At 38.8% G+C, this 72089-nt stretch overlaps 2 protein-coding genes across 4 annotated transcripts; one reads left to right on the top strand and one right to left on the bottom strand.

Annotated features, from left to right (window-relative positions):
- Positions 1–13775: 13775 nt before the first annotated feature.
- Positions 13776–48520, bottom strand: LOC117411724 (putative tRNA (cytidine(32)/guanosine(34)-2'-O)-methyltransferase). Of its 2 annotated transcripts, none has more exons than XM_059008543.1 (11): positions 48395–48520; positions 40487–40625; positions 39574–39643; positions 38523–38625; positions 38347–38425; positions 38199–38251; positions 35550–35603; positions 35184–35286; positions 33586–33669; positions 20506–20609; positions 13776–14120 (listed from the first exon to the last, which is right to left on the bottom strand). In XM_059008543.1, the coding sequence occupies exons 2-11, from the start codon at positions 40605–40607 to the stop codon at positions 13908–13910; spliced, it is 984 nt and encodes a 327-aa protein (XP_058864526.1). In that variant the 5' UTR covers positions 40608–40625; positions 48395–48520; the 3' UTR covers positions 13776–13907. The 2 variants fall into 2 exon arrangements, with proteins under 2 accessions (XP_058864526.1, XP_058864527.1); XM_059008544.1 differs by lacking the exon at positions 48395–48520 and adding an exon at positions 45617–45734.
- A 46-nt stretch (positions 48521–48566) lies between these two features.
- LOC131706789 (toll-like receptor 2) lies at positions 48567–68015 on the top strand. Of its 2 annotated transcripts, none has more exons than XM_059008542.1 (2): positions 48567–48616; positions 63248–68015. In XM_059008542.1, exon 2 carries the CDS (start codon positions 63406–63408, stop codon positions 64795–64797), a length of 1392 nt encoding a protein of 463 aa, XP_058864525.1. In that variant the 5' UTR covers positions 48567–48616; positions 63248–63405; the 3' UTR covers positions 64798–68015. The 2 variants fall into 2 exon arrangements, with proteins under 2 accessions (XP_058864525.1, XP_058864524.1); XM_059008541.1 differs by lacking the exon at positions 48567–48616 and adding an exon at positions 57204–57338.
- The last annotated feature ends 4074 nt before the right edge of the window (positions 68016–72089 follow it).

Here is a 72089-nt window from a genome sequence, read left to right as displayed (position 1 = left end):
GCCAATACTGAGGGTGTCAAGGAGAATCCAGAGTTGTTAAAACTTCTTAATGCTTGGTCTGCAGTTTGCGGTTCCTCCTCTGGAAGAACCAATGTCACTAAACACTGTATACTCACCTCCTGATGAAATTCCAATTCGCAGTCAAAATGATCTAGACAGCATTCAGAACTGGGCAGACACATGGCAAATTACATTTAATACAGAAGGGTAAGGTACTGCACGCAGGCAATAAAAATGTGCATTATAAAACATCATATGGGAGTGTGGCGGAATGTCCCGCCCCTATATATATATATATATATATATATATATATATATATATATATATATTTGTGCACTGTTTATTATTATTTGTATTATTGTTTGCGGCACGGATAAAAGCGCTGCGTATTTGTTTTTGTTTTTATATTTTAAAAACCTTGTGAGGATGCGTGGCTGATCAGCTAGTGATTTATTTAGCTAGCTGACAGTCACGCATCCTTATTAAACCCGTGCAGACGGTGACCATCTCCCGACTTAATTCATTGATTAATTGTTGCTAATTGGTAGATGGTCACTGTACATAAACCTGCAGCTCTACTCTCGGGGAGAGTGTATTAGGAGTGAGAGTGGAGAGAGCGAGGAGAGAGAAAACAAAATTTAAAAACAACTGCTAAGTATCGTGCTGGTGGTAAAACCAGCACGCTAATTTGTTTATTTCTATTTGTTTGGCCAACGTGCCCTTTTGTTTGTTTGGTGTTTGTGTTTGTTTAAACCTTTTGTTTTGGTTTATTTATTCAATAAAATAGCTGAGCGCCGTAGCACTCAGTTCCACCGCCGCCATTCCATCCGCTGTTTGCCTTTGTTTACTACTCCTTCCTGGTCTGTGACGTCATCACACATATGCCACTCAACGACAGCTCGGTCACAGGGAGATACTGAAATTGAAGAAGGAATCTATGAAAAAGACCTAGGAGTTTATGTTCACTCAGAAATGTCTTCATCTAGACAATGTGGGGAAGCTATAAAAAAGGCCAACAAGACGCTTGGATATATTGTGAGAAGTGTTGAATTTAAATCAAGGGAAGTAATGTTAAAACTTTACAATGCATTAGTAAGACCTCACCTAGAATATTGTGTTCCGTTCTGGTCACCTCGCTACAAAAAGGACATTGCCAGAATTATTCCAGGTTTAAAAGACATGTCGTATGCAGACAGGCTAAAAGAATTGAATCTATTCAGTCTTGAACAAAGAAGACTACGCAGCGATCTGATTCAAACATTCAAAATCCTAAAAGGTATAGACAATGTCAACCCGGGGGACTTCTTTGACTTGAAAAAAGAAAAAAGGACCAGGGGTCACAAATGGAGATTAGATAAAGGGGCATTCAGAACAGAAAATAGGAGGCACTTTTTTACACAGAGAATTGTGAGGGTCTGGAACCAACTCCCCAGTAATGTTGTTGAAGCTGACACCCTGGGATCCTTCAAGAAGCTGCTTGATGAGATTCTGGGATCAATAAACTACTAACAACCAAACGAGCAAGATGGGCTGAATGGCCTCCTCTCGTTTGTAAACTTTCTTATGTTCTTAAGTAAAATTGATGAGGTCTGTTTAGAATCTGCCCTTGAAAAATGTATCATATCAAAACTTTATGTTCATTACTATTTTAAAATCCATAAAGATTACTTAATCTGTAATTGTGTAACAAATGGGCAATACTGCAGTTGTCTGTCACATTGAGTAGTCACCCTTGTGCCAGGTTGAGACACAGTATTTAAATTATTTAAATAATCTTTGTGGCTTTTAAACAGTAATGAACATAGTTTTGAGTTTTATTTTAACATTGGGCAGAATTATTATGCGTCAGATAGGCTAAACTTTGCTGCTTGAATAAATAAAAGCACAGATCCTGAGCAGACCTCAATTTTACTTCTCATTACCTACAGTATATTTGGTGAAACTAAGCTTTAAATTTCTGGTACTTTTCGGACCCATTCATCCCAGACATGGCTCGGGAGCATATGTTTGTAAAATTAAGGACTTTCTCAATCCACATTTTTTAACAGAACTATCATATGCAGTATGTGTATAATACCAGGTGGCTTTTGTACAGTGTACTTCATTCTCTAATTACTGTCAACACTGGCAGTGCTAAAGCATTACAACATTGTATATCAAAAAACAATAATTTGATTATTAGGTTGTTAAAGAACTGCTTCAATAAATACTTGCCTGAATTATGCGTAGGAAGCAGAATCTCATTAATTTTTTGTCGATCTCATCTCCAGTAAATGACCAGTTGCTTGCAATCGGTGAAATTCAGTAATCCAGTATTCTGCCTTCTGTTTGCGAAACCTACTCCACCAACTCTCAATCCGCTGATTGCCGTGGCTTGATCCTTGTAGTACACAGTTTCCCTGTACCATATTCATGTCGTCTTCTCGCAGAAATTCCTGCAGTCTGTTTACATGTACATTTTCAGTCCCACGATCTGATCTGATAATTTTTGGACAACCACTTTTGTTGATAACAGAACGCAAATAGTAACCTGCAATAACTTGAGAATTACTATTTGTCACATACGCCTCCATCCAAATGATGTACCTTGAAAACCCATCAATGCATCCATTGATACCTATTCCATTTATCGTAAGAGTCTAGATGCCATAAGAAATTTGGCCCCTTGCCGTTATAGCGGCGCCTTACAAAAATAGGAGGAGTGGCAAACACTGTTGAAGCAGCAAAGGTCATTCAAAATGATCTAGACAGCATTCAGAATTGGGCAGACACATGGCAAATGAAATTTAATAGAGAAAAGTGTAAAGTATTGCATGCGGGCAATAAAAATGTGCATTATAAATATCATATGGGAGATACTGAAATTGAAGAAGGGAACTATGAAAAAGACCTAGGAGTTTATGTTGACTCGGATATATTGTGAGAAGTGTTGAGTTTAAATCAAGGGAAGTAATGTTAAAACTCTACAATGCATTAGTAAGACCAAACCTAGAATATTGTGTTCAGTTCTGGTCACCTCGTTACAAAAAGGATATTGCTGCTCTAGAAAGAGTGCAAAGAAGAGCAACCAGAATTATCCCAGGTTTAAACGGCATGTCGTATGCAGACAGGCTAAAAGAATTGAATCTATTCAGTCTTGAACAAAGAAGACTACGCGGCGATCTAATTCAAACATTCAAAATCCTAAAAGGTATTGACAATGTCGACCTAGGGGACTTTTTTGACTTGAAAAAAGAAAAAAAGGACCAGGGGTCATAAATGGAGATTAGATAAAGGGGCATTCAGAACAGAAAATAGGGGGCACTTTTTTACACAGAGAATTGTGAGGGTCTGGAACCAACTCCCCAGTAATGTTGTTGAAGCTGACACCCTGGGATCCTTCAAGAAGCTGCTTGATGAGATTCTGGGATCAATAAGCTACTAACAACCAAACGAGCAAGATGGGCTGAATGGCCTCCTCTCGTTTGTAAACTTTCTTATGTTCTTATGTTCTTATTAACCTCCTTCGCAACACCCCCTCTGGATCTAGACAAAATTTGATTTATAAGGCTTCTGCTTACATGTAATCCGGCCAGCCGACACCTTTCGTGCATGAAGCCGTGCCGTATCCGTGCAATTGTCCTGAACCTTGAGGTTGTGTTGTAATGAAGCTCGCCACAGTTTCAGGATCACTTCGATGTTTGCGTCTGTAAAGTCCAAGCCTGGCAAGTTGACGTCTAAGGTGGTGAACACTGATGTGTAGCCCATCAATTATTGAAATACATAAAGCAATTTCTAGCTGCGTGAAGCCTTGATCAAAATAAAACCAAATGCGTTGATCCAGCACTGCCTCTGCCATGTTAGTCACGGCATTGTCTCGGGAAAATGACAACACTTCCGTTTTCTCAAAATCCTGAGATAATTTATCTCGTGATCACGAGATAACGAGAGACGCTTTTTTTTTCATGTCCTCAATGAGCCACAGTACAAAATTAAGTTTACAAGTATACTAGAAACTTAGAAAGTTGTTTCAGTACATATATCGTCAATGTGATACAAGCGTGATCCAATTAAAGAGGATTTGTGCTCTATGCTGGCTAAGTTTATATTTTGTAAAGAAATGTCAATGCATGACAAAGACTAAATATATATGGAAAGGGTATTTATTTAAAGGTGTTTAGTGTGTACGGTTAAACGATAGGAAATCAACTAGTTCAAACTGATTTTTTTATTAAACAATATTTACATTCCTAGTGTGCACAATAAACTTAAAAGGTACAAGACCTTCATATGGCAGTTCAGTTAGGTCCAAGATCAATGTCAAGGTCAGACACTCATTTAGTATGTAGGTTTGATATAAATATATGAATTGATTTCCTCAAATGATTTCTGACATATGATGCTTTGCCACAGCAGTTGTGGCAGTTTTGTAAAATTACTGACACAAAAGGTTTAATATTTCTTGTACACTTGATCAAACCTGACTTAGAAAATCATAGCACTAAGAAACCTCCGGTGACGTTCTAGGCACGCAGATTCTGCGGTGAAGTCCGTTCTCGACGACTGTGTGCGTGGCCTTGGCAGTTTTTTACGTTTTTGTGAAGAGGGTCAATTTGTATATTTATAAAATGAGATCCTGGTTAGTTTATTACCATTATTACTTACAATCTTTTGTACAAGTAATTTCTAAACTTCATAGTTGAACTGAAATTACATTAAAAAATATCTTCTATGGTTTCTCTGAAAGCCTTGTTTGGGATTTAGCTTGTAAAATCTCATTAGGAGAAAACATTCTTTAGCACAGTGGTCTCCCATATAAGAAATGGCTAAGGCTAATGCTGCTTTGCTTTGGAGATTTGAGGCAATACAATCTTGTTTTACAGACCTCAGATAGCCCTAATCTTCCACTAACTTCCCTAAAGTTAACATTGGGTAGTCAAAGGTAGTTCTAATTGAGACATGTGATCTGTAATTAATCTGGATGCATGATCTGTCAGTGTATTAAGAGATGAAATACATTTATTTTGGGCCAAAAACAGAGCCCACAGGAAGACTTTCTTTACAATAAGAAAGTACTGAACAGATTAACGTATTGGGGAGATTTTATCTCATACCTTATAAGGGAGGTGGAGCTGACTATGTGACTTAGTAAACACCTTTGTAATTCCCTAACCTTTTTACAGGCATCCAATTCAGTCTCCAGTACCATCAGTATCTTGCCTTTCCTTGGCACTGATAGATAGAACAGCCAGACAGTCGTGCAGAAAATGCAGGTAAGTTTAAATCAGATATGTTCCCACCAGTTTCCTGTATGCAAATACAACCCTTATTGACCTCAAATTAACACATTTAGGACATTAGGAACTTTATTTGAATGCCCCCTGCCACAAATGCATTACCTCAGCTCCCGTATACAGCTGTCAAGGCACGCCAAAGCAACCACTCCTCTGAGTGAACGACTCTTTAGTTAAATCATGTAGACAACTTCCCGACAAGCACATAATTTGTCACAACACATGAACACACCATACTTGAAGAGGTTTGATGCCGAGTTGCCTAATGGTTTCTCAACAGACAGGTGAAGATTTTATATTTTTACAAACTTTCAACATTTTTTCTGTTCATAACCAACAGGCTGCCATCTCATAATCTCGACTTTATTTTCATATAAATTACCCGGAACCAGGTCTTTCTTGAAGTGTGGTTGTTAGAGTGTGTTGTTGCATTTACAGACTTCTCTTGTTGAAGTAACCATTAGAAATTATTTCAGATTTAATAATCTACTGGTTCAAAGACATTTTCTGTGCTACAGATTTCTAACCTGCTGTAGCTTTACTTTCAGACTGAAAAACTTCAAACGCATGACTGTGATTAATCCAGCACCAGGAATTCTATAGATGTTTGGAAGCTTTTAAAGCAGTCTCTGTACGAAACTGCTGTTCAAGGATCAATTTATGTCCTGGATTATTTTCAATTTTTGCACCTCACAGTTTTTCAAATCGCCCAATTCCACTGGTCAGGATAGAAACCATTTTGAGGACAATAAGGAACGATTTTTTTAATATATCAACTATTGCTGGGAATCTATTTGATTTATTTTTGGTCCTAACCCAAGGATTTAACACATCCAATATAATGTTCTGTTCCTCTGAGTAACTGGATAAAAACCACTGCAGAGGATATTCCACTTTTTGACAGACCAAGAAGAGTTGAGGTTTCTATTTTTTTTTTATTCATCAATTTTTCATCTGTGCAATTGAGTGTATGTATCAAATCAGTTTTAGAATTAGTTGAATTGCATTAAACTGCTACACTGTTTAAGCTAGTCAGGAAAGTCAGAATTTCTTTGAAGTACAGTGGTTAGTGTGTGTTGTATTTACAGACCCTCAAATATAGTTTACAGTACATTAGATACATAAATGTTGCACATAACATACACATAGGAAAGACCTATGAGCAACTCGCACAAACAAAAGATTCAGCAAATGCATTCATCAGTGTTCTTACAGTCAAGCTAGTTTTTAGAGCAAGATATTTGAACGAGTCTCTCATAATGAGACATTATGACTTTGTACCTAGTAGGCTATACATACCACAACTAACCTGTAAAACAACTGCTGTGGGAAGTTTTATGCAAGGCTTTTCCCTGGTCACCTTTAACATTTGCTAATGCTTGGTAGGAGTCAGATTAGAATAAAGTTATTTATTTATCTATTTTGTATTCCAAAGTGCTCAAGTAGTCAATCTGATTCTTATCTCAGTAAGGATGTCATATTTAACATGTAGGGTAACAGTGAGAATTTGAATTCTCCTTTTAAGTCATACCCACAAATCTATTGTACGTTTTTATGTGATATTCTATGTGGTATAGCCGGTACAACACTGCATGTTACCCACTGTTTAAGACAGTCTAATGCCAAGGTATCAAACTATCTAACCAGTATTTATAGGTTTGCACTTCCAGCAGTGAGCAAGGATATCTCGGCTATCTTCTTTATAGCTATTTCAAGACAGACCGAATCGTTTTGCAGTAATCATCTATGCTGATTTAATTAAAAGATCATCTTTCAATATCTTTTCTTCCATATAATTATACTGGATTTAGCAGACTGCTACCTTGAAGTGGTTTGTGAAACTGGCCACAGGTAAACATCTTTAACAATTTATATTTTAACATTGTAGCGATCTAAGAGATTTTATGCATTATTCTTCCTTTAAACTCAGTAACAAGAGTGGAAATCTTAAGTGGGAATCAACAGACAGTTACATGTTTATCATCCTTGTTGTCCTTAACTTAAATTACTAGGTTATTCTCTGTTTTATAAACAAGCACTCTTGTTTTCCAGCTTCACACCTATCCCACAAGAGAGAGTGTCCAAAAGAGAAAAAGAATCATGTTGGAAAACGTCACCAATTTTGCCATTTGGATGGTGGTGGGTTTTGTTGCTATTTTGACCATATTTTGCAATCTCTACATCCTCCTGATGAACCTTGGCTCGTATCACAAGAACCATCACTTCCAGCCTTCTGAGATCATCATCACTGTCCTCTCGGTGACAAACATTGTCTATCAGATCCTTACCTATCTCTGGATGACAATGGACCTGCTCAGTGTTACCTGCCTCATTGATTGCCTCTTCAACACCCTTATTATGCTGTTAATCAACAGTCTGAGATGCACACTGGTGTGGACCACTGCTTTCTTGTCTTTCTTCTACAGCACCAAGCTGGTGATCGAACCCATCCACTGCTATACCAAGATCCAGGAAGGCATCCTGAAGCATGCTCCCACTGTTCTTCTGGTCATCGTGTTCTTTAGCTTTGCCAGCTGCTTCCCTGCCATGTTGGTATTGTCCCGCAACAACCAAACAGGTTCATATGACTGTAGTACTATGATCTCCAACGAGACCCCTGGATTAATCTATGTGGGGTTCTACACCGCCATTTCTGTCATCATCCCTGGCTTGATCATGATGAAGTCCAGCATTTCCATTACGGTTCACTTGGCTATCCACATGTATCATATGAAGGCCAACACAAACGGCTTCCATGGGCCCAAGCTGGGCTCTGAGATGAGGGTTATACGGATGATAATGGCCCTAGTGGTAGTCTACTTATTCTTTCTCATAGCTGATTTGGTTGTGCTCTACAGAAGCACCATCAATAGGGACAACCTATCTTACACTACTGGCCTGGTTTCATCCATCTACACATCCACTAGCTCTTTCATTCTCATCTACGGCAAGAAGGCCCACTGGAAGGAGCTCATCCTCATATACAACCAGTTTGTAGGTGAATACCCTTGTATTCGCTGCATGAGGTGCCCAGAAAAGAAGGTGTCTCCACCACACTAAAATGCACATAATTTTGCCTTAGCACAGTATGACAATTTAAAAGAAACCAACACCAGTGGGACTGAAAAATGTAATCAAACAAGAAAATATTTACGTATTAATTAAAAACATGTTTTTTAAAAAAATATATTAAAAAAAAGCTGGATTGCTTTTATTTCACTTGGGATAAATCGAAGTTTTTACAAATCATATTTGGTTGGTGGTTTCAATTATTATGTTGATGGAATAAAATACCTCTGATGTGACACAGTTATGAAATGTCATTTCTGTTCCAATGCTAGCGCTGGCTACGGCTGTGATACAGCCAGAATGAATTTAAAACAATCTGCGTGTAACTTGTTTCTCTACAATGAGTTTTCTTTTGATTAGGAGCTGTGTTACTGTCTTGCATTTCATAAAATTAGCTTTGAAGTGACATCTGATTATTTTCTGCATTTTGTTTTGTTGATGTCACAGTACAAGTCAATGACATTTAATAGAGAAAAGTGTAAGGCACTGCACGCAAGCAATAAAAATGTCCATCATAAATACCATATGGGAGATACTGAAATTGAAGAAGGAATCTGTGAATCTAGGAGTTTATATTGACTCAGATGTCTTCATCTAGATAATGCGGGGAAGCTATAAAAAGGTCAACAAAATGCTCGGATATATAGTTAAAAGTGTTCAATTTAAATCAAGGGAAGTAATGTTAAAACTTTACAATGCATTAGTAAGACCTCACCTAGAATATTATGTTCAGTTCTGGCCACCTCGCTACAAAAAGGATATTGCTGTTCTAGAAAGAGTGCAAAGAAGGGCGACCAGAATTATTCCTGGTTTAAAAGGCATGTCATATTCAGACAGGCTTAAAGAATTTAATCTATTCAGTCTTGAACAAAGAAGACTATGAGGCGATCTGATTCAAGCATTCAAAATTGTAAAAGGTATTGACAATGTCGACCCAGGGGACTTCTTTGACCTGAAAAAAGAAACCAGGACCAGGGGTCATACATGGGGCATTCAGAACAGAAAATAGGAGGCACTTTTTTACACAGAGAATTGTGAGAATCTAGAACCAACTCCCCCAGTAATGTTGTTGAAGCTGACACCCTGGGATCCTTCAAGAAGTTGCTTGATGAGATTCTGGGATCAATAAGCTACTAACAACCAAACGAGCAAGATGGGCCGAATGACCTCCTCTCGTTTGGTAAACTTTCTTATGTTCTTAAAATTACCTCCTGCTTCTGTGGCTATCATGTCAACACAATTGAAATTTATCACGTGTGAGGTTAAAATAAACATTAGGAACCACGTGGTTTGTTTTATTCCAGTTGTACTTGAAACCTTCTATCTTTGTTGTGTCTGGTTGAGTTGGTATTGGACAAAAAGTTTAGGTAGCAGTTTTGGTGCATTTTCACAGATTGATCTTCATAAAAGTATATTTTCCCGATTTCTCTTTTTGTAATCTCTGAATAACATCATTTTTCTTGCTTTATAATTTGTTTGTATGTGCGTCTGTCTGTCTATCTATCTATCTATCTCATTTTAATTTGTTTACCGTCCCCAATTAAAGGAAAAAAAATATATAAAATAAAATATAATTATATATTTTAATGGATTGTTGCTGTTCTATATTTGAAAGAAATAGGTTTCGATTAGTACTTATTGATATCGCCCCCCCCCCCCCTGAAAAGATTTTATTTTATTTTTTCTCTAATAAAAAAACAATTTGATTGTAATTATTGGTTTAATTTTTTTGTCTCCTCGTCTATTTAAAAATGTTTCTATAATTATTTGGTCTGATTTTTTTTTCCTGTTCTACTTGGTTAAAAAAAACGCACACACTTTCCCCAAAAACTGTAATTATTGGTTAGATTTTTTTCTTTTGATTTATTAAAAATATATATATATTATCTATATAAAAATATTATACTGCTGTCTATTTATTTCTCATATATATACACACAGTATATGTTATGAAAAAAGGTTGATTTTTATTTCTCTTTCCTCTCCCCCAAAAATGACAGCTTTATATTATTATTATTATTTTTTTTTTACTGAATTCTCCTCTCCCCTGACAATACACATTTTATTGTATAGGATCAAATTTTATTATTACATTTTTTAAATAAATGTATTTGTACTGGGCAGTGGGGGTTATATTGGGGAGAAAATGGCAAGAGGCCCTTTAGTGCATGGGCTGTTGCTAACCTCCTAGAAGAGTCTGGCTCAGAGAGTGATTTTGTTGCAGATGACTGGAAGTGAATATGAGCCGTGACACCTCCTCCAGTGAGGAGATCGACAGTGGTCAGGAAGAAGAGCCTATGGAAACTAAGCCTGAACCCCTGCCTGGACCAAGTACAGTAGGTGGGTCTGGACCTAGGGGGTGTAGATTTCAGCCATTCTACCACTGGACCCCCCCTAACATCATCCAGCCTCAATTAACCCCTTTTTCTGGCCCACCTGGTAGCACTGTGATTCCAAATGGGTTTACCCCAATTATTTTTTTCCAGTTGTTTATCACAGATTAATTTTTTAAACATTTAGTAACCCAAACCAAGGAGTGTTTTGAAAGGTACCACACAGTAAATGAGACTGGAAGAACTAAATAAACCCAAGAACAAATTCCAGACATCATTACTTGGGGCTCCAGAAGGATTATGGGTAACAAACCATTGTAGGGAGATGTTATTACCTATTACTAAAATCCCTATTTTGTGCAAATTAAAAAAAAAAAGTAAACAACGTAACTAAATCTATTATATCTGAGATGCAAGTTGCAACAGATGGAAAAATCAGTTTGTGTTGACTCAAAACTTTATTTCGGCAGGCTACAATTTGATTATTTTCTTTTTTTTTTTTTTTTTAAGTTTCCAGGGCATTTTGTCAATGGCACGTGTGCAACACACAAACCTTAACCCTTTGCGGTCCTATGTCAGACCAGGTCCAACATTACAATTTTCCCTTTCCGGTCTGATGTCAGAACCTGTCCGACATCATCAAAAAGACGTAAAACACAGGTCTCTAGTCGTTATTCTCAGGAAAAAGCAGAGAACACCATTCAATGGCCGAGAGAAGCCGAAAAAAAAAGAAAAAGGGGCAGATCTGAGCAATACACATAGCATTGCTGCTTCTGCATCCAGCGCTCAAGGAATATCACAGGCATTTGCATAGCTTTTTGAGATGTTATAGTAATAAAATAATGACTTGGATCGCATTATTGAGGAGTTTGGTGATAAAACAAGTGATCAGGAGATGATTTATCGGTATGCACGACTATTAAGAGGTATTTGAAAAATACAGCGAACGAGGGGTGGGGCGGTGCTGGAGATGCAGTACTGAGTGTCCTGTTGATATGCAGTGCCTTTTAAAACCTGTTTTACTGTGAAAAAAAATACTTTTAAACAGCGCGTCTAAAATAAACTGCGCATGTGAAAATAAATTAGACCTGACGAACCTGAGACGCGCTGAATAAATTGACCGCAAATCTATTTAAGTGTATTTTTATTTTAGTTTTTCGCTGGTCTTGTTCTACATTTCTTAATGCAAATGTTAATTTTAAGCTACATTTTTTACAAACAGATTGCTATATTACGATGGTGCAATTGAGGGAGTATTGTGGTTGAAGAATCATATTGTGATAAAGAACAGCTGCCGGTGTGTACCAGTTGCAACCCTGTCACGTACCAGTACTGGTACGCATATCACGGGTTGAAAACCACTTGTCTAGGGCATGTAAACATTTGCTAAACTGTATAAAGGTGCACATGTTTGGTATCTTTGAACTCGGGACACTCGGAGCAATTCAAGACTACTGTCTTTTCAACAGTCGAACTAAAGCAGTCAGATTTACAGGTCCAAATATTGTGAAAAACAATTGATTTTTTACTACTTACTGTGACATTACCTCAGATTGCAGAAGGATTGAAGGGAGATGTTATTACCCATATTTACCCATTTCTAAAATCCTTATTTTAAGCAGATTAAAAAAATGTATACTTATGCCTGGGTATCTCATTTTTTGGTGGGGTACTGGGCACATGAAATTAGGGTGGGTGATATACAGCATGGGCTGCATAATTTGAAGTGGAAAAGTCAAAGTGGCCTGGTGTCAGCCTGATCACGTAAAATCCCCAAAACCAATAAAAAGATACACACAAACATGGGCAAATCCAGCACCTTATAAGCTTCTATAGCTTCTAAATATCTTGCATCAAACATTAGTATTTTAGGTAAATACATTTTATGAAAACGTTTTTTTGTTTATAAGAATATCTGTATTTTGTGGTCACATGAATCCACAAAAACTTGGCACCAATGAAAACTTCAGTGTGTGACAAAAAAAAAGTATATATAGGTTTGCCTGGGGTATCTGAAAGGGAACATATGGGAAAACCGCCGACTCCCAAAATCACTAAATTCTTGAAGCACAGTGTCACAAGAGCCTCAGCAGAAGGGGTTAAATCTCTTTCTTTACGTTTTTTTTTTTTCCTGATGTAACTTAAAACGTGAGTATCGATGTTTCTTAAGAAACTGCACAGACGCCATTTCTTAATCAGTGTTAAGTTTATTTCATACATGCAGGGAAACCAGTCCAAGTATAGAACCGATTACCAGTTGTTACATCTTTTACATGACATTAAATACCCTGATGCATAGGTGTCTCTCTCCTCCTCTTTCTCTGACACTTAACCAATAGAAAAGGTACAACACATTATTCTGTTACCATATATTTAATTTTGGGGGTGTGTGTGTGTGTGTGTGTGTAATCTAGTGTGACGACCTCTGAACTCAGTGCATTCTTCAGACCCCTGGTGGTGCCCCAAAAAGGTCCATACATCTGGTTTTTGTCATCTTCCTTGTTCCTATCTCTCCGTTTTGCCTGAGACCCTTTGAGTCCAGTGGCATTATCTCTTATTCTCCCTGTGAACCTTTGGGTCCAACGGCAGTCCCTGGGAGCCTTTTAGCTCCTTTATGCTTTGTATTCCCAAAAGTCTTAGAGCCTGGCCACTTCTGGTCCACAGCATTGTTATCTTGTTAGCTTGCAGTCAATGTTGGACAAGAAGCTTGTAGACGCAAGGTCTCTTATCAATTGTTAGCAGTACATGCAATTTGAACCAAACAGTTTGCTATCTGCAATATTAGTCTCTTTTCAGGAAAGAACACCAGTATAGCTCTGCCAGTCCACATGCGTAGCAAACTGCTAATCAATTCTCGATCCATGTTTTCCAACATTTCCCAAAATGTATGCACAGTAACAAATAAAATGTTTAAAACAATATATCCATCCTCAAGTAAAACTGGCAATGTACCTCTAAGCAAACAGTAGTACAGAATCTCAGAATTACTGTACTGTGTATGTGAATCTTGATTGGATATTTGGTCAGTCACTGAATTATGATTGCCTGGAATGTACTCAAAAAAAAAATCTAAAAACAAAAACAAAGAACACACAATCGTTATGGATTTCTGAGTCTCAAATTACTGTTTCTTTATTTTATGTTTTATAAAATTAGAAGTTTTCTTCATGTCCGCATTAAAATTCTCATTAAAATGAATGCTGTATAACCTAGATGCAAGGGTAACTTGATTTAGGCAGTTTCTGCTTGTTCCTGATTGGTGGACACATCCTGATGAGGAGACAACCCTTGCTCTTGACAAGCTGATGGTTCTGGGGTGGAGCTGGAACTAAGGTTTTCTTTGGCAAGAAGGTTGTGTTTGCGGAGAAGACAGGCCTTCTGGTAGGGGGGTTGGATAGGGGGCTGTGTGGGAGGCAGGTATTGGTATGCCTTATTGGGATCCAGCTACACAGAAGGGACAAAAACAGAAACTCAATTGATATTCAATTAGGAGCACAGGAAAAGCAATCTTTCAAGAATTAGTTTAACTTGAATAACAATGTAGTCAAAACCTATTTATATTTCCTATAGCTTTACAGTGTCAACAGCAGCTACAGCGTTTCCGCTAGGAAAAACTGCTGCCTGTCAGAGACTGGTCACTAAATGTTTTACCGGTCACAATTCAAAACATTGTCATTCGTGTGACACCTGTACAAGTGATACAAATACATGTAGTTATGGAGATAAATAGGTAAATAAGTAAAAAACAACAAAAAAAAACAACAATAATAATAATAATAATAATAATTATTATTATTATTAAGCAGAAAATTAAAAAGAACATAGTTTATAACAATTTGTTTTCAAAAGTTGCCAAAATATTTAAACATATTTGCTTTATAATTTCAAATTCAAATATTTTACACAATAGTTCTTAGCGTAACTGAAAATGTTAGGTTATTATCATAACCCTGGTTTCCCTGAAATAGAAATGTAACCATTACCTCATGGGTATTAATCATTTGATACCGTCTAACCTGAATCGATATTCCAAAGCTGCACGTACTGCCCGTGACACAGTCGTCCCTGCCCCCGAGGGCATAAAAGAGACTGAAGTCACTCAAAACATCATCATTTTTCCCTCAAGACTGCTGCAAAAGATGCAACGACCTTGAAGGTTAATGGTTACATTTCTATTTCAGGGAACATTCCCTTTCAAGTACGAAATGTAACCATTACCTTATGGGTAGACATACCAAAGCTGTCGCAAGGAATATTGCAGACCAAGTGAAAAGCTACAAAGCTCGCCCAAGGCCACCTTGCGCATTACCATGAGGAACCCAGTACAAGTAACAGGGCTAAAAATTGAGGGGAACTCACCTCTAATCTTATGCTGCAAGAGTCGAGCTCGAGGCCGCCATTAACACCCTTGTTCCAAAACTAGGGTTTTGTGGATCCACAACATTCAGCCGATAGAGCTGTGTAGAAGTGTGGGTCGTAGCCCACACCGCTGCACTGCAAATGTCCTTGACAGATGCACCCTGGAATAAAGCCCACAAAGTTGCCATGCTCCTGGTAGAATGGGCAGTGAGCTTCTCTGGAGGGGGCAAGTTGGCTCGATCATATTCAGTCTGAACCATATCTGTGATCCATCTTGATAGCCTCTGATTAGACAGAGCATTCCCATGGGACTTAGCCCCATAACAGATAAAACATTGCTCATACTGCCTCCAACTTTTGGTTTTGTCCACATAATACGCTAGTGTCCGCACCGGGCAAAGCGTATGGAGCTGCCGCTCTCTATCAGACATTAAAGGAGGCGGATGAAGAGCCTCAAGCTCTACCGTCTGATCATGTGGAATGCTAAGATGGTTTTTGGCAAAAAAGCAGGATTAGTGCGAAGCGTTACTTTTGCCCTGGCTTCTGCAAAAATTAAGCGGCTTTTGCAACTGTGAAAAAAGGCCCTGCATATAAACAAAGCACTCACTAGGTATCTCCAGCCCCCCCCACCCTTTCGTTCGCTATAGCTTTCACATATGCTAAGAAATAAATAATAATAATAATAATAATAATAATAATAATAGTTGTACATACCGATTAATCATCTCCTGATCACTCGTTTTATCACCAAACATCTCAATAATGCGATCCAAGTCATTATTTTATTACTATAACATCTGAAAAAAGCTCTACAAATGTCAGTGATATTCTCTGAGCGCTGATGCAGTCACAGCCAGCTTGTTTCCTTATGGCCTCCATTATCAGATGCCAGGGGCAAGTATGACTATTCATGAGATACACCCTTTTTTTTCGGCTTGTCTCGGCTCCTGTCGCTCCCACTCGGCCATTGAATGGTTTTCTTGACTTTTTCCGGAGAAAAAACAACTAGAAACCAGTTTTTTGCGTTTTTTTGATGATGTCGGACAGGGTCCGACATTGGACCGGATAGGAATAATTGCAATGTCGGACCAGGTCCGACATAGAACTGCAAAGGGTTAAGCCTCCAAACGATGGACAATGTCCTTCATAGGCGTCCTAAACTGCCGAGCACCCTTTAAAAATTGCCCCGCCAGGAAATGAGCTCCTGGGGAGATCAATCAATTTTAATATGACAAGCCGAAATGGCTGCCAAATAGACCTTTAAATGTGATGTAGACGAATAGGTCCTGTAAAAATTGCAGTATAACTCCTATGGGACAGGTTGTAGGGTCTAACCCCTTATTATTATTATTTATTTATTAGCAGCCGCCCTTATCCAGGGCGACTTACAATTGTTACAAGATATCACATTATTTTTTACATACAATTACATTATTTTTTTACACATTATATTTACATACAATTACCCATTTATACAGCTGAGTTTTTACTGGAGCAATCTTGGTACAGTACCTTGCTCAAGGGTACAGCAGAAGTGTCCCCCACCTGGGACTGAGTCCAGAGCCCTAACCACTACTCCACACTGCTGCCCATAGGCCACTGTGCCTTAGGCAGGCACCACATTTGAAAAAGGCCCCACTTGTACCCATATTGGGAAAGCGTGGATTACGCTCTGGCATTCTGTAGAGTGTTAATGACTATTCGAGCAAGATGGGCTAAATGGCCTCCTCTCGTTTGTAAACTTTCTTATGTTCTTATTAGAAAGCCCCAAACGGCTGAAATGGTGCCGTTCAGGGCCAGACCCAGAGCTGCAGGCTCAATGGGTCGGGATGCCACAACATCCCCCGTGCCTGACAGAGCAGGTTGCGGCATTTCGGTAGGCTCCACGGCTGGTCTTTCAGGATCACAACCTGTGGTCACAACCTCTCTCCTGGTGCCGCTGAATCATCACTACTGTGAGTTTCTTGCTTAGCTGAAAAAGTTTCAGACAAGCGGCTATTCTCTGCACTCTGTCTCCTGACAGAGTGGACAACATGGTTTTGGAATCCAGACACAGGCTGTCTGTGAAGGTGTGAGCTGGCTTTTTGCATAGTTGACAGACCTAACCGGAACAGGTGATCTGGTGACGGGTTTCATGAGAGGCCCTGTCTGTGCTGGAGATTGAGCACAAATTAGCCAATCGTCCAGGTAACTGTGCACTGATGCCCCGGAGTCTCAATAGGGCCAGAACAGCTTCCGTGCACTCTGAAAATGCACAGGGGGGCCAAAGAGTGGCAGAACGGTAGAACTCAAAACTCGTATGCTGTCCCTTGGAAAGCAAACCTGAGGTACTCCCTGTGCCCTGATTTTATTGGGATATGAAAGTAAGCGTCTTTTAAATCCACCGTAGTGAACCAGACACCTGGACTTACTGACTGCAACAACTGCTGCATGGTTAACATTTTGAACCTCCGTTGACTCAGATAAGGGTTGACCTGTCTGAAATCGAGGATTGGTCTGAGGCCACCATCCCGTTTGGGCACCAGGAATTACCTGGAATAAAAACCTTCTTCCACGTGAAGAGGGTGAACTGGGCAAATAGCCTGCTTCTGCAGCAGGGCTGTCACCTCCTGAGACAATACCAATGCGTCTCGCGGATCCATGACTAACATTGTAGTCACGCCCCGAAATGGAAGAGGACCGTGTTTGAATTGCAGAGAATAACCGGTCTGTACAGTATTGAGCACCCAGGTGTCCGAGGTGCATTGACACCAGTACTCCTGGTAACTCCCTTAAAAGGGGCCCTGAGCAGATTGCTAGGGCTGATGCTTTGCCTGAGGCTTTTGCCTTTGCGCTTAATGGCAGAACTTATCGCAGCCGCGGGTCGGTCGTGGAAACCCCCTCTGGCTTTAGCAGGAGTCGGCTTTGCCGGGTCTCCGAGGCTGCTGGAACCTGGTCTCCAGTTTGGTGCCGGTCTATGTTCTGGAGGCGGCCTCTTTGGAAGCAGGCGCACCAGCTCCTTCATAGACTCCCGGGCCCAATTAGAGCGCTGCAGCATGTCATCAAAAGTGTGTCCTGGAGTAATGGAAGCATCCATCAATGGTGCTTTGTTACCATCCGCTATGCGTGCCTGAGACAGCCAGAGCTGCTGTGGTGTGCGTCTGTGACTCTGTGAGAGAGACTTCAACAAACAGCTCTGGTAAGCCACCAAGATGCTGTTATAATTACCCAGCTGAGTAAGCCTTTTTAAGTATAATTTCAGAAACCCTGCACTTATTCAGGCAGGTAGCATCTTTACTTAAAAGCGCTAGCTTTGGGGCTTGCACCAATGATGCGACAGCGGCATCTACTGGTGGAAAATCAGCCAAGCCAAGTTTTTCTGCCTCATGCAGGCTGTACAGCGTTCCGAAAGAACGTGAAGCAGCAGGTGCTGTAGCCGGGTGACCCCAGGATGAATGCACCTCAAAAACTGAGTGTTTCCGTTTGTCATCTACAGGCCATGAAACATTCAAAACATCATGGCCCTTTTAATCAGTGGCAAAAGCTCAGCTGATAATGACACATGCGCTACTGGTTTTGTGCCATCTGAGTCACCCTCCTCAGAAGCAGCGATAGACAGCAGATCCTCTTGCTGCCACTCTGCATGTACTCCTCAAGTGTGACTGTAATGGTGCAGAGGGAGCAGGTTGCAGTGTGGTCACGCAACAGCTCTGCTAACATGTTTCCCTGTTGGGAGACTGCCTCCCAGAGCTTATCCAGCTGCTCAGAGCTCTCCGATCTACGAGACCGGTGGCTCTTTCTCTTCCTTTTCTTAGGAGGGGAAGGTGAAAGAGAAAGGAAGGGGAAAGTGAAGCCGGTCTCCTACGTGATGGTCTCCTATCTTCCCTAGGCACAGAGCTATGAGAGGATACAGCTCTCTCCTTCTGAGCTAAGGAAGGGGAGCCTCGTCTAGGTCACAAGAATGAAAACCTGGCATAATGTAGCTGCAGAAGTACGTAAATAAATTTACTGATTTTTCATATGCAAACAACACACAAAATATGTCCAAACAGACAATGAGCGCGTTCAGTACCGATCAGAATAAACCTATAAATTCAGCCAGTAAGGCAAAGTCCCAAACAAAGTGAAAACACAGAAGAAACAAAACCTCTGCTTCAAAACAAAGTAGCAAATCAAATAAAATAAAAAAATAAATCCAGCTTAAAAGGAAAAATAAATTGAAACGATCTCACCAATCCTGGGCACCCGCTTGCTTGTAGATCCTTGATTTACGAGTGAGAAAGGCGAGTGAGAAAGTCCAGCGAGTCCAAACGATATCCGGGACTTTTGGCAGCAGTGACCATTTATTCAATCGCACCCAAACATTAGCATTCTTTCGAGTACACTGAGCTTGGTAGTAAAATGCTAAACAACAGCTTGGTGCTGGTTCCTGACTTTAGCAAAACAATAGTAAGTTTTACTAATTTCGAGTTCAGTCTCCCTCTCTGTTACGCTCACAGCATAACAAATGCTAATAAAGACCATAGATTGCCCCGGTGTGTAGCCCATCAAAGAGCCTGCAAAAAGTAATGCGCTCCCCCTTCTGGTGCAACTATTTATAGGAAGCAACAAACAAAAATCTCCAATTTAAGAGACGCGTAATAATTCATTGAATTACTGAACAGACGAATAGGAAAATAGGAAAAGGAAACCTGGCCAGGTTTTAGTGCTGTCCAATTAAGCAACAACATATGGTGTGCTTATTGCACCATATAGAAATATTTAATTGAATATATGTGGCAGGTGCCACAATGGTACCATGTACGGTACGGTACACGGTACAGTATGGTGCATGGTATTAGAACGGTGCACACGGTATGGTACGGCACAGAGCACAGTCCACTACCGTTACAGTAACCTTGTTCACTAAGAACGGTAGTAGATCAGTGACCTACAGTTACCAAAGAAGCAATATGACGAAGTCTAGAGGCGCACTAGAGACACTCATTTGCTCTTGTTAGGAACAGTCAATGTTTCTAGCTGCCTGTCACAGACCTTTTGCTGCCAGTCAAATGGGGCAGCTTCAGTCTCTGCCCGTCAACTGACTTTTGAAACCGTCTCTGGTAGGTAATTACCAGTTAACGGAAACGCTGAGCTAGAATTAAAAGTTCAAGCTTACAAATGGAAGAAACAATTTCTAAATGTACCTTTGGTTTAATTCCATCAGTACATCTTCACACTGGGAAACAGCCCCTTTTGTGTCAACTTGGCTGCGGGAAAGTGTACCCATGTTAATATACCAGGATGGGCAGTTTAAGTTGGTTCATTGTCCATATGCATTGGGTGAGCTGGGTTTAGTAAAGTGTACTCTCTGCTTCACTCCTATGCTTTTCATTGCCAATGCATCTGTCTATAAGATGAACCAATCAATTGTGGACATCAAGCTCCAAGTCATCTGTACGCCGAGGCACAGAATGTAAGAGCACATAGAGTGTTAGTTGTGCAGAATTACCTGAAGGGGGTAGGTCCTGTCAGAATCATAGGCACTCAGGTCTCCACAGGCCAGGAAGGGGACGATCACTCGGTTTGGACCCTCCAGCTGATTGAAGTCGACGTCTGAGAATACAGAAACAAAACTCCATTCAGACACCAGAAGAATTCAGTCTTAACACATTGCCAAACTAGCTGGTTTCCAGCAAAAGTACTGTTACACAATGCACACCCTGTGTCACCATTGAAGTAAATGCTTTAGGGAAACCCATTTTTTATAGAATCAGAAATACAAACAGAATAAAGACTGCATTGTTTTAATTCAGCCAATAATAATAATTATAATAATAATAATAATAATAATAAATAACACAACAACAACAACATTAGCTATGATTGCCAACACTGCATGCGAGAGGAGCCTGGCAGCATTTCCAACAGGCATTAAACTGACATCAAGCACTGGCGAGTCCTGCAATCCTCGATTACACTGAAGCGTTGGCGAGTCCTGCAATCCTCGATTTAACTGAAGCATTGGCGAGTCCTGCAATCCTCGATTACAATGAAGCGTTGGCGAGTCCTGCAATCCTCGATTTAACTGAAGCGTTGGCGAGTCCTGCAATCCTCGATTTAACTGAAGCGTTGGCGAGTCCTGTAATCCTCGATTTAACTGAAGCGTTGGCGAGTCCGGCAATCCTCGATTTAACTGAAGCGTTGGCGAGTCCGGCAATCCTCGATTTAACTGAGGCATTGGCAAGTCCTGAAAACCCCAACGTAACTGAAGCATTGGAGAGTCCTGCAATCCTCGATTACACTGAAGCACTGGCGAGACCTATGATTCTCGTTTTTACTTTATAAACTGGAAATGGGAGTTTTTGTGAACATAGCATCTGGTAGTATAACCCAGGGGGAATGTCATAAAATATCAAATGGTTTAAATCATGAAGTAAAATTGAAAAGGTTAAAAAACTATTTGGCAGTGAATTTGTTAATTTCTACTGGACACCATCTCTGTTGGAACTTTATTGAGAATCTTTTACATGTATGTTTAGCAGTAACATGGTTCTGCTATTTACATATCCAAATGGAGAATACAAAACATGCTTTTAATATTGAAATATCACAATTACAGACCTTTAGTAATAATTTTGGGGCTTTCTAAAAAAAAAACAAGCATATCCTCACCGATATCAATCTTGAATAACAACACAATGTAATATTAAACCGAAAATGATCCTTTTAGCCAAAAAATAAATAAAACATAGTAGTGTGAACGGTAATGACGCACAATAACCCTAATTCAAAGGTTATTGTTTTTTTTTGTTTTTTGAACAGAGTTGTGAAGCTGATACTACTACCATCTAGCTATATACCCTTACCAGAGCTAGAAGTTAACTTTAAGGCCGTAGTGAGGATTTGCTATCAGCATGGAAAGTAGGTAGCAAAATGGTCTTATTCAGTAGCGGTTTAATCGACTAATAATTAAAAAAAATATAAACTATCACATAGTAGACCTATATTTAAACCAGAAAGTATTTATTGAAACCACCTTGTGCTCAACTAAGTAATGGAACTAATGCAAGTCCTTGTCAAAATGTATTGTGTTTTATCCTTAAGTTCTACAAGCATGCAACCATATCTGTCATCTAAGCATCTGACATGCCATCAGTATGTATTTTTCTTATTTGAAATATGAACGACAATTTAACTTAGAAGAAAACATTTTCTTATAAAAAGTTTAGTTTTCGTTCTGTAGAAAATATTTTTTACACATTCAAACAATATTATTTCATGTCTAACATTAGTTGAAATCAGATCTCAGACAATTAGACATTTGCCTCAGCATTTCATTAAAATAAATAAATAAAAATAAATATAAACGATTCAGTCGGTCTAGTGATTAAATAAAGTTATTTGACTGACAAACTATTATTGAGAGCTGGAGTAGATACCCAGAGGATGAACACTGCTGTGTTACTTTCCATTAGCCTTTCATTTGTTACAACAGGGTGCACTAAAGTCTTTCATCACCATCAGCCCGGGTGAATGCCAAAATGACATAAAATTCAAAGCTAATTCAGCATCTGCCCGCTGCAGCTGGGCACTTCGCCAACTGCCCGGGCACTACGGCAACTGTCCGATTTATATATAAGCAACTGTCTCTGTCGATTCACGCCAACCAGCCAGGAATGGCCAAACAAACCTTATTTCCTTATGGTTCAGGACTCTTGCTCGCACACGTTGTGATTTTCCTCAATGATCCACACTACTCAGAAGTCCAAAATTAATTTCATTTTTTATTGAACAAACATTTTAAAGTATATATATATATAAAAACTACTGCAGCCACGTCCACGACGCGTTTCGACTACAAGAGTCTTCTTCAGGTGGTGAATACTATTGTTAATTGGAACACAATCTCTATTTCTACATCTTTTTTTGTTTCATTTTTTTAAGAGGACCCATACCATAATTATTGCATTATTACTTCTAAACATGATTCAAGAGAGATACTCTTACTGTCTTTTTCATTCTTAAACACTCAAGTGTCTCAAACAGTAATTTAGAAGCTTACAAGTGACGAACATTCAGACAGTCTAACTGTGTATAGATGAAATTCAGAAATACATAATAAATCCCCAATGTAGTAATAGATGGTAACTTACAGACAACACAGATACATCTCATACATACCCAGTAGCCAAACATATTTGGAATTCGCTTTTGATCTGATTACAATTAATTACAACTCACGATTTGCCTAATAAATTACATTATTATAAATGATCATTAATTCTCATGCATAAACTTTTTATAATCACTTCGACAAGAATACAATTAAATAACGCTTACATGTAATATGCTTCATATATCTTCACTGATGTATTTACCTCATAGATGTCAATTACAGGATGGACCAAGATCCAGATTTTCATGAAGACCATGCGGTTCCATTGTATTCAATGTGCTTAACAATAGTTTAACTACATTTCCTCCGCCCTCAGGTAATAATAATAATAATAATAATAATAATAATAATAATAATAATAATAATAATAACAATAAACCTTTATATATCGCAATCCGTGTACAATACAATTCAAAGCGCTTTACTTACAGAAAAAAAAAATACAATAATCGAGATTTGAAGATTGCAAATGAAGGTGAATCTCTGATAAAAGGGGGTAAGGAGTTCTAGAGTGTGGGGGCATTTAATCAGAAAGCATCCTCTCCCCTCCTTTTACCATTCACCCTCGGAATACATAAAAGGACAGCATTTGCAGATCTCTGTGTGTTCAGGCTGATAAGGAATTAGCATATTATTTAGATATTGTGGAGATAGTCCATTCAGTGCTTTAAAAACTAGTAATAGAATTTTAAAATCAATTCTGTAATGCACAGGAAGCCAATGCAATGATGCCAACACAGGTGTAATGTGAGCCCTTTTTTTGTTTTAGTTAGCATTTAGCAGCAGCATTTTGCACTAGCTATAGACGTGATATAGCATGACTTGTAAGTCCAGAGAATAAAGCATTACAGTAATCTAACCTAGAAAAAATAAAAGCATGTACTAATTTCTTTGCATCATCCAAAGACAAGAATGATCTAACTTTCACAATGTTTCTTAAATGATAGAAGGACACTAGTAATGTATTTTATATGTGGACCGAAGGAAAGTGCAGAATCAAAAATAACCCCCAGGTTTTTCACTTCAGATTATACATTTGATTTTAGCATACCTAGATCAATATTTGTCGAGTCCATGTGTTGATTAAAAGTAAGACTTCTGTCTTATCAGAATTTAACTGTAAGAAATTCTGAGACATCCAGCTTCTAATATCGGCTAGACATTTGAAAAGAACATTGATAGCTGTTGTGTCACCTGGTTTAACAGATATATAAATCTGTGTGTCATCTGCATCGCTGTGGAAATTCTCCCCATGTTTACGAATAACCTCCCCGAGAGGCAGCATGTATAAAGAAAATAACATGGGACCAAGAATGGAGCCCTGCGGAACACCACATGTAATATTAGCTAGTCCAGGTGTAGATTCTCCTAAGGCAACAAAATACTGATTGAAATTTTTCGAAGATGTTATTATTTCCAAGGAAACTATTAATTTGTTTAAAAACGACTTTTTCAAGTAACGTTGCTAAAAAAGAATGGTTTGAAGTGGGTCTAAAATTACTTAGAACTGAACTATCCAGATTAAATTTCTTAAGTAAATGTTTCACTAAGGCTGTTTTTAAAGAAGAAGGAAACCGTCCTGACGAAAAAGAGCTATTAACTATTTCAAGAACATCATTGGACAGCTTACTAAACACCTCCTTCAAGAGACTGGTTGGTATAGGATCCAAAAGACACGTAGAAGATTTAATGTACATAACTATTTTATTTAAGTCTTTTAAGTTAATCAGAGAAAAATAATGTAATTCTGTTTCGATTGTTTTTGGTGGCACACAGAGCTCAAAATCATTTTGTGTAATTTGATCCTTAATACTAAGTTTTTTTCCATCAAAATAATTACGGAATTCTTCACACTTGATAGGTGAGGCCACAATGCAATATTCAGGTGAAGGAGATGGGTTTACTAATCTATCAATAGTTGAGAAAAGGACTCTAGCATTGTTCTTATTTTTTGCAATAAGACTGGAGAAGTAAGCACTTCTTGCTGACGTTAACGCTGCATTATACTTTGATAGGCAGTGCTTTAAAATATCGTAATGTATTTGTAATTTTGTATCTCTCCATTTACGCTCTGCTTTGCGACAATTTCTTTTTATTTGATGTATATCATTATTCATCCACGGTGTCCTACATTTTAATTTTTACTGGAGCCACAGTATCAAGAGCAGTTTTTAGTTGATGGTTGTATCTGTCAACTAACTCATCAGCTGATAGAGAACTTGTTGAGATGGGTGGATATAGACTAACTACTTCAGAAAACTTTTGAACAACTGCAGGATTTATAATGCACCTTTTAACAGAACTTACTACAGTCTTTTTACATTGAGGCAATATAGCCTCAAATGAAATTAAGAAATTATCTGATAACGCAGGGTCGATAGTTGGGGACATGATCATTTCTAGTCCTTGAGATATAACTAAATCTACAGTATGACCGTGGTTATGTGTAGGCCCTGTTACATGCTGAGTAAACTCAAAATAATCTAATAGACTTAAAAAGTCCATAGCTGTCGAATCAGATAGAATATCGGTATGCAAATTAAAATCTCCAAGTATAAGAATCCTATCATATTTAGTGGAAATTATAGACAGGAACTCTGAAAATTCTGGTAAGAAAGATTGTCTTGGTTTAGGTGGGCGATAGATATTTACCATAAGTACAGGGAGTCGACTATCAAGCATGAAGGATAAAGATTCAAAGGATAAAAATTCCCCAAAACTATTCTGTTTACAATTGTAGATATCAAGGAAAATGCTAGCTAGTCCACCTCCCCGCCCTCCAGCACGTGCTTGCTGGATAAAAGTATAGCTGGAGGGTGAGGCTGCAATTAAAGATGTATCATCCACACCATGCCAGGTCTCAGTCAGAAATAAAAATCCAAGTTTATAGCGAGTGATTAGATAGGGACCGCACATTAAGTAGAGCTACATGTATTTTATTGCACTGCGATAAAGGAGTAGCTGTATTTAAAGAAACTTTAATAAGATTATTGGAAATCAGCCGAGCGCGGATAGATCTACCAGAATAATCCCTACAACTTGCAATAAGGGTTTCAATTTTATTATTACCCTCATCAACAGCTACCTCACTATGATCAGGTTGCTGAAATGAAGGGTTTTGTGTAATACCCTTCAGTGTACTCCCTGTTTGTGTTTTAATATTAATTACATTTTCAGTACATGCACCCGGGTAAAAGATAAAACATTTCTATGAAGGGGGACGGTTATTATTTTTATAGAATACACTGATTGTTTAATCTGCTTAGGTAATTGAGACCCAAACAGTGGTCCACTAAGTCACAGATTGTTACAGTGATGTCCTATGTTTTCTGTTAATCTTAGTAGCCCTTTCCAACCCCGGCCTCTCCCAAAAACTATCCCAGTTATCGATAAAACCCAGTTTCTCAGATGTACACCATTTGGATAACCAACTATTGAGGGAAAATAGTCGACTAAATGCTTCACATCCTCTGTTAATAACAGATAAAGGTCCAGAGAAAATTACATTCTGACATAATGACTTAGCCTTTTGATACAATGAAATGTATTTTTTCTTTAGAATCTCGGAGTCTCTGAATCTTATATCATTTGTTCCAGCATGAATGATTAGTGTGGAAATCTGATTGTGATTTTCAGCTATCTTATTCAGGTTGGCCTCAATATCAGAGACCATTGCTCCTGGTAAGCAACATACTGCCACCTCCTGAGAATTTCTAAGGGTTAGGTTGACATTTCTAATAATAGAATCTCCCACTATGAGCAGGTACTACTACTCTTTCCATGTTTCATTGTTTGGTAGTGTCTGGCAATTGCTTAATCCAAATTATTGTTACGAATGGCTGCCTTATGTTCTGCTATTCTAATTTGGGAGGCTGTGTGGTCCAGTGGTAAAGAAATGGGCTTGTAACCAGGAGGTCCCCAGTTCAAATCCCACGTCAGCCACTGACTCATTGTGTGACCTTGAACAAGTCACTTAACCTCCTTGTGCTCCGTCTTTTGGGTGAGACGTAATTGTAAGTGACTCTGCAGCTGATGCATAGTTCACACACCCTAGTCTCTGTAAGTTGCCTTGGATAAAGGCGTCCGCTAAATAAACAAATAATTTATAAGTTTTGTTTTGTTTTTTCCAATATGCTAAGCCACATGGGCATTTCAACATGTATATAACATTGCAATTGAGTGGTATTGCAATTAATAAAACCTTGAATTGTAAATTTTTTACCTGTATGTGGATGGTTAAATACTTTGTAATTTGAGTATTGGAAGAATGTACGCATTTACCACACAGGTAATTTCAATGTATTGTTGTCGTTAGCCAATTACCACTAGGTGGTGATTTGTACATGGAGGACACTACTGCCAGATGCCCTTGAGGGTAACCGAGTTTTCAGACTGTTTCTAATTGATTTCCACATCTGTATAAGTTGGCAAAGCGTTGCCTTACACTTCCAACCAATTCAGTGGATGCAGAAGGTGCAGTCTCAATGTGGGCAAGTCCACACCAGACAGAGAATGTCGGCAGCAACTGCTGGGGATGTTGCACGTTTGCCTTTAACAAATGACAGCACTGTTTTAGTAAGGAAGCAAGTACCACCACTTTTAGTCTTTTATAGTACTCAAATATTATCTGGTTAGGTTTATTTAATGTTTAAACAGGTCCCCGAAAACGTCCACGAAATCCTAATTTATTCCATAACATACCTGCTAAAAATACGTAAATTTACCATGATTTAAGTAGACCAATTCGAAGACTACCACCAAGACATTACGTATGGATAATGTATACCAGAGCTGTCGCGAGAGAGAAGGAACGGCAGCATATGAGGGACGCACTAGCACTGTCTAACCCAGAGGTTAGCAGTGTGAACTTACACCCTCAAGGACCCCTGTGCCTACAGAAGGCAAGGCAGGGTCTACCACAGTAAGACGGTAAAACCTGGAGAAAGTATGCGGCGTAGCCCAGCTAGCCGCAGTACAAATAACAGACATCGAGGCACCTCTGAAGAGGGCCCAAGATGTAGCCAACCCTCTAGTGGAGTGTGCGGCTACCTTACCAGGTGGGGGCAAGCCAGCACCATTATATGCAGGCGAGACTGTATCCACAATCTAATGTGATAGACACTGCTTAGAGATGGGCTGTCCTAGGGTCCGTGTCCCGTGACAGATGAAGAGCTGATCAGATTGACACAGCAGAGCTGGGTCCCGATGGAGGAATCGCGCTTGTATTATTTTTTATTTCTAAACTGCAAGGCAGTGAAATAAAACCACACATACACGCACACAACAGCAAAGCTGTGAGGGTAACAAAAGACACCACGGCAACGCAGGTGAACTGGAATTTTTAAGCACACTGAGAGGGTGGGCTGAGGCAGTCCAGCAGAGTCAACTCCACAGCGGGGCGCGACAGAGCTGGGGTCCGGTGGTGGATCACGCGTCTCTTTTTTTTTTTTTTTTTTTTTTAACTGCAAAGTAGAGGAAAACGTAAAACAGCGAGCGCTGTAAGGTTTTACAGCGAGGCATGTAGGCTGTTAAACAGAAAAAGAGTAAACACAGCGCAGTAACTGGACAGGGGTGTCTAGCCTGGACTACGTGCAGTCACACAACCGGGGAAGCGCATAACCTACAGCGGAGTGGAGCACCGTCTACAGAGGGAGAGGGCAACGAGGCACCTCGTGCACAGAGCATCCGAGGGCGCTATGCACACCGAGGTACTAGACACCTGCCTACCGAGCACCGTGCGCACACAGTAGTGTAGCACTACGTGCACCTTGCGCTCTTGCAGTAGCTCTGTAGCAGCGGGCACCAACGTGTGCACCGTGTACCGTGTAGCACCGTGAGCTCTTGCGCTACTTTTGTGGCAGTGACCAAGCACCGTGTGCACCATGCACATGCGTCCCGAGCGCCGTGCGCACCGCGCAGCACTGAGCGTTCCCACACTAGCGTTGTACCAAGCACAGAATGAACTGTGCGTCTCGTGCACTGCCGCTGAGGCGCTGGGCGCCGTATGCACTGAAATACCTAAGTATCAAGGGCTATGCGTGCGCCGGGGTAGGGCCGCTACGCAAACATACCTACCCTAACCGCGCGGTCACACACACCTGGTCATAGCGTAGAGTGCCCGATGGGGACACAAGAGCTGAAGCCGCAGTGGGAGAGTTGAGGAGACAGCAAAAACATGTTAGAAAGATAGTACAGGGGAGATCACACTGTTTGTTTACAAGGCCCAACTCACCGAGGTGGGCAGGCCTGTGCAGCCGGCGAGGTCTGCTCGACAGTGGGGATGCAGCAAGGCCTAGACCTGTGGAAGAGAGCACAGCTGGAAGTGTCACTCAACAGTGGGGATACGGCAAGGCCTAGCCCCATGGAGGAACTGAGTACTCTCAGGAAGAAATAGACAACCACTCGCGGGTGACTGCACAGGCAGTCGCTCACACACGACACAGATAACAAAGAGCGGCCTACCACGCAAGTGAGGAGGCCGCTAAAAGACAGAAAGGCAAAAGGCTCAGTCTTTTCAAAGTCTGGGAAAGTGGCGAGCCAGCTTTCAGCACAAATGCAAGGGAAATACAATCGACTTGATTCGACTCGAGAAGCTCTTTTCTATCAAAACGCTCAGCTACACATAAAGGTCTTACCTTACCAGCTTGAGAAGGAAAAAGAGAAATGGCTTCCTTTGGATGATAGTTTTATTCCCTTGGTGGGCGTGACCGAGGTTATAATCCCAAGAAGGGGCCTATCGGCAGCTCTGGTATAGAGAGCTCAGCAATACCTACCCAATGGGCAGGCATATCCCATACGTAATGTCTTGATGGTCGTCTTTGAATCGAAAGGGAACGGTTCTGCATGTCCAAAGTTGTTCTGCATTGTAAAGTTTTATCATTACTTCCCTTGATTTAAATTCAACACTTTTCACAATATATCCGAGCATCTTGTTGGCCTTTTTTATAGCTTCCCCACATTGTCTAGAGGAAGACATTTCTGAGTCAACATAAACTCCTAGGTCTTTTTCATAGTTCCCTTCTTCAGTTTCAGTATCTCCCATATGATATTTATAATGCACATTTTTATTGCCTGCATGCAATACTTTACACTTTTCTCTATTAAATGTCATTTGCCATGTGTCTGCCCAGTTCTGAATGCTGTCTAGATCATTTTGAATGACCTTTGCTGCTGCAACAGTGTTTGCCACTCCTCCTATTTTTGTGTTGTCTGCAAATTTAATGAGTTTGCTTATTATACCAGAATCTAAATCATTAATGTAGATTAGGAATAGCAGAGGACCTACTACTGATCCCTGTGATACACCAGGTTATAGTAATAAAATAACGACTTGGATCGCATTATTGAGGAGTTGGTGATAAAACGAGTGATCAAGAGATGATTTATCGGTATGTACTATTAAGAGTTATTTGAAAAATATAGCGAACGAGGGGTGGGGCGGTGCTGGAGATGCAGTACTGAGTGTCCTGTTGATATGCAATGCCTTTTAAACCTGTTTTACTGTGAAAAAAATACTTTTAAACAGCGTGTCTAAAATAAACTGCGCGTGTGAAAATAAATTGGACCTGACGCGCCTGAGACGCGCTGAATAAATGGACCACTTAGGGTTAAGATAAATACATTTAATAGTTGTCTTACCTGAGTTGTTGCCCTTGTTTTGAAGTGGTCTCTCTTCTGTTTTTTTGTTTTCTCCCCCCTTCCTTTCTAGTTTAAATGCTTCTGAACCTCCTCAAGGATCCTTTCTCCAAGTAGATTGGTTCCCTTTCTGTTCCAGTGCAGTCCGTCCCACCTATATAGATAGTCCTTGTTGTAGAATGTGCTCCAATGTTCAAGAAAGGTGAAGCCTTTGCACCACGATTTCAGCCATGCATTTTGATTTTGTATTTCCAGCTGTCCATATGGTTCTTTGCAGGGTGTCGGCAGTATCCCAGAAAATACCACAGTTTTGGTCTTGTCTTTTAATTTCCTTCCTAGCTCTCTGAATTTGTTTTGCAGTGATCTTGGACTGTCTCTTCCAATGTTGTTTGTACCGATGTGGACGACTACTACCGGTTCGTCTCCTGTTCGTTCTAGGAGCCTGTCCACTTTCTCAGTGATGTGCTTGACAGAGGCTCCTGGAAGGCAGCACACTGCTGTTGTAAGGGGGTCCAAACTGCGAACTGAACTTGCTGTGTTTTTCAATATGGAGTCCCCAACAATCATGACCTCCCTTCTTTTTGCTGCCTGGTCAGTTTATAGGGTCTTGGATGTTGTTTCTTTCATTCTCTTGATGTTGGTTTTGGTCATCTAAATGTTGAAGTGGCTCAAATGTGTTGGATGTCTGGATTTCTGGTGGTTGTGTTTGACGAAGTTTCTTTTTTTCCCTGCTTCTGCCTATCTGAACCCAGCTGTTTCGACTCTCTTCCATCTCCCTGGTGGCTTTCAGTCTGCTAGGGGTGCAGACTTCCATGAATTGTGGGTGTGTCAGTTCCTCAAGCTCCTGTTGCTGTCTCATTTCCTCCAGCTCCATTTCTAACAGACTTACTCATTGAAGCAAGTCCTGGATCGTGCGGCACTTTACACACACTTGGTTGAGCTCTGTTGGGTTTTCTCGGATTTCCCACATCATGCAGTTTTCACAGATTACTGGCTTGAAGACCTTTTTTTTTTCGTTTTTTTTTTTTTTGTTTTGTTTAGCGTAGCTTCTGCAGCTGTCAGCCTGCTTTCAAACTGCTTCTAACTGCGTTGTACTTGTCCACGACTGTACTTCTCCCACGATGTCGCTTCCACACGCTGTCGCTGGGGAGTCTGCCTGCCTTTTGTTTGTTTGTGTTTGTGCTGCGTGCTCCGCTCCTCCCCCGTGTCCCAGAACGCCGCAGGATTTGAATCAGCTGCTCCGAGTTTCAGCTTATCAGAAAAATACACGCAGCTGCAAGGCTTTAAGCTGCAATGTTTTCTGATTAAAGCAACTCCAGATTTAAAGATGTAATTCCTCCTTTCTGCTTCTAACTGCGTTGTACTTGTCCACGACTGTACTTCTCCCACGATGTCGCTTCCACATGCTTATTATTATTATTATTATTATTATTATTATTAAATAAACATATTTTATTATTATTACTAATATTATTCATTCACTGATATTCAAACGAAACAGTAGTACAACACAGATTTTTATTTTTATTTTTTTCTGCCCTGGCTGTCTTCGCCTGCCTTTTCACATGTTACCGCCTTGTTTCCGCCCCTTCAAAAAATGTCACAAATACCGGCTGGGGATTGGTCAACAGCTGTTTTCATATTGCTTTTGGCGGTCCCTCCTACTCCTGCAAAACTTCTCTCCGCCCATTTCGCGGATTGGAAATGGCTAGTTTTGGTTTCAGGATAAAGAAAATGCGATATGGAAACTAGCGATATTATCGCATAAACACTCTTTTGCAAGAGCGATCAGGGTTTGATTTGGTCCGGCCAATAATAATAATGATAATAATAATAATAATAATAATAATAATAGAGACCAATTTAAAGCAGTCTCAATGTATGCAAAGCTACATGGAGAAATATCTTGGGTCATATTGGCCTGAGGCATTATGTTTGTTACAAAATATTTTCTAACAACTACAGTTATTTTCTGTTTATAAGAAAATATGTTCCAGAAAGATCCTTAGCAGACAGGGGTAATATACAAAACTGGATGCTGTGTATTCCCTTTAAATTACTTGGTAAGTGAACTACAAGTGCTTAATAATTTAAATTAAATTAGGCCTTAATATAAACTTCAGTGCACGTTTTAGTTCATAGACAGTAAGAGTTTAAGATGTAATTTGTGTGTTAATAAAAGGTTTTTAAAACATACTTTTCATGTCTTCCTTGAGAAACTATGTAAAATAGGTAGTAAAAGAAAAAAATGATTTAAAAATCAATGATTTTTTTTTGTTATGTATTTTTGTTTTTAAATCAAGTGATGTAAAATCGACTTGATTTAAAGCAACCAACCCTGATGGGTTAAATCCACAAAACACTCACTTAGGTGAGGCTGTTAGCAATATAATATATTTAGGGCTTCTGATTTTCGGTTTTAACCGATAAAAAACCCAGATAGAAAAAAAATGAAATCGGTGTACAGTCAACAAACACCGGAAAACACTGGAAATGGTTACTCAGTTCATATTGACTTCACCCTTTCCCATTTAAAAAACTAAAACCTACTAGAAAAAAAAACAAAAACAAAACTACCCCTTCCCAGTGCAGTTGGGCAATGTCCCTCCTTCCTGACTTGTATCTATCATGGATTCATTCTGAATACTTTACACCCACCCCAACTACTGAGTGGCAGCAAATTAAAACATGGAGATGGAGGCTTGTTCGCAGGATTTAAAGCTGTATTACAGTTAGATAAGGAGGATTTAAAAACAGAACGCTGAATTGAGACAGTACCGTAGCAGTGATCCAGGAGCGGGTTAGACATGTTGGGGACATAGCCCTCAGGGGGAGTGTATCCTTGGCACACCACAAACGCCTCTGCAGAAAAGGGAGAACCGTGTAAAAAAAATTGAAAATAATACAAGTGCACTCCACGTTGGATCCTGTTAGAATGGAGTTCCGTTTATAACGTATTGAGGAGGCACGTCCCTGCCAAACAACATGGGCTTTAATGGGGAATTACTCTGGTTAAAACAGACTCGCTTGCAACGTATACACCGTTTAATACGTACAGCTTTCCTGTTCCACAGGCAGGTCTTTTGTGTTTAATACGTACAGTTTAATACATACAGTACCCGTTTTGTGCAAATAAGGTACATCCGGGACAGTAAATGACAGTCACGGTGGCATTTGTGACGTCAGGCAGGAAAATAGCTGCTGTTTACTTTTATTCTTCTATGTTTTTGTTGGCACAGCTGTTGTACGGTTTAAACGTATAACGTATACAATTTTAATTACATTTAAAAGCGAAAATATACATTTGTAAAATGGTACTTCTTACATTGTACGGCCCACAGCGGCGTGTTTCATAAAAAATAATAAACTCCCGTTCTTTGGCAGTTATGCTTTCTTGTTTTGTTGATATTTACCTTTATGTACTTATTTGGCAGGGACAATGACATTTTGTTGTACATTTATGACATGTCTACAGAGAGTAAATATTTAAAAGGTACTTATGTTTGCATTTACATACAGCATATCAATGTACTTTTACAATGTACTTCGTTTATAAAGTACTGATTTCCATTGTCCCTTGGAGTCTGTTATAAGTGGAGTGCACCTGTATACTGTATAACAATTCTTATAAACAGTATTCCTGAAAAAAAAAAAAAAGTGACACACCATTTCCAATCAGGTTTAGAAACAGTTAGTTTGCAATTATTGTGATCAGGGAAACAAACCGTAATTATAAAACGGACTGTAAGAATGCTGCATGCTGATTGGTCAATCAGGGTTCCAAGCCGTGACAATATCCACGATATAGTAACAGTTGCAAACTACTAAAAAAAAAAAGCGTCTGCTAATATAATAATAATAAAAAATAATGCCTACAAATGAACAGAAGCAAAACTAAGCAAGTAAATTATAAAAAGTTCAAGTCAGAAAAAACACATTTAAGCAAGTTTTTTTTTGTTATTTAAAAAGTTGAAACGCAAAACAACAAAAAGAGAAAATATTGTGAATACTAAAAGTTCATAGAACTATTTTCTGTTGCGGAAGGTTATACTTCAGATTTGTTAATAAATATTCAGAAACTGTATCGATTTCTCTTTTCTGTGTTTGTAAAGTTGGTAAATGTTTTATATAAGCAATAAGTGACTTGAGGGCATGGGTTATCGTGGATATTGTCACTGCTTGGTTGGCTGCTAAAAACGCACCAAGCAGTGACAATACCCACGATAACCCATGTCCTCTCGTGCCTTATTGCTTTAATAGAACATGCTCTTGATTTCTTTGGAATTAGGTTAAGTATTAAGTAAAATCAAAAAGAGAATAAAAGTTGCAAAGCAAAGACTCTCGTGGGGTTCAAGTGGTCAGAGACCACAACTCACCGATGCTGGAGTTGCGGCTGCTGCGAGGCTTGGCGCATGTCACGCCAGAGAAAAAGATCTTCAGCTGGGAGTACAGGAGGGTGACGTCCTTTCCACGGAAAATCTTAACAGAAAATAAACAAAACTGACAATGATCAGGGGGACTGGCTGCATAGCAGTTTGATCCATTACATGTTTATTATGTTTACCATCGTTTTTGGTAAAGTTTAGTAAAACCTGACAAAGCTCAAACTGCTTGTATTTCCATCCATGTCGTTCCCTTGAATCTAGAGTGTTGATTTCAAGTGACTGTATTGTAGTGACTGGTTGTTGCAGGACCACTACACTCCACATTATCATAAAAATAAACTGGAGGTTTCTCCCTACCTTCGCCACAAAGGTTCCTCCTGGCTTCAGAACGTGAGTGGTGATATTCAGGGCCTGTTGGGAGACACAGCAGACAAAACATTAGGAACTACTACTTATCATAGAAGAAGAATAAAGAAAGATGATGACAATGCACATTCCATATCTTATTGGTCTAAAAGAGCAATACCTCCACTTTGGCAATTGCTGGTTACAAATTGGATAAGCAGAATACCATTGCTGGTTATAAATACGCTCTCCGATCTCCAGTGTCATCAGCTTCTTGAGCTGCTAATAAAAACACAGCACCTTTATGAGTGCTAAAGCAACGCAACAAGCACTAAAACACTGCACTCTCTAGTAGGTGGGATATTATGATGTTAAGAAAACCATGTAGTCCAGTCAGTCTTGTTCAAGTTGCATAGCTTGTACAGGCTTTAAACAGTCAGATATATCAACATCTAGTGGTGGAAAACTAACAACACAGGTCTCAACACAGGTCTCCACACAGGTCTCCACACAGGTCTCCACACAAGTCTTCAGACAGGTCTCCACACAGGTCTCCACACAGGTCTTCAGACATTATACCCACTCTTCAAAAGGATTCATTTATATCATAAATGATGTTGTTAGTGCTTACTGAGTAACACAGTGCAAACAGTGTATGATTTTGTTTTAATGAATGCCCTGACAATGAACATGGTACCGGCTGGAGTGTATGATGAAAACATGGAGAAAGGAAGGCAATTACAGCATAAGGGTACACATTTTAAATATGGTATGCACCAGTAATTGCTTTCCCTCTGAAAGACTGAGTTTAATATTTGTTTAAAGGCGGGTGTGATGATAAGCAATTGAATGTAATATTATGCATATTAAGAGTATGTCTAATGGAAGTATATTAAATGTTTTTTTTTATGTTTTTTTGTTAGGATTATGTTTAAAAGAAAGAAGCAGATAGTCTTTTCTTTTTTTTTTTTTTTTTTAATATCTTTTTTTAAAATTCAATCCCATTTTTTAACCCGGAAAAAGTTAAACACCTGAAAATCCAATTCCCCAATTGTAACAGTTAACATTGATGTGGTACTGCAGTATTGAAACTTGAAAGGTTAACCCTTCAAAATCAAACCCTTTCATACAAAAAGCATCTCAAAGCACCATACAAAATAAACAAAAGAAAGTCAAAATAAAATACATTTGAATAGAGAAATAGAGTAAAAGAAAGCATGATCCAAAATAAAGTTTGGCACAAGTTAAAAATATTTGTAAGTAAAAAGAGTGTACAAATTTTAAAACACAGTTTAAAGTTCATAACTGCTGTAGCACTATATAAATCCTGCGGGCAAAGCCCGAGTTTATCCAAGCATCCCATCCTAACACTACCCCGTGCAGTATTTCTAAAGCACTGTGTTGCTTGTTGTGAGGGAGCTAATTCTACGTCAGCAAGTTAATACCAGCTTGCGCTGGGGTCACGCTGTTGCTGGTGTTAATGAGCGTGTTTCCCGTAATAACAGGCCGGTTATTACAGGAAATAAACAGGAGGAGCCCATTGAGAACATTTCTCACCAGATATTATAATTAAATATTACATGCAATGCACTGTTAAACCTTTAAGGACCAGGATCGTGTTAACATGATCATACTGAAGTGGGCTTCTAAGACCGCGATCATGTAAACACGATAATAAATGCACTTCGTTTTGATGACTTACAGGGCCATCGTACTTTGCAGTACAGGCAGTAAACATCATTAGATAAGGGAGGGATACAATTTCACTTCCTGAGTGTTTTTTTTTTTTTCATGTGACACTGAGAGGAGCATTTTGTGCATTTACAGTTTTGGCAGCACAGAGAGACAGCCTGCTTCAGAGAAACCTGTTTAGAGGTAAGAAAGACACAGAAAAACGATCCGAAGTATTTGACAGTTATATTAGAACATTTATTCTGTCTCATGTATTTTAATATACATATGTTTTTACAACATTTATAAATATCAAGAAACGAGTGGATATAAACGGATACTATTTCATGAACTAAATTTTCAGGTATGTTTTTTTTTTGCTTATTACTGATAACAATGGAATGAATAACTTATTTTATTTGGAGAAAATAAAATCGAGAGTAGTGTCCATTATTGCTTATAAAGACCCTGAGAATAAACATGTATTATGTCACTGCAATCACTCGGGTGAAACAATGTCTTGTAATTTGGCCAAACATCAATATTTTTTAACAAAACTTTCAGGAACAACTTTATTGTAAGGTCCCTCGGGTCATAGAATAACATGTTTTTATACATGTATCTAAGCAGAATACAATAATAAAAAACAGCATTTAAAAAAATAAATATTGTGTTGGGTGGGGGGGAGCGAAACATTTGATGGTTTCCGAAGTGCTCATAATGTTCCCCAGAGTGTTCTGAAAAAAAGGACACCATTCCCATGATGCCACTGTAGATTTGTAGTGAATTTTTATAGGAGTAAAATACAGGCAAAAAACGCCTGGTCCTGAGGGAGCATCCCACTGAAAAATCCTTGGTCCTGAAAGGGTTAAACAATTATTTGCCAACTGGATCTGCTGTTTTCATGAACTGAATCACCAATATATATATATATATATATATATTTTTCTTTTTAAAGATGCAGTGCCGATGAGCGGCTGGAGTACTCACAGCCAGGAGGAGCTGAGCCTGGATGTACTCATCAACATCATGGAGCCCAGTCACTACAGAGACAATGACAGACACACAGTTAGGAACTGAACATAGTGAGGAGGGAAATAGAAATGTAGGTTTGCAGGATTCAGTGCTGTGTACCTACCATCGGGGGCGCCGTCGCAAACTACAAGGTCAGCAGGCTGACCCTCAAAGTGACGGATGATCTCCTGGGCCGTGGAGACCTGTGGGGGTAGCATAAAATAATACACATCAGTTATGAAACCGCTGCTCACTTTACAGTAATATACCAAGCTAAACAATGCAACACCCTGGAGTTACCTTGGTGATGTCTCCCTGGATCTGGGTGACGGCAGGCAGGGGAGCCATGGCCTGGAGGTCCACTGCCACAATCTTTACTTCTGTGCCCTTCCCTTCATCCCCCCTGAGAACAAAATCACCAAACACCACATCAGGAACATCCTAGCTCTGCAATCTCAGCTCCCTAGCATGCTGATACTCTATTCTTACCTCACATACTCTCTCCAGCACCTCAATGAGCACTTAGAGCAACTTGGTATGAATATGAAATAGCTTACACCGTTATCTAAATTCAGGCTTGGCGGTCCAGTGGTTAAAGAAAGGGGCTTGTTACCAGGAGGTTCCTAGTTCAATCCCTGCTCGGCCACTGACTCGCTGTGTGTGACCCTGAGTAAGTCACTTAACCTCCTTGTGCTCCATCCTTCAGATGAGACGTAAAACCAAGGTCCTATTGGAAGTGACTCTACAGCAGCACTTGTGATTCACAGTTCACCCCTGGTCTCTGTAAGTCGCTTAAATTACTAATTATTATTATTATTATTATTATTATTAATAATATTAATGCTGTGTTCTATTTGTTATTTAGAATCACTTAGAATCATCCTGGTGGCATTTTAAAACTCGCAAGCCAGAAGCACACCTGTGGTCTCTCAAACATGTCTTCCTTCTAAGCACTACTGGTTCACCAGAGGGTAACCAATAATCTCTCCCCCTGCAGCACTTTTTCCCCCCAGTGGTGTTGGTGTTCCAGGTGTTATTTTGTGATGATGTCTATCTTTATGTTGCAGGGGGGACAGGTTAATGACTACACTCTCATAGAGACAGCTCTGTTGAGGCCACGGGGAGCCTCAAACTTTAAAAGGACCCCAGGCTGTGATAACTTAAACAGCAAATTATATACAAAGTAAATCTAAACAATAAGAGAAGATAACTGATGTTTCGTACTCCATGCCACAGCACCTTGAAGAACGCCAGCTCAAGAGGACACAGATACGTTCTCCAGCACCTCAAAGGCAACTTACACCATTCTCAGCTATACAGCACACTGATGAGCACAAACAGCGGAACTCACTTGAGTTTGCGGCTCAGCACCTGACTCCAGCTCCCTGGAGCAGCACACAGATCTACAGCCCGGCAGACTCCTGCAGTGCAGAAGGGGATAAAAAAAAAGATAACGATTACACTACCAAACTGAAACCTGGCTGTTCTATGTTAATGGACCAGGTCTGCAGGATAGATGTGGCTTGAATTCTATCTAGTCCATGTGTTATTATAGATATGAGTGGCCTTTAAGGTTGATGTTCAAGTAGACCCCTTTTAGACTTAGACTTACTTAATGATTATTTACTTGAAGTATCACACGCATCCCTATAAAAAATGTGATCAGTGCAAAAGTGATTGCAGCTAACAAAATAATTCTTACAGGCTATGTAGTTCCAATCATTATACAAGTCTCAAATACCCCCTTTTTAAAAAACGATATATGGTACTAAACTTGGTTGAAGAAATCTCTGTTTGCAAGTCATGCTTTCAATTAGTGTTGTACTTGATTGGTCATTTCATCCCTTTACAGCTTCTTTCCTGTCATTAATCAACCAGCTGCTTCCCCTATTGACTGACATGCTTTCAGTCAGTAACATGCTTTGACCCAGAAGACACATACAGTGAAAAGACCCAGGAAGTATAAGTGTAATAGATATCCTCAGTATAGACATAGAAACTGAGTACTACCTAAAGTAGCATGTTTTAAAATAAATACATGCGTGTATGCATGCTATAAACATGTGTTTCTTTCAAACCTGCACATTAGAAACCTATTGAGCTAATGGAAGTGCAAAACAGGAATTATTTTGTGATCAACACTTTAAGGCATACTTTCAACCTATCCAACTGTTCTTTTTTTAATGCAACATAAAGTGGACAAATAACAGGGATGATTAATTGAAAATTATTTGCTAATGTTTAAAGACACAAAATACTTTCACCTTTGAAGAGCCTGAATTCCTCATCCAGCTGCAGCAGTTTGAAGGCACTTCGTGCTCGCCAGCCCTCCTCCTTGGCAAGCCGGTAGTATATGTCCCGTTTATCCTTCGAGGAGCGCCCCATTGCCTCTCAGTCTGGGGTCTGAAATACAGGATGCATACTCATACAGTATCCCACTATGAGAAGTTGACTCAAACACAAGCAATGACAAAAACACACTACACTTGGAACAAATATTCAGCGAAAAACGGCACTTTACAAAGCGTTTAAAAAAGGACCAAAAACAAAAGTACACAGAAAGAGTACCGAAACTGCAAACACAAGTCAAAAAGGAAGTTAGAAAGGACGAGAGAGAGATAGAAATCAATATTGCTAAGGGGGCTAAAACCAATTCCAAAAAGTTTTTCCAATATTATAACAGCAAGAGAACATTCAAAGAGGAGGTTAAATGTCTAAGAGACACAAATGGCAACATCACAGATGAAGAAAAAAAAATAGTAAATATATTAAATGATTACTTTTCGCAGGTTTTTACAAAGGAGGACACGGACAACATGCCCGACATGTCGACCTGTTCCTATCCAATTTTAAATAACTTTAGCATAACAGAGGCAGAAGTGTTAAAGGGACTAGGAGCTCTTAAAATAAACAAATCCCCCGGGCCAGATGAGATCCTCCCAATAGTACTCAAAGAAATGAAAGAAGTTATTTACAAACCGCTAACCAAGATCATGCAACTGTCTCTTGACACAGGGGGTGTACCGACAGACTTGAAAATAGCAAACGTAATACCGATCCACAAAAAAGGAGAAAAAACTGAACCAGGTAACTACAGACCAATAAGCCTGACTTCTATTATATGTGAACTTACGGAAACTATAATAAGATCCAAAATGGAAAATTACCTATATGGTAACAATATCCTGGGAGACAGCCAGCATGGTTTTAGGAAAGGGAGATCATGTCTAACTAACCTACTTGACTTTTTTGAGGATGCAACATTGAAAATGGATAATTGCAAAGCATACGACATGGTTTATTTAGATTTCCAGAAAGCTTTTGACAAAGTCCTGCATAAAAGATTAATTCTCAAACTGAACGCAGTAGGGATTCAAGGAAATGCATGCACATGGATTAGGGAGTGGTTAACATGTAGAAAACAGAAGGTACTGATTAAAGGAGAAACCTCAAAATGTAGCGAGGTAACCAGTGGTATACTGCAGGGATCAGTATTAGGTCCTCTGCTATTCCTAATCTACATTAATGATTTAGATTCTGGTATAATAAGCAAACTCATTAAATTTGCAGACAACACAAAAATAGGAGGAGTGGCAAACACTGTTGCAGCAGCAAAGGTCATTCAAAATGATCTAGACAGCATTCAGAACTGGGCAGACACATGGCAAATGACATTTAATAGAGAAAAGTGTAAAGTATTGCATGTAGGCAATAAAAATGTGCATTATAAATATCATATGGGAGATACTGAAAAAGAAGGGAACTATGAAAAAGACCTAGGAGTTTATGTTGACTCAGAAATGTCTTCATCTAGACAATGTGGGGATGCTATATAAAAGGCCAACAAGATGCTCAGATATATTGTGAGAAGTGTTGAATTTAAATCAAGGGAAGTAATGATAAAACTTTACAATGCATTAGTAAGACCTCACCTAGAATATTGTGTTCAGTTCTGGTCACCTTGTTACAAAAAGGATATTGCTGCTCTAGAAAGAGTGCAAAGAAGAGCAACCAGAATTATCCCGGGTTTAAAAGGCATGTCGTATGCAGACAGGCTAAAAGAGTTGAATCTATTCAGTCTTGAACAAAGAAGACTACGCGGCGATCTGATTCAAACATTCAAAATCCTAAAAGGCATAGACAATGTCGACCCAGGGGACTTTTTTGACCTGGAAAAAGAAACAAGGACCAGGGATCACAAATTGAGATTAGATAAAGGGGCATTCAGAACAGAAAATAGGAGGTACTTTTTTTTACACAGAGAATTGTGAGGGTCTGGAACCAACTCCCCAGTAATGTTGTTGAAGCTGACACCCTGGGATCCTTCAAGAAGCTGCTTGATGTGATTCTGGGATCAATAAGCTACTAACAACCAAACGAGCAAGATGGGCTGAATGGCCTCCTCTCGTTGGTAAACTTTCTTATGTTCTAATAATCAATAATTTTATCGCATTGAAAATTTATTATCGATAATCATAATTATCATCCGTGACCCAATGCAGCAGAAAGCGGCTCTGCATTGAGCAGTAGGTGTCACTTAACTGTCTGCGTGAGGCGTGAAACATGATCGTGTGAGCACTGCGTACATTGGGAAGTTAAGTATTGATTTTAAACAATATGCTTAGGCTTTTAACTTTGGTTTCTCTGGAAAAGCATGACTGGTTGTCCAACATAAAAATAAACTTTGTTGTAAAGTAAAAAAAATTTAAAATGCAAGCTCACTCTAAGTATAAATTTGATAAATTATGAGAATTTTAAATATTGTATTTATTGGGCCAATAATCACGATTATCATGATAATTTAATTTACAGACGATAAATCGATAGCTAAAAATTTCATTATAGTCCAACCCTACACTACAAAAACACACACACTACACACAGCCCACTACACTACAAACACACAGGCACACACACACTACACTACACACAGCCCACTGCAGAAACACATACACTACACACAGCCCACTACACTACAAAAACACAGAGGCACACACACACACACACTACACTACACACAGCCCACTGCAGAAACACATACACTACACACAGCCCACTGCAAAGTCCTGACTACTATATACGGCTCTTTAGTGCTTTCGTCATATTATTCTGCTGTACATTAACACAATTAACACTTTGTTGTTCTCTGTATGGACACATTACCTCAGAATATTGTAAATGTACAAACATGTATTTTGTTTAAATGAAAAGCAATGTGTTTTTATTTAAAAAGTGTAGTGCTCGATAACGTGGTTACCATTTAGCTCATGCTGAAAATAGGTCTGGGGAAACTGGGTTAGGACAGGTATTTTAGTTGCCTCGGAGTGAAAGTAATATTAACGATTTTTGAGCAGAAAACCTTTGTTAAATTAATAATCTTGTTATCACGAAGTAGATTTACAATAGTATAACCAATACGAGTAACTGCAATTTTTTTTTTTTTTAAGTAATAATAAACTAAATAAAAAATACAGCCTATAGATTAAAGAAGCTTTTTCCCCTCCTTAATTTGCTAAGACTATTGTATTGAAATACTGCCTCCCAGTAATTAAATAACAGTATTCATTTAGCAAATGTTTAACACTTACTTTACATGTTAATTTGTTTTAATTTAGGGGCAGTTTTAAAAACCTATCCTGACTAAAAGTGTCTGCTCCTGCTACTGCTTGCAGCAGCAGGGAGTTTTACATCTGCAAGTAACAGCAGGAGGATCTCCAGTTTATGTAATCTGTGTCCCTACAAGTGAAACTGCCTTTTTTGGTGAATGCAAAAACTGGACTGCTTTCTGATGAAGTATACGGAGGGGAAAAAAAATAAAAATAAAAAAAAAACTATGGAAGAAAATAAATGCATTTTATAAAGACACTGATGAATGCAAAGCACATTTATGCATAAAGGAATAGAAATAAGTCATCAATTGCAGAGTTTACTTTGAGGTACATTAGATACATTAATTAGAACATAAGAAAGTTTTCAAATGAGAGGAGGCCATTCGGTCCATCTTGCTTGTTTGGCTGTTAGTAGTTTATTGATCCCAGAATCTCATCAAGCTGCTTCTTGAAGGATCCCAGGGTGTCAGCTTCAACAACATTACTGGGGAGTTGGTTCCAGACCCTCACAATTCTCTGTGTAAAAAGTGCCTCCTATTTTCTGTTCTGAATGTCCCTTTATCTAATCTCCATTTGTGACCCCTGGTCCTTGGTTCTTTTTTCAGGTCAAAGAAGTCCCCTGGGTCGACATTGTCTATACCTTTTACAATTTTGAATGCTTGAATCAGATCGCCTAGTAGTCTTCTTTGTTCAAGACTGAACAGATTCAATTCTTTGAGCCTGTCTGCATATGAATGCCTTTTAAACCCAGACCTGAACACAGTATAAATGTCATGATATTCTAGATGAGGTCTTACTAATGCATTGTAAAGTTTTAACATTACTTCCCTTGATTTAAATTCAAGACATTTCACTATATATCCGAGCAGCTTGTTGGCCTTTTCTATGATGAAGACATTTCTGAGTCAACATAAACTCCTAGGTCTTTTTCATAGTTCCCGTCTTCAATTTCAGTATAGCCATATGATATTTATAATGCACATTTTTATTGCCTGCGTGCAGTACCTTACACTTTTCTCTATTAAATGTAATTTGCCATGTGCCTGCCCAGTTCTGAATGCTGTCTAGATCATTTTGAATGACTTTTGCTGCTGCAACAGTGTTTGCCACTCCTCCTATTTTTGTGTCGTCTGCAAATTTAACAAGTCTGCTTACTATACCAGAATCTAAATCATTAATGTAGATTAGGAATAGCAGAGGACCTAATACTGATCCCTGTGGTACACCACTGGTTACGTCGCTCCATTTTGAGGTTTCTCAGGTGGGGGACACTGCTGCTGTACCCTTGAGCAAGGTACTTTACCTAGATTGCTCCAGTAAAAACCCAACTGTATAAATGGGAAATTGTATGTAAAAGTAATGTGATATCTTGTAACAATTGTAAGTCGCCCTGGATAAGGGCGTCTGCTAAGAAATAAATAATAATGATTGATGCATGTTTTTATAAAAATACTAAGTTCTTGTGAATCACAAATTATATTAACAAAACTATATTGTAGGAAGGAAAACAGTATTACCACTATTTATACCATTCTGAGATACCTGCGCATTGGACACCTAATTAATGCTGTCCATACTGTCTATTTATTTGAGGAGGGGGTTCTGTAAATTTACTAGACATGCACACACTTGAAGAATCTGAGTGCTGAACAAACAGTATTGACGTGGTATAAGATCAAGAATTGCATAGTTCTTGATCCTCTCAATGGCTCTTTCTACATGAATATGAGCACGGGCAATGCGAGTTGTGGCCACACACTGATCCTGAATAAACTGGGGGTTTACCAGAAAGAGGGGTAGGTTCAGGCGAACGCCAGCAGGCATCATATCTTGTACGAAGAATCCCTTATCAGCCAGCACAAGATCACCCGGGTGTAGTTCAGTCAGGACTTTGCAGTGACTATTTCTTTATCTGAACAAGAACCAAGGTACAAGTCACTAACATGTGTGATCACTCCATTGGGGGCCACACCAACCAAGCCTTAAAATGTATTGCACTGTTTATAGTGGCTAAATGTCCCTTTCTGGTGAGACATAGATGATCTGAATTTTGGTACGGTCAGATGCAATTCTGCATCCTGTAACGCTAGAAAAGCAGGCAGGTAAGGATCCTTTGTTTTTGAGTTTTGAGGGAATAACCTCATTTTGCATGCCTTCATACATTATTTCATGGAGGACAGACAAAACCATGTCACAGTGATGTTGGTTACAGTAGCCTTAGACACATGAAAGCATGTTGAAAGATGGCTGAAGTCCTTGCGGAATTTCATAAAACACATTGAGCTGGTCTTCAGGTGTGACACACTCAACCTTCCACGATTCATAAATGATTTTGAAACATAAACATAGACCGATTAAGATGTCAAAGGTCTCAGTATTTGGCAGTCCAGTGTAGTGGTTTACCAACATATTGTACCTGATGCTGGCAAATGTAAAATGCTTACTTTTGTAGCTTAACTGATCCTCAAGTTTCTTTACCTTATCTTAGCTGTGAAATCTCAAATGACAAAATGAGGTTATCAATCTCTAAAGACTTCATCTTTGGGTTTAGTGAGGGTGTACTTTGTGTTTAAGTACTTGCAACTGGAGTGGTGCTGTCTGGGGTGACAGACCAGTTGCTTGCTGGGACTAGATTCATCTACTCTGTTCTGACCTGATTCTCCATTTATTCTGTCCTGGCTTGCACCACCTATCTTTCTTTTTGCACTATTGTAAAAAACATAACAAAAAAAAATTACATTTAAAAAGTAGAAAAAATGTATTTCACATATTAACATATAAGAACTGAAGAAATGTTGTGCAGTAGTCAATCGATTATCTGTATTTTCCAACAGTAATTGTGATTATTTAATAATTTTATTTAAATTGGTTTAATCCAAATTTGTATTACACAAACTATGTTATTTACAAACTGGTTATTTAACCAACAAAGAACAAAGCATATGAGCAAAGTAAACTCAGTATCATTCATATTATTATTATTATTATTATTATTATTATTCATTAATTGCATTAAATGTGCTGCTTTAAAATTAAGTAAATTACTACTTTCTCTTCTCAGGACTCTCAAACTGGAAAATCTTGTCCTTGTTGCGTTCAGAGATAGTTGGATCATTCTCTTTCCTTCCATCCTTTTAGTGACAACTACATAACTTGGACCATTTCATCAACACCTTTCCATTTTGCCTCCTAGAATATAAATAATGTAGTTTTATAGTTGTATTGTTGTCCTGTAGTGTTCGTCACACAGAACTAAACAATTAGTGAATGTTACAAAATGAGAGCGAGACACCTTGACAGAACCCTGTCGTATGGTTATCATTTTCTAACAAGGGTGTTTCTGCTTTCAAAAACGACCGTACCAATAATACGACTACTACTAGCTATAGTAATCCAGTAACACAATAATAACAATGAGGATGAGAAAATGACATGTACATACACAAACCGTGTTTATTTTGTATTAAAAATGACATGTACATACACAAACCGTGTTTATTTTGTATTAAAAATGACATGTACATACACAAACCGTGTTTATTTTGTATTAGTATTACTTCGGACAGTTTTGTACAAACCGATATAAGTGTTCCCACTGCCTCACGAGCTGGGGCTCAGCCACAGGAAACCATAAAAACTAGTTCTCTTTCTGAATGGTGGTTGCAGCCTCCCGCAAAACACTGCACCATGCTGTTTACTAGCTATATTTTGATTTATATTAAAAGACGACCTCTTACTATTCAATTTTACAAATGTATTATAATAACGCACGACTTACTTTTACTACCGACTCGCCTGTTTGTTTGGAAGCACCCAGCAACATTCACCGCGGATGTGACGTCACACTAAAGAAGCGCATTGTCGCTCTGTGAGCGTGATACAGGAATGCACGGTGACAAAATTCACAAAAAAAGCATCCATCAAAATAAGACTGTGCTACGTTTATGAGATATCTTCAGAGCCATCAAGAGTACTTAAATTGTTGGTTTGCTTTCACAGATAAAATTTAACAGATTTTGTTTAAGTGGTTCAAAAAACGGTATTGATACATGTCTGTGTCAAAACCGGGTGCCTCCAGCAGACAACCACTTCAACCGTGTTAAAAATACATACAGAAATAAATTACAGTAAGCACCGAAGTAAAGAATATATATATATATATATATATATATATATATATATATATATATTGTTTACCGTTGTCACTTTACACGTAGCATTTTTTTAAAGCAATATCCATGACATTTTTATCACAGTAAAAATAAACGTACGAATAAATCAGATTTTATTATCAACAACAACAAAAAAAACTATCGGTATTTGTTAAATCTCCAACACGCATTTTCATGTTATAAAATGCATTGTATTACTAGACGAGCAGCTATTATCTAAATAGAAACCCACACAAAAAGTTCAAACGTGTGTATCACGTCATGTGCTGACTTTACCATGCTGCATATCCGGAAACAACTCAGTACACAATACAGTCAACTATAATACAATTACAGGAAGTGTAACATAGATAATATACAATAAATATGAACGTTGCCAAAATAGACTCACTGCTTGTGTTTCGGGTTCCACGTCACACAGTTGTGAATGTCACCTGCAGATAGATTGTTCCCCCAAGCGCTGACCCACGTGCAGTTCATCACTCATCCCATAAGCCCCGCCCCTCTCTTGACGTTTTCAAGCCCTGCCTGTTCATGCCCGCAAAGAACACCCAACCAAACTAACGTCACTGAATATTTCAAACTCCAGACGAGCGGGAACCAACGGAGACAGGTTAGCAGGGAGAGAGCGAGAAGAAAACTTTACAGGCAACTTTATTTACTTATTTATTTATTTAATTAATTAATAACGCGTTTAATATAACATAGCGTGTATGTACTCATTGTGCTTTATGATCAGCAGTTTCTCAATTAAAATGTTATTTCAAACTATCAAGCGATTAACACATTTATTATCTTACTGGGTTACTTTACAATTCTAGTGACCTTAACATAATAAACGCTTTAGTTGGTGGTAAAAATGTAAGTGCATCTTCTTTGTAGGACATTTTTATCAGCTAGTTTCAAGATTTTTTTTAATTTATTTTTTTTACAACATAAGAACATAAGAAGAACATAAGAAAGTTTACAAACGAGAGGAGGCCATTCAGGCCATCTTGCTCCTTTGGTTGTTAGTAGCTTATTGATCCCAGAATCTCATCAAGCAGCTTCTTGAAGGATCCCAGGGGTCAGTTTCAACAACATTACTGTGGACCCTCACAATTCTCTGTGTAAAAAGTGCCTCCTATTTTCTGTTCTGAATGCCCCTTATCTCCATTTGTGACCCCTGGTCCTTGTTTCTTTTTTCAGGTAAAAGAAGTCCCCTGGGTCGACATTGTCTATACCTTTTAGGATTTTGAATGTTTGAATCAGATCGCTGCATACTATAGTCTTCTTTGTTCAAGACTGAATAGATTCAATTCTTTTAGCCTGCATACGACATGAAAAAGACCTAGGAGTTTATATTGACTCAGAAATGTCTTCATCTAGACAATGTGGGGAAGCTATAAAAAAGGCCAACAAGATGCTCAGATGTATTGTGAGAAGTGTTGAATTTAAATCAAGGGAAGTAATGTTAAAACTTTACAATGCATTAGTAAGACCTCACCTAGAATATTGTGTTCAGTTCTGGTCACCTCGTTACAAAAAGGATATTTCTGCTGTAGAAAGAGTGCAAAGAAGAGCAACCAGAATTATCCCGGGTTTAAAAGGCATGTCGTATGCAGACAGGCTAAAAGAATTGAATTTATTCAGTCTTGAACAAAGAAGACTACGCGGCGATCTGATTCAGCAGGGTGATTCTAGTTTCATACCAGCAGTGGTTAAGACTCTGGACTCTTGACCGGAGAGTCTTGGGTTCAATCCCAGGTGGGGGACACTGCTGCTGTACCCTTGAGTAAGGTACTTTATCTAGATTGCTCCAGTAAAAACCCAACTGTATAAGTGGGTAATTGTATGTAAAAATAATGTGTAAAAAATAATGTAATTAGTGGGGCTTGCGAAGCAAGAGTCCCCACTTTAAATCTTCGAAATACTTCTTCTTCTTCTTTGGCACGCTACTCCTCTTACACCGTTTAAGCTAGAAACGCCGTTCAAACTTTAAAACCTGTAGACCGGTCTGGAATAGTGTTCTTGTATACAACTTTTTGATATATTTTATACTATTAAGCTTTTTGTCTTTTTTTGGCCATCTTCATTCACTTTAATGGGACTTTTTTCAACATTCTAAAGCTCCCCATTGTTTAAAAACTCCCAGACTTCCAACATTCTATTTACTGTAAACGATGTAACTTTTGACATAAATCAGCTACTTTGGCCACTTTCCCAACAAGTAAGACAAAAAGTTAGAGGGTATGACATCTTCCTCGACTTCTCTGCTATTCAAATACGAAATCAAAACAAATAACTTTTACCAATCAAGAGGTACACCTGTTTTAGTAACCGCACCAACTACGTTTTCTGTGAACTTTTAGAAATAACTGCAGTTTTGACCACTTTCCCAACAAGTTAGACAAATACTTAGAGGAAATGAAATCTTCCTCTACTTCTCAGCTATACAGGAATGGCATCTACCAATCAAGAGGTACAGCGGTTTTAGTAACCACACCAAGTTCTTTCAGTAGGCTACTTCTCACTGTTAAATTAACTGTCATTGAACTTTGAGAAATTTCAAATGATAGCACATTCTAAGCATGAGACAATTGGTAAACAACGTGACTTTTGACACAAATCAGATACTTTGACCACTTTCCCAACAAGTTAGACAAAAAGTTAGTGTATGAAATCTTTCTCTACTTCTCTGCTCTTTAAATCTGAAATCAGTTCAAAAATATCTTCTCCCAATCAAACAGTACATGTCTGATGAAATGTGTGATCTAACTGCCCCACAGTCCAAAGTAATAAGGTTGATATAGTAGTCTATCAAAGTAATCAGACCAATTATTTTACTAAATTTAACTTTGACTGTATGTAACTGCTTTGCTTTAAAAAGTAAAACTTTTTAAACTTCTTCCACTACCACAAAAATACTTTTAAAGAGCTAAAGCAAGCCCCACAAAACTTTACTTGTAAAGTTACCATCTAGTTGTATGTAAAAAATAATGTGATATCTTGTAACAATTGTAAGTCGCCCTGGATAAGGGCGTCTCCCTAAGAAATAATAAATAATAATACCCCGATGGCCTTTTCTTTTGTGAGGGAGGGCAACATTATCTCCCTACATTACTCTCACTGAAAAATAAATAAACACAATGCCATGAGATTTACAGTCTATTTTATTCTTTAAATAATAATACAATGTTGTACAGATAGCCTATCTCATATGTAAGCATTTTAGTTGTATCATTTCAAACAAATTGACAATACTCATGTTTTAATAGTAACAATTGTGCAAGTCCAGTAAATAACTAATATTGCTTCTGTTCAAATCTAGTTAAAAATCCTAATCATTTTTATTATTCCAATGTAATGTGCAAATCTGAAAGATATGTAAATATGGTAAATGGCAAACTAGTTTAGCAAAACTAAATCGAAAGGGGAAAATAATTTTAAACAAACATTTGTCAGGAAAAGTTTGTTCTGAAATGCTTCTAAACAGTAAACATTAAAGTTTTTTTGTTCCTCCAAATATCCGGGTGTCTATGGTGGTCATGAGGCAGAAAGGAGAATCAGGACTGAAGAACTGCAAGTTTATTTTCCCAAAATCAAATTCTAAACAAAAACACAACTCACTGAGCCAAAACAGAAAGGTTAAACAAGAACAAGTCATGAACACAAAATGAAACAGAAAATCCTTTACCCAAGTCCTGCACTATGTTTTTAAATAAAAATAAAGGAACGTCTCTCTCTCTCTCTCTCTCTCTCTCTCTCTCTCTCTCTCTCTCTCTCTCTCTCTCTCTCTCTCTCTCTCTCTCTCTCTCTCTCTCTCTCTCTCTCTCTCTCTCTCTCTCTCTCTCTCTCTCTCTCTCTCTCTCTCTCTCTCTCTCTCTCTCTCTCTCTCTCGGAGGATTGTGGGAAGAGCTTGCAGAGGGGCGGTAGTGTTTGAACGCTGGTGCGGTAGGAGAGTGTTTTCTGCTACTATTTTTGGCAATTTTTTATAATTTGTTAATCGTTTAGTTTGTTTATATAATATATTTGTTTTGTTGTTTTACTGTTACTGCGTAGCGTTGTGTGTGTGTGTGTGTGTGTGTGTGTGCAGGTCCCGTTATGGGGTCTCATTCTGGAGGGCTTGGTGCTCTGACCCGCCGACACGGGTTTGTTGCTTGCCAAATGCCGGGGTGTCGGTGGAGGTTTGCCTGCTGGCAGTAAGCTCTGTAGTAGGCAGTAATAAAATCATGTCTGCATCAAGAATGAACAATGCTGTGGTCATGTTCTTTAACGAGACGCAGTTTGTTGATACGGTTGTACAGGAAGGTTTTGTAGTAAAAGGTAACTTAGTGCAAGTGTCTCCGTTAGCGATACCTGTTACTAAGGTTATGTTATCAAATGTACCTCCTTTTATTAAGAATGAATTATTGGAGAGAGAACTGAGTAGGTATGGGAAACTGATGGGTCTGATTAAACCTATTTCTTTAGGGTGTAAAGACCCACTGTTAAAACACATACAGTCTTTTAGAAGACAGGCTTTTGTAATGTTACATAATCCCAATACAGTGATTTGAGGTGGCATGGAATTCTTATGTTGAAAGCACTAATTGTATTGTGTTTGCTAGCTCTGATATTCTGATCGGGGAGCATGGGAGGAAGAGTCGGCGTCTGGAGCACCATCACCATGGCTGAACCGCAAGAAGTGCAGCCTACCCCTCAGCCAGAGATGCCTGCAGATCAGGGGGAACCTGTACAGCCTATCCCTCAGCCAGGCACGGCTACAGATCACGTGGAAAAAGTGCAGACAGCCTCTCCCACACACCAAATTAGTGCCAAATACAAACACCGGAGAGGATTGTGTGGTCCATGAAAATAGTAAAGAGAAAGAGTTCATTACTGGCAAAAATTGAAAAAAGAACAATACAAATATTATAGAAACCCTTGAAGGTGAAGAAAAGCTAGAGAGGGGTTCTGAGGCGGTCATTGAAGCGTCTCGCAGCAGCAGCTCTGAGCCTCAGCCAGGAAAGATGACAACTCTCCGCTCGGGGCGGAGCACAGTGCTGCGTCTCAACTTGGCTCTGCAGTGGATTGTACACAAACTGACGCGCAATAGACAGCAGAGTCTGAGGAGGTAGACTGAAGGCAAGGAGAAAACAGAAATAGAAGACTACCAAAGTGGTGGTTATAACTGTGAGGAAATGGATGCAGGAGAAATCTCTGACTCCTCGTTGTTCTCTGACATTCCTGAAAGCCAAACCCCCAGATGTAGTAAATATTATTCTGTTGAAATTAGTCATTATTTTTTAAATGATCAAACTTTGTGCCAGGGAGATCAATTTTTGATAATATTTTTTTAATAAGAGAATTTGTTATCAATAACACAGATGGCTGATTTTAATGTGGGACTGGTTTCTTCAGATCAAGAAAAAGCTTTTGATCGGGTTTACCATTTTTATATTTTTAAAACCCTAGAAGCCTTTGGGTTTGGTCCTCGTTTTATTACTTATATTAAACTAATATATATGAATATTGATAGTGTTTTAAAAATAAATAACGGGCTGAGCCAACCTTTCCCAGTGTACAAGGGTATCAGGCAGGGCTGCCACTCAACTGACATGTTATACTCCCTTTATTGGCTCTGCTGAGGAACAGGTTGTTGGGATGGACAGTGCCTTGCTCTGTTCCAACCACAACAGTGGAGGTGTCTGCCTATGCTGATGACATCACTATTGTTATTTGCAGTAGCAGGGATATCCAGGGGTTACAGCAGAGCCTTGGAATATTCCAGAGAGCGTCATCAGCAAAGATTAACTGGGCCAAGAGTGACACCTTCCTGTTGGGGAGGTGGCAGGAGAGTGGGCCTCCGTTCCTGCCCCAGACTCTGAGGCAGAACAGGTCGGGGATGAAGGTGCTGGGGGTCTTTCTTGGCACAGATACATACATGGAGCAGAATTGGGAGGGCCTGGTGGACAAAGTCAAGGGGAGGCTGGAGCAGTGGCGGGGATTGTTGGTCCAGCTGTCCTTCAGAGGGAGAGTACTGGTCATCAACAACCTGGACTCACTCGATGGCTCAGTGCAACAGAGCTGGCAGGCAGGCTGGGCTGGCGTTGCGAGGGGGGTGAGGGGCTGTGTGTCCCCTGGGCTCAAGGAAACCCTGAGAGAGGGGATAACACAGGGAGGAAGACAGAGACAAGACACTGCTTCCAAAACTGCTGGTGTCTCCCACTGAGAGTGAGGAAGAACAAGGGGAGGAAGAAGAGGAGGAGGAGGAGGGGAAAGGAAAGATTTTAAAACTTAATTTTAAAAATCTCAATTGTAAAGAGTTCTACAATCTCTGTATAAAAGCAGCTTATTGCAGTCGGCTGATGGGGATGGTAGACTCCAGATGGAGGGCTCACCTGTCATTAGGAGAGGAGGGTGCTGTACAAACCCCCACTGGACAAGAGAGTAGGAGACCTGCAGTGGAGACTCCTGCATGGCATCCTGGCCACAGGCATTGATCCTAATCACAGCTCAACCTGCAGTTTCTGTTCGCAGGAGGAGACTGTTTTTCATACGTACAGTGACTGTGAGAGATTAGAACCCTTCTTCCAGCTCCTAAGGGAGCAGCTGAAGGTCCTGGGGGTGGTTTTTACAAAAAAGATGTTCATCTTTGGGGTCCCTTACAGGAATGTCTGTGCTCATTAATTTTCTCTTAGGACAGGCTAAATTAGACATTTTAAAGTCCAGGAAGAACATGCTGACAGGTGCAGGCCTGACAGAGGTGGTCAGACTTTTTAGAGTGCTGGTGGTCTGCAGAATCAAGGTGGATTTCACTTAGTCAGTGACCTGCAGGGCTTCCAGGAGAAATGGTGTGTGGGAGAGTCTGTCTGCTCAGTGAGTGAGGAGGGAAACATTCTTGTATTTATATAGTATTAATTTTTATTTAGTCTGCTTTATTAATGTGTTTTTGATTGATATTCATGACATTTTTGTATTTGTTAAAATCTGTTTTTTTGAGATTTTAATGCTGATGCGCTGGGGAGGCTTCGGCTGATCCCCGGAGGCAGCAAAAGTCTTTATTTTTGTTGTGTTTTTTACTATACAGTATTGTAATGGATTTTAATTGGAATAAGTATTAAATGATCTTAAATTCTCTCTCTCTCTCTCTCTCTCTCTCTTTGATGTAATTGGCCTAATTACGTCACAGGGTAACTGATTGCTGCACACGTGGTAACAGGGGGTCACTCTGTCTCTGATCTAAGCATGAACTGACTCTGCGTGGTGTTTGTTGAAATAATTTGCAGAGACCGATCTTTAGTTTCAGATTCTCTTCTGTATTTTGCCTGTGATAAAAACATAACACATACAAAAAAATAAATAATCAGTCGCCTCCTGAAGTACAGCCACCTCATTCACACGGTTCACAGACTGGGAAGTTAACAGTATTATACTTTATACTATAAGCTATTAAACCAGCATACCAGAGGTTAAATGCCTAAGAGACACAAATGGCAAAATCATAGACGAAGAAAAAAAATAGCAAATATATTAAATGATTACTTTTCACAGGTTTTTACAAAGGAGGACACGGACAACATGCCCCACATTTAGACCTGTTCTTATCCAGTTTTAAATAACTTTAGCATAACAGAGGCAGAAGTGTTAAAGGGAGTAGGAGCTCTTAAAATAAACAAATCCCCTGGGCTGGATGAGATCCTCCCAATAGTACTCAAAGAAATGAAAGAAGTTATTTACAAATCGCTAACCAAGATCATGCAACAGTCTCTTGACACGGGTTGTACCGACAGACTGGAAAATAGCAAACGTAATACCGATCCACAAATAGAGAGACAAAACCGAACCAGGTAAATACAGACCAATAAGCCTGACTTCTATTATATGTAAACTTATGGAAACTATAATAAGATCCAAAATGGAAAATTACTTATATGGGAAGAATATCCTGCGAGACAGTCAGCATGGTTTTAGGAAAGGGAGATCGTGTCTAACTAACCTGCTTGATTTTTTTGAGGATGCAACATCGACAATAGATAATTGCAAAGCATATGACATGGTTTATTTAGATTTCCAGAAAGCTTTTTGACAAAGTCCCGCATAAAAGATTAATTCTCAAACTGAACGCAGTAGAGATTCAAGGAAATGCATGCACATGGATTAGGGAGTGGTTAACATGTAGAAAACAGAAAGTACTGATTAGAGGAGAAACCTCAAAATGGAGCAACGTAACCAGTGGTGTACCACAGGGATCAGTATTAGGTTCTCTGCTATTCCTAATCTACATTAATGATTTAGATTCTGGTATAGTAAGCAAACTCGTTAAATTTGCAGAGAACAAAAATAGGAGGAGTGGCAAACACTGTTGCAGCAGCAAAGGTCATTCAAAATGATCTAGACAGCATTCAGAACTGGGCAGACACATGGCAAATGAAATTTAATAGAGAAAAGTGTAAAGTATTGCATGCAGGCAATAAAAATGTGCATTATAAATATCATATGGGAGATAGTGAAATTGAAGAAGGGAACTATGAAAAAGACCTAGGAGTTTATGTTGACGCAGAAATGTCTTCATCTAGACAATGTGGGGAAGCTATAAAAAAGGCCAACAAGATGCTTGGACATATTGTGAGAAGTGTTGAATTTAAATCAAGGGAAGTAATGTTAAAACTTTACAATGATATATTTATATCAAACAGGTATAAATATATCATTGTAAAGTCAAACAGGTTAGTTAGACACAATCTCCCTTTCCTAAAACCATGCTGACTGTCTCCCAGGATCCTGTTACTATATCCTGTTACTAAGTTATTAATTATTATTATTTGTTTATTTAGCAGACGCCTTTATCCAAGGCGACTTACAGAGACTAGGGTGTGTGAACTATGCATCAGCTGCAGAGTCACTTACAATTACTCGCCCAATTAATCACCCGAAAGACGGAGCACAAGGAGGTTAAGTGACTTGCTCAGGGTCACACAATGAGCTAGTGGCTGAGGTGGGATTTGAACCGGGGACCTCCTGGTTACAAGCCCTTTTCTTTAACCACTGGATCACAATCCCTCCTAGTTGTAACCTCCATGTCCATAAAAGTACATCATAAACATCCTCTGTTGAGGTAGTCTCTGTTTACATTACGTTTCCCCAAAGTAATCTGAAAGTAATTTTATTTGAGTAGTGTGATTTAGGAAAATCTATTAATGAGTGTCCCTGTTCTGGTGCTTCCCCTGCAGCAAACTTTGTCCCCAGTGTGTACAGTGACACAGCAGTGTAGCTGGGGATGAGCGTATTGCATACAGCTTCAAAGAGCAAAAGGATCACACCTGTATTTCTACAGGTCTACCTCTATTTGAATTCCGAAAGCATTGTTACAGGTAAGCTTTTCAATGGTTACTCTTTAGTTAACGTCTGTTTTATTATCAGGGAACAGCCACCTGCTTTATGATTGTTTTTACTCTGCTTTACCACACCCAGGTGTGCACCATCCTATGTTTTACCATGCTTTTCACTATATTACAAACTCAATTTTTTTCAAACTCCTGATCCTTGTGGTAGTTTTACTGTGTGTGGAATTTAATTAAAAGTATCTGAATATTGTTTAGCAAAACACTCTGATCACCTTTTATAATACATTTTTTTATTTAACCTACTATTATAATAAACTATTTCGAGTCTATATATAACAATCAAATAGAGATTTTAGTAAAACCACACCATGTGTCTGTTTCTTTATTATGTCTAGGTTTGAAGGAAGGTTCTGTTTAAAGTCGATTTTACAACCAGCTCAAATTGGTATGTGTGGTCGGATTGACAGGCTCAACAAACCCTGTGAACGGGGTAGCATTTGGTGAAATACTTTGAGATACAGTGTGGTGATAAAAACAGCTGTTTTAAAAAAAAAAAAAAAAAAAATTGAAAAATTAAGACGCTTTTGTATACACCTGTATCTCAAAAAGTACAGCTAATTAAGGAACCACACTTAGCATACACATAGTCCGGGAGTGTAGATGTGTAACAGGGTATTTATATTTTCGGGGGTCCTGGTTTTACTGAAATTGAACCAAATAATGGTCTGACGTCAGTGATTGGCCGCGTTGCTTTCGACCGTTCCATTTCACTGAATAGGGAGACATTGAATAGCCTATAGTTCAGCACACACGGGTCAAATCTGTGTTTCTGTCTGAAGAAAACTGGTAATCCGTGATAATAATTAGTGCTTGTGCCTTCAGTACTGGGGAAACCAATAATAATTGGTTCATTTAGGAAATACGCCCCCCCCCCCCCCCCTCTCATTTTATGATATGGTCGGGGCACACACACACACACACACACACACACACACACAGAGTCAGCGGTCCGAGCCCAACAGTGTATACTTGCAAGACGGACGACACGCCTCACACCCCAAGTCTGGTACCCTTATAACTGCCTCTACAGTGACACAATTTCCAAGTCCTCACATTGATGCACTGATCCCACCCATGTGAAGCTGTTTGTTTTTTTTGTTTAACTAATATACTTTTCTCTGTATTGTCAATGTCGTAACATGTAATATGCCCATTTTGTTTATGTTTTTCAAATATTGAATACATCGGCATTGCATTCTAAATAAACCATTTAATCATCATTACATTTATAAAGGCAGTAATTAATGTGATTACATTTCCATATAATATATTCAAAAGCAGTAATCGTTAACTATTTGCAGTATGTAATGTATGTTAAAAAAAACAAAGAAAAACAAAAAAACAACAAAGATAATCTGCAAGCATTGTTGGGAATGGTCTTGATGTCAGCGTATTTTTAAAATATTGCTTGATACTCTGATTAATATCCTGCCCTCCGCTTCTTTGGAAACTGTTCAATTATCCGTTTGTTTCTATTGCAACAATACTGTTAGAACGGAACCCTATAAAAATGTACTACTGGATTTTGGAACAAGGTACGATGGTATCTGTGAAAGTCCAATTGTATTGTATAATAAATGTATCCTACACCATCAATGTACAATTCCCTGTGTTACAATAATGCAGTACAACCATAGTAATAATAGTATAGCTACACTATAGAACCGTGGTACATTTTTATAGGGGTATAGATTCACACAATCTACATTTACTTAATCGTATTAAAGTAAGAATGATGTGTGTCATTCTCCTCTTATTTACAGTGTAAAATTGACATGCTTACATGTCTGTATAGGTTAGCCTCGGTATACACAATAAAATATAGGAAGCTGAAGTTCAGGTCGTCACTCATATTATTTGCATCCCAGTTTTTGTTTTGTCCTTTAAGCTTATATGCCAATCGATTTGAATGATTATCCCTTTGTTTCATATCACGTTGACCTGCTTTTTGTCTGTGAGTATCCCACAAGGATCATCCCTTCTACAAGTGCATGTAACCTGGCCCAACATGGATTTATGTGGCACATATGCCAATGGAGTTTGTATGTCATAGCTAAATATCTCTGTGCCATGTATTTACATATCCTAAATGAAATACAGACTGAAATTAGAATTTTAATGTAGATGTAAAATAAAAATACAGGCCTGCGTAAACCATTGTGCAATCAGTTTTTAATATATATATATATATATATATATATATATATATATATATATATATATATATTTTTTTTCTATAACTGTTAATTTGCAGCATGCACAAAGTGAATTAGATATAGGGTATATTCACCCCTGGACATGTTCACATAGATATACCAGCATGTGGATTAGTGTTTAGGGCTCTGGACTCTTTACCGGAGGGTTGAGGGTTCAAAACCAGGTAGGGCACTGCTGCTGTACCCTTGAGCAAGCAGGAACTTCACAGATTGCTCCAGTAAAATACCCAGCTCTATAAATGGGCACAAATACAAGTCACTTTAAATAAAAGCATCAGCTAAAAAAATATCTATAGCAATTTATGCCCATATGTGAAACACACACACACACACAAAATACAGCAATTTATCATGTAGTTACATAGAGGTGGTGATTAAATGGGTCTCTTTTAGCAAGATACAGTTGTATTGAAGTGAAAGTGGTTGCCTATAGGTACAGTTGGTGGCTAAAAGTGGAACTGAAGACAAACCAACCCTAACCCCAAACCCTAAATAACAAGCTGTGATGCAAATTAAAATCCAACTACAGCCTCGTATTAAAGATTATAATCATTAAACACTTCTGTGATGTTTGTTGGTAGAGAAGTGAATTAGTAGAAAGGGAGTGGATTTAATCTGTTCCTATTAAATTTGGAAGATTTTTTGATTACATACACAATATACACATAGGGTAGCAGTGTAGAGTAGAGGTTAAGGCTCTGGACTTGACTGGAGGGTAGTGGGTTCAATCCCAGGTGGAGGGACTTTGCTGCTGTACCCTTGAGCAAGGTACTTTACCTAGATTGCTCCAGTAAATCCCCAGCTGTATAAATGGGTAATAGTATGTAAAAAAAATGTGATATGTTGAACAATTGTAAGTCACCCTGGATAAGGGTGTCTGCTAAGAAAGAAATAATAATAATAATAACATAAGAACATAAGAAGAACATAAGAAAGTTTACAAACTTGCTCGTTTGGTTGTTAGTAGCTTATTGATCCCAGAATCTCATCAAGCAGCTTCTTGAAGGATTCCAGGGTGTCAACTTCAACAACATTACTGGGGAGTTGGTTCCAGACCCTCACAATTCTCTGTGTAAAAAAGTGCCTCCTATTTTCTGTTCTGCATGCCCCTTTATCTAATCTCCATTTGTGATCCCTGGTCCTTGTTTCTTTTTTCAGGTCAAAGAAGTCCACTGGGTCGACACTGTCTATACCTTTTAGGATTTTGAATGTTTGAATCAGATCGCCGTGTAGTCTTCTTTGTTCAAGACTGAATAGAGTCAATTATTTTAGCCTGTCTGCATACGACATGCCTTTTAAACCCGGGATAATTCTGGTTGTTCTTTGCACTCTTTCTAGAGCAGCAATATCCTTTTTGTAACGAGGTGACCAGAAATGAACACAATATTCTAGGTGAGGTCTTACTAATGCATTGTAAAGTTTTAACATTTAGAGTCATACATGTGTGCAGTTTTGCTTCCCCACATCGTCTAGAAGAAGACATTTCTGAGTCAACATAAACTCCTAGGTCTTTTTCATAGATTCCTTCTTCAATTTCAGTATCTCCCATATGATATTTATAATGCACATTTTTATTGCCTGCATGCAATACTTTACACTTTTCTATATTAAATGTCATTTGCCATGTGTCTGCCCAGTTCTGAATGCTGTCTAGATCATTTTGAATGACCTTTGCTGCTGCAACAGTGTTTGCCACTCCTCCACTCCTCCTATTTTTGTGTCGTCTGCAAATTTAACAAGTTTGCTTACTATACCAGAATCTAAATCATTAATGTAGATTAGAAATAGCAGAGGACCTAATACTGATCCCTTTGGCACACCACTGGTTACCTCGTTCCATTTTGAGGTTTCTCCTCTAATCAGTACTTTCTGTTTTCTACATGTTAACCACTCCCTAATCCATGTGCATGCATTTCCTTGAATCCCTACTGCGTTCAGTTTGAGAATTAATCTTTTATGCGGGACTTCGTCAAAAGCTTTCTGGAAATCTAAATAAACCATGTCGTATGCTTTGCAATTATCCATTGTCTTTGCTGAATGAATGAGCTGTAGTTTGAAACACACAGCATAGTTAATAACCATACACAGTACATATGTACTTCATCAGTGAAAAATATTGGCATTTTTTACATTGTATCCAAATGGCTTGTTCTGTGCCAGTACAAACATTTCAGCACTCTATGTTAACTAGATCAGCCAAAGGATGTGTGGATATAGTGCTCACCTGGTAATGGCACAGTCGTGTAGTGTACAGGGTGGGTCATACAGTCAGGAGAATTCAGGTTGCCCTGGCTATTTGAAGTTTGCTGTCTTTGCTTGGGGATTCTAAAGGAGTGTCACACTGGCTCTGGTGATCTTGCCGGTCAGAGGGGCAAAACCAGCAGGGACTGTTTCTCCTCACCATGCTACAGTTCAGCTCAAGCGGACACATGCAGGGTTGGTCTTTGTTCTCCAGAGGCAGATAGCTCACTGACATCTGCTCTCAAGTTCCTGGGTGAAAGTCCTCCTGAGATGTTGTGGGAAATTGCTGCAGTGAGGGAATGTAATTGGACATCTTGGGAGTAAATTGGGGGTATGTGGCAATGTGACCTGCCCCTGTGTGCATTTTTATGTTGTATGTTGCGTGTGTTAATGTTGGTGTATTGTAGTTGGTACACGGGATATAATGTGGGTAATGAGCACGAGTATTTAAAATGTATAGGCCTAATTGTATTTAGGGACGGGAATTGCACTTCACTTCACGTGCATTTAAAGTACTTAATATATGAGCACAGAGTATTCACAGATTAGTTCACATGCTGGGATTCAAGTGAATAATGAATTGGTAATTGAATCCCAGCACAATTGTATATATATATATGCACGTTTTACTCAGTCGGGGTTTGTGTGTTCAGTGACTGGAGAACGGGAGTGAGGAAGGAGAAAAGTAAAGAAAAGAAAAGTTTCTTTGACTCGCCATGTTTGTTTGTCTGTTTACTGTTTTGTCGTTTTGTTTGTCTATTTATTTTGGCTTAAAGTGCCGTGTTCTGTTTTGTTCAACCTTTTATTTATTTGTTTATTAAAACACTGCGCGCTGCCGCGACTCAGTTTCATCACTACTGCCTGTGTGTCTGTGATTCTTTCTGGCCTGACGTCATCCACTACAGCCTGTTTGTCACAGGGTAAAATAACTGAGCACTAGATTTTTAAGTAAAAAGAGTAATCCAAGCCAAACAACGTTATGCCAGCTATATAGAATATGTATACATCTGTTTATAAATACAAGCTGCATGGAAGCAGTGTGTTCTTGGTATTGTATCACAACATAATCCATAGTTCAAGCTGCAGCTCTGTGTTTTTAACTGTTTCCCACACTTACCTGTATACATTCAGCTTCTCAGATAACAATGTAAGCTATCTAGCTGCTGGGCCTTGATGTCAAAACTACTGGTTAGAATCCATGCTTGTTTTGTACTCCAGTTTCCAAACAAGCATGCCTTCTTCTGCAGTTAAAAGAGGAGGAAATGAAATACAGAAAATGTATATAGTATAAATCATCCATTTAATAAGCAGGTTAATTTGGAAACGGCTTCATTCATCACAGAGAATATACCTTCTCTGGAGGAAAAAAAGCTAAATTTAAAAGGAGTAGCTCATTAAGTTTCACATTCTGCCTTACAGGTGCCAAATGCCATCCCTTCAGAGACAAAGAACATGATGCTGATGGGAAACCACATATTGAAAATAAACACCAGGACATTTCCGAGGTTTAAGAGTATTGTTTCCCTGGACTGTCCTACAGCTGGCTGCACGAAGTAGAAGGGAACACATTCACTTACATGCACACTCTGGAGCACCTGACTCTTCAGCAGCACCACTCTGTGCTAATGGTGGGATCCCAGGCCTTCTACCCACTTTATAAGCTGAAGTCTCTGAGAATCGGCAAAATCCAAACACAAGACATGAAGACTATATTCTTTGATCTACGAAATAGCCAGCTGGATACTCTGGGTCTGTACAGAATAGATTTTGAGACAATGAGGAAGCCCATGTTTGAGGACGTTGGCCAGTGCCCCCTGAATACCTTGGAGATATTTTCCTCATCCATAAACCTGATAGATGACTCTGCCTTTTCTGATCTGAAGGACTTGAGAGAGCTTCTGGTGAAAGAGTCCTCAATAAAAACCATTCACCCGAATGCTTTGATGAAACTGCATGCCCTTGAGTCCTTGACCCTAGAGGGGTGTTCCCTGGACCAGGTGCCACGTGGTGTCCTGTATTCCCTGACCAACCTGCAGGTTCTTAATTTAAGAAGAAACATGCTGCAGACCCTCCCAGCAGAGCTGTTCAAATACAATGGGAAGTTGCTCCACATCGACCTCAGTCTCAACCGTCTCCAGACTCTGCCCGAAGGCATCTTCAGACTCCCGTCCACTCTTTACGTGAACCTCAGCGGGAACTATTTCACTTGCGACTGCAGCCTGGCCTGGGCTTCTTTCTGGGTGAAGTCCTTGGGAAACACAACCAATGCAGAGGATTTCATGTGCTTCGCCCCTGTAGAGCTTCGTGGCAAGCATTTGAAGGATTTTAATCCCATATGCATTCCTGAATATGTATGGTATATTCTCATAGTCATCCTCGGAATGACTGTCTTGTCGATTGTGGTTGTCCTGCTTTATGTGTACCGTTGGAAGATCTACTATCAGTGGTACCTGCTGTTGTCCAAGAGGAAAGACACAGAAGTCTGGGAGAACAACCCCAGGTTTAAGTATGATGCTTTTGTTGCCTACTGCGAGAGGGATTTTGAATGGGTAGTCCATGAGTTGATTCCTAACCTAGAGAACAATGCCGGTCTTCCGAACATGAAATTGTGTGTGCCGGACAGAGACTGGGAGCTGGGAGGCAACATCCTGGACAACGTGGAGAGCAGCATTCAGAGAAGCAGGAGGACCATCTGTGTGATATCCACGAACTTCCTGAAGAGTGAGTGGTGCAAGCTGGAAATGAGCCTGGCACACATGCAGCTCTTCTCAGAGAACAGAGATGTCTTGGTTTTCGTATTCTTGGAGAAGATCCCTGTTGAAAGGTTGTCCCAGCAGCAGAAGCTCCGCAGGGAAATGTGTAAGAAATCCTGCCTCGACTGGCCGGGAGGAGAAACAACTGCTCAGAAAGTCTTTTGGGAGAAACTCAGATCTCTCATTTTCAAAAACCCTGTGGTCCAACAAATTTAAACTAAATGAAAAATCTACAGTGGTTCATTAACAACAGTGGCAAAAAAAATAGAAATGTGTTATGTTAAGACAATTGAAACCATTATCCCAGGATAAATTATAAAACATAAATAAGTGGTTATAAAAATAGCATAAAACAAAAATATAACATAACTTATGCAATGTGAAAGTGCTTTGAGTGAAACAGTTCAAAGTGTCGCAGGTGACGCTGAACTAGTTATTCCATATAGTAAAACATTAGACTCTATTGCATGGAGGATCTCAGTAAGCTACAGTAAATGGTTCATCAAATGAAACAGATTCAGTTATGTTAAGTTTGCTACTGATGTGGAAAAGAACAGTAATTGGATACCAGAAAATATGAATAACAGTGAGTTTTGGCCTCCTTCAGTGTTCTGGATGGAAGTGACTCTGTGCGAACAGAAGGGAATGTACAGTAACAATGTGTACAGATCCAGAACTATTGTACATGGTGCAGAATTAACCCTGACACACAAATTGAAACATAATCCTCTTGTTATGTGTGCATGTAATATGTGCCAAAGCAAGTCATCAGTGACTGGGCCCAAACTTTGTCCAGCCTGTAGTCATTTAGCTAAACACTGTAGAATCTTGTTTGAATGTAATGATTCTGAAGGAATTTCTTTCTCTCATCTAAATGTAGATCCAAAGGATATTAAGAGGATTGAATGCATAAATTGTGAAGGAGGTCATTTAGTGAAATGGGCTCATCTAGGTAAATTGGAATGTGTAGAAGGTGTCCCAGCTAAACGTGTCCAAGTATCTTGTAGGTACGAAGTGAGATGGCGTCTCACACCTGTGATGCTAAACTTTGGATAAAGGGGCCTGTTGTCGTTTTCGCAGAACCAACCAGAGCTGAACCCGGCACAGAAGTTGAATCCTGCTGGGAACGCTGAGATATGCAGGACATGGACTAGGCAATTTCAAATATGGAATGTATTATAAAATGAAGTGTCAAAGATATTAGGAAGGATAAAGAAAGAGTATCCTTGTACCACCAGTAGGTGGCTCTCTTGCTCCATGAAATAGGTCAGTCCTCACTTGTTTGGAATTACACATGTATTCAATCAAATACTTGATAGTCTGAGAATCCCTAAGAAAATATATATAATGACCGATTTACCACTAGTATATCTAATCTTCAGAAAGCATGACGCTTGATAAAAAGCACCATTCCAGCTAAAAGTGAACGTTAATCTACAAATTTATGTCCTAAAAACACAAGATAAGAAGAGACTCTTTATGACCAAAAGTTTAACTAACAAGCCAGAGGTCTTGAGAAAAAATCCTGTCTCGGCTGGATTTTGTATGAACAAAGGGTCGAGCCTAGTTGAATGCAGTTATACTGGCCTATATTTGGATTTAAATCCTCAAAAGGGATTCACCAAAATAATATTATAGCAATTGATAAACAGAGGTAAATTAATTGAAAGATTATCTTATAATGAAACAGGTTCAGTGCTAATTGAAACTGTTTATAGTTCATAACACTTATTTCATAAGATTAGTAATATGTTTCAAGTATTTGCTATAATGAGAAAACATATTATTTAAAACTGACAAGTATTATTGCTTGTTCACGACTTTGCTGTAGTGATAAGAAGATTAAAACCTGGAGCAGTATTCGATTTACTTAAATGGGAAAATGGTACAAGTTTATTCTTCTTTCTATTGAACAATAAGACTTCTAGACATTATGATATCCATTGAAGTATAGAAGTTAAAAGGTGTTGTGTTATGTTTTTGTGTTAAGTTTGTAATAATATACTATAATGTACCTTGTTATTAATCCACTATACTATTGTCTAATGATGTTAGATGGATTCCTTATAATGTGGTGATTTGAAACTGCTACAGTGAAACCAGGGCCTCTCTTCTTATCTAGAAAGAAGGAAGGTCCTTGAGTTCCACTTCAGCAGAGCTGCAAGCCTCATAGAGATAGGAGTGGTAAGGTTTATGGAATTAGTGGTTTAGCACAGATAAGAATATATCTTGAAATAATATGCAAAAAGTATGGCTTAACAGACCTTTATAGGTCATAAATCTAAAAAGTGTTTGCACAGACTCTGACCTTGGAAAAAACAAGAGACTGTGGAAACTGCTAGCAGTAACATATTCCCAGAGAGGTACAGGTCAGAGCCTGGTCAGTGCATCTCTTAATGGATAAATAATTGTAATGAAAACTATTACCACTTAAACTTAGTGAAACTAAATGACTTGAATATTGTATGAGACAAACTTTTGTCAAATACTCTTTTAGACAATGGTATATGGAATCAAAACTGACTCATTAACAAAATGATGAAACAATATGAAGTTAAAAGAAACACATACCTTTAATTTAGCATAATATAATCACTTAGAAGAGGATGTCACATATTAAGAACATCTCTCATATAACATATAAAATTAGTGTTTTGCATGCAGTAGTGTTTTTATATTATATTATAAACCAAGATCCTGGGAACCTTGGTTCACTTAACGTTTCAGATAAAGGAGGGGCTCGGAGGAAAGCAAAGAAATGAGATCATAGGTTTGGAGTTAGACAAATATGAAGTATTGAATTTATTGAGTACATGAGACCTATTAATTCTGAAAAGTTAGTCCGGATCTTTTGAAAACTATTATTTGTAAAATGGATAAGAACTGTCCCACCTGATTAATGATTGGATTTAATTGAGGCGTCCCATGTATTCCAATGAGACGAAAAACCTATTTAACTCCAGAGTAATTTCAATGGAGTACCACACTCATCCCAGACAGGGTAAGGTGGTCCATCTTCTGCAAACCAAAAACACAATTGAACTGATTTAACTCAGTTTAATTTGCCTGGTGAAGACAGTCATATCCTTTTACGATCTATATTAAAGGGTAAGCATTAATCAATTATTATTTTATCTCACATGTATTGCTATAAGGGACTCACGCTATGTTTAGAAGATAGGAGAACATTTGTTGAATGTGCTGAAAAGAGGCTACTGGGTGTATTTAGTGTCGTGGTCGTGGCCAGGCCTGCCGGCTGCACGAATACATAAAGATGTATTAAAGTGTTAACGTTAATATCTGTTAAGACACTGGACTGCCCAGAACGTCTGTCAGCTGGGGATATGAAGTAGCCTGTAGCTACTCAATCCAATATTTAACTGTTAATAAACCGAAGGAGTACTGATCATACTCTGATTCGTAAAAACACTTTAGATACATGAGTCTGTCAATTTCTTGGGTACTATGTTGGTCATCCGAATATACTGCGGGTCCAGAGCACGAACTATATCCCACTAGGAGTAATAACATCTCTGTCCTCCTAACGTCTCCCCTGAGATAAGAGTGTATGCTGAGCAAATAGAAAAAGTACGTAAAGAAATCTGAACACGCGGATTTCGTGACAAAAGGCTCTGTCTGTCTGTTCTATTACAGCTTTCTAAGTACAATCTATGCAGAAAACACGCTTTTCAACTGTACCAGTGCATTTGCCACAGACTGCCTTTTCACAATGGGCGCAGACATCAAAAGTTATGTTTTTATTGCATTTAGCAACCTGGCATTGTCTTTTATTCCATGTACCAGTGGGTGCAGCGCTGGCTGAAGGTTGAGTGGCATTTACCAGCCGGCTTTCGTGTCTCTTCTTAAAATGTTTCTGCCATAGCTCCAGGGTTAGCTGCAAAATGAAGTCCCTCCGAGTGATTGTGTTGCCGATGCACTCCTTGTACAAAACCAAAGCGTTGATGAATGCCAGGTCCAAAACATTATAAAAAAAAAAAAAAAAACAGACACAGGCCACTGCGAGTACCACCTTTGACAGAATACAGCCGTGCCATTTGATCCATTATATCCACACTGTACTTCGTTGTGTTGTAAAATGCAACAGTCTCTAGCTTTCGTTTCTTCTTCTTCTTCTTCTTCTTCTTCTTCTTCTTCTTCTTCTTCTTCTTCTTATTTATTTCTTAGCAGACACTCTTATCCAGGGCACTTACAGTCGTAAACTGATCTGTGCAGAGAGCTTAAAATGCTGTGGCTGTGTGGTCCAGTGGTTAAAGAAAAGGGCAGTGGTTAAAGAAAAGTTGCTGTTAACTTACAAGGCCAGTGGTTAAAGAAAAGGGCTTGTAACTAAGAGGTCCCCGGTTCACATCCCACCTCAGCCACTGACTCATTGTGTGACCCTGAGCAAGTCACTTAACCTCCTTGTGCTCCGTCTTTCGGGTGAGACGTAATTATAAGTGACCCTGCAGCTGATGCATAGTTCACACACCCTAGTCTCTGTAAGTCGCCTTGGATAAAGGCGTCTGCTAAATAAACAAATAATAATAATAATGCGCACTTTTTAAAAAAAATGTGCACCGTCACACTCAGGGTGGCACAGTCGTTCTGCCTGAGAAATGTAGTGTAAATAATAATAATATATGGTGTGTAGAATGGCTTTCATCAGTGTTTCAAGCACTCAACAGTGAGACTCATGTTAAGGAAGTTACTAAAGTATCTTTTTACCATTTGAGAAATATAGGTAAATTTAGACCAATTATTTCCATATCAGATGCCTAGAGACTAATTGTCCTACAATGTATGGTATCCCACTTGCAGCTTGTTAAGAATACCGCCGCTAAAATTCAGACTAAAACCAGGGAAAGTTAACATATTACCCCTGTTTTGGCCTCTTTACACTGGCTCGCTGTGCAATATAGAATTGGTTTGAAGATGTTGCTGTTAACTTACAAGGCCCTGAATGGATTAGCACCTAGTTATTTGCAGGAGTTACTGACCACGTATCTTCCAAACCGCACTCTGAGGTCACAGGATGCAGGGCTGCTGGTTATTCCCAGGTCAACAAAAGCAACACGGGAGTTAGGGCTTTTTCTTGTAAAGCCCCTAAATTATGGAATGTATAAAAAGCACCATATAAATGCAATAAATAAATAAAATAACACTGACGTGCTTTATACCTTGGATTACGGAGGCAAAACCGGCAGGGACTGTTTCTCCTCATCACGCTACAGCAAACCCTGCTGGCCAGGTGCCCAGTGAGCTCAAAGGCAGACATCTGCAAGGTTGACTTTTTGACCTCTAGAGGTCACATCTGCTGTCGAGTTCCTGGGTGAAAAAGGAAGCTGGCTTGGTCGTGAGATCGGGAGACGTCCACTGAACCTTCAGGTCTGCTGAGCCATGTGGAGAATTGCTGAGGTGAAGGGAAAAGCGATTGGGCATTCCAAATTGGGAGGAAAATAATAATAATTGGTGTGGCAAAGTGGTTTGTAGTGTGCAGGTGTAGAGGTGATGCAGTGCACAGCAATGATTGACACAACACAGTTCACGGTCCAACAGCTCTTTATTTTGGCTGTGTTGCTTGTTTGCAACAATAAATAATAATAACTAGCAATACACAACAATGGTATTGCACAGTTAAAACCCACAGGGTTCAGTCCCAAAATAATACTTATAATAATAACATGGACTTTAAACACAAACACAATCACAATTCCCAAAGTGAGTGCTCCTAGTGCAAGTGGTGATTTAAACTTATAATAGTGAAAAATCAGTGCATGTATGTGATTAGATAACATAACTTACCATATAAATGGTAGTTTAAAAGTTTTTCTAGAAATAATTAAGGTACTTCCTCTGTTAATCTGATTGCATCCAGTACAGTTTGATTTGTCCTTAGGAAACTATAAAAAAGTTCCTATTGTAATTTTGGTAACTTATAGTTGTGAAGTAATTTTAGAGAATATCTTATATGTAATACTATACCTTGCCACATGCTATAGTACTGGAAAATATCTTAAATGGGAAACTACAAAAGAGTTTTTTGAGAATGTTTTATGTGTGATATCTTTGAAGTTACTTGTCACATACTACAGCTATGGCCAACATTTTTGTATCACCCTATATAATTAACACATTTTGCTTCATAAAGTCGAATGAAACCTGCTGTATAATGTTATGTTAATATATTGAATGACATACCGCTTTGTTGTTTTCCATGTACTTAATGAACAACTGACAAAAAATGTGAAATTTCAAAATCTAACATGAAATACTGTTCAACGATTATGGCATCCAGTAGACTTTTGAGATACCATTTTGTAGTTTCTTTGATTACATGATGTTAAATAAAAGATCTAAATGATGTTCATGTGGTTTTTCTTTTAAAATATTATGTTTCAATTCTAAAATTATAGGTAACTTTTGGCCATAGCTGCAGTGGAGAATATCTTAGATACAGACTCAGATATTTCAGGAATGGAGCATTGCCTTTTAAGAGCCACAACTTAATCAAGAGTCCTTGCTGTAATTGCATGCAGCCTGCAGTTTTAAGCTGTGATTTTGAGAGAATCTCTTATAGTTAATTCTACAGAAGTTGCTTTAATTAGTTACTCAAATGCTATTATTGTTTGTTTTGTCATATTGCATGAATAAATCATTATTGTTTAAACAAACTGGTTTCATTTGCAAGCTTACTTTGATATATATATATACACTGTATATATATAAGAACATAAGAAAGTTTACAAACAAGAGGAGGCCATTCAGCCCATCTTGCTTGTTTGGTTGTTAGTAGCTTATTGATCCCAGAATCTCATCAAGCAGCTTCTTGAAGGATCCCAGGGTGTCAGCTTCAACAACATTACTGGGGAGTTGGTTCCAGACCCTCACAATTCTCTTTGTAAAAAAGTGCCTCCTATTTTCTGTTCTGAATGCCCCTTTATCTAATCTTCATTTGTGACCCCTGGTCCTTGTTTCTTAATTCAGGAAAAAGACCCTTGGGTCGACATTGTCTATACCTTTTAGAATTTTGAATGCTTGAATCAGATTGCCGCGTTGTCTTCTTTGTTCAAGACTGAATAGATTCAATTCTTTTAGCCTGTCTGCATACGACATGCTTTTTAAACCCGGGATAATTCTGGTTGCTCTTCTTTGCACTCTTTCTACAGCAGCAATATCCTTTTTGTAGCGAGGTAACCAGAACTGAACACAATATTCTAGATAAGGTCTTACTAATGCATTGTAAAGTTATAACATTACTTTCCTTGATTTAAATTCAACACTTCTCACAATATATCTGAGCATCTTGTTGGCCTTTTTTATAGCTTCCCCACATTGTCTAGATGCAGACATTTCTGAGTCAACATAAACTCCTAGGTCTTTTTCATAGATTCCTTCTTCAATTTCAGTATCTCCCATATGATATTTATAATGCACATTTTTATTGCCTTACACTTTTCTCTATTAAATTTCAGAACTGGGCAGACACATTTGCCATGTGTCTGCCCAGTTCT

Source organism: Acipenser ruthenus, chromosome 37 (genome assembly GCF_902713425.1).
Source record: "Acipenser ruthenus chromosome 37, fAciRut3.2 maternal haplotype, whole genome shotgun sequence".
Classification (NCBI taxonomy): Eukaryota; Metazoa; Chordata; class Actinopteri; order Acipenseriformes; family Acipenseridae; genus Acipenser; species Acipenser ruthenus.
Note: the sequence above shows the minus strand (reverse complement) of the source record. Positions and strands in the feature narration are given on the sequence as shown.

Bases quoted from the DNA above. Each gene is read 5' to 3' on its own strand.
- LOC117411724 (XM_059008543.1), bottom strand. From the start codon at position 40,607: ATGGGGCGCTCCTCGAAGGATAAACGGGACATATACTACCGGCTTGCC. The intron at 39,644-40,486 runs GTGAAAGTATTT...TCTGCACTGCAG, and splicing joins GGAATTCAGGCTCTTCAAAG to GAGTCTGCCGGGCTGTAGAT. The intron at 35,604-38,198 runs GTGAGTACTCCA...GTCTCCCAACAG, and splicing joins AGGCTCAGCTCCTCCTGGCT to GCCCTGAATATCACCACTCA.
- LOC131706789 (XM_059008542.1), top strand. From the start codon at position 63,406: ATGCACACTCTGGAGCACCTGACTCTTCAGCAGCACCACTCTGTGCTA.